The 72,089-nt window shown below is 43.8% G+C and overlaps 3 protein-coding genes and 1 pseudogene across 5 annotated transcripts in view; 2 read left to right on the forward strand and 2 right to left on the reverse strand.

The window, feature by feature from the left end:
- The window catches only part of ddx23 (DEAD (Asp-Glu-Ala-Asp) box polypeptide 23), a 10,908-nt gene extending 4,240 nt beyond the window's left edge, over positions 1 to 6,668 (reverse strand). The window contains exons 1-9 of the mRNA XM_035741239.2: positions 6,490 to 6,668; positions 4,137 to 4,312; positions 3,148 to 3,273; positions 2,768 to 2,861; positions 2,589 to 2,654; positions 2,318 to 2,456; positions 1,295 to 1,428; positions 624 to 736; positions 1 to 130 (exon numbers count right to left, since the gene is read on the reverse strand). The exon at positions 1 to 130 is cut by the window's left edge and continues 14 nt beyond it. Of these exons, the coding sequence (XP_035597132.1) occupies positions 1 to 130; positions 624 to 736; positions 1,295 to 1,428; positions 2,318 to 2,456; positions 2,589 to 2,654; positions 2,768 to 2,861; positions 3,148 to 3,273; positions 4,137 to 4,312; positions 6,490 to 6,492 (981 nt within the window). The 5' untranslated portion in view covers positions 6,493 to 6,668. The remainder of the gene's footprint in view (positions 131 to 623; positions 737 to 1,294; positions 1,429 to 2,317; positions 2,457 to 2,588; positions 2,655 to 2,767; positions 2,862 to 3,147; positions 3,274 to 4,136; positions 4,313 to 6,489) is intronic.
- A 22,856-nt stretch (positions 6,669 to 29,524) lies between these two features.
- LOC118361370 (rho-related GTP-binding protein Rho6-like) lies at positions 29,525 to 37,480 on the reverse strand. Its single transcript, XM_035741240.2, has 5 exons — positions 37,206 to 37,480; positions 36,187 to 36,274; positions 32,345 to 32,454; positions 32,028 to 32,162; positions 29,525 to 31,950 (listed from the first exon to the last, which is right to left on the reverse strand). Exons 1-5 carry the CDS (start codon positions 37,323 to 37,325, stop codon positions 31,705 to 31,707), a joined length of 699 nt encoding a protein of 232 aa, XP_035597133.1. The 5' UTR covers positions 37,326 to 37,480; the 3' UTR covers positions 29,525 to 31,704.
- A 13,545-nt stretch (positions 37,481 to 51,025) lies between these two features.
- Positions 51,026 to 61,056, forward strand: LOC118361115 (DNA primase small subunit-like; annotated as a pseudogene).
- A 70-nt stretch (positions 61,057 to 61,126) lies between these two features.
- The window catches only part of LOC118361371 (nascent polypeptide-associated complex subunit alpha), a 15,343-nt gene continuing 4,380 nt past the window's right edge, over positions 61,127 to 72,089 (forward strand). Inside the window, exons 1-4 of one of the 3 annotated variants that reach the window (XM_035741242.2) lie at positions 61,127 to 61,265; positions 62,989 to 63,066; positions 67,248 to 67,970; positions 71,936 to 72,015. In XM_035741242.2, coding sequence (XP_035597135.1) covers positions 62,997 to 63,066; positions 67,248 to 67,970; positions 71,936 to 72,015 — 873 coding nt within the window. In that variant the 5' untranslated portion in view covers positions 61,127 to 61,265; positions 62,989 to 62,996. Of the gene's footprint in view, positions 61,266 to 62,988; positions 63,067 to 67,247; positions 67,971 to 69,295; positions 70,754 to 71,935; positions 72,016 to 72,089 lie in introns of all 3 variants that reach the window. The other 2 variants (XM_035741241.2, XM_035741243.2) reach the window with 2 other exon arrangements.

Genomic DNA, 72,089 nt, shown 5'->3' on the forward strand with positions numbered 1-72,089 from the left:
CTCCTCCAGTGTACGTCTCGTCTCCATCATGTCCACGTAGAAATGGGACTGGTCTTTCTTCTGTTGCTTGAGGTCGATCCCAGCGATGAAGCCCCGGCCATACAGCTGGACCTGGTGCTTCTCCTTATAACTGGGAGACGGAGGCAGAGCGGGATATTAGGTGGGAAGAGAGCAGGCGGCATAGGAGAGAAATGTCTATTGAAGGAGCAAAGTTGTTAAAGGTTAGCGATATGAGTCGCTCTCTCGGATCGGAACACGTCTCTCAGATCCGAAAGTGGCACGGGACGGTTTTCCCACGGTCCTTTTCAGAACAGTTCTGACTGCCCTGTCAAACCCGTTCTGAAAAGGACCGTGGAAAAACAGACCTGTGCATGTTTCGGATCTGAGAGACGCGTTCAGAACCGGTGAGAGAGAGAGCGAGAGAGACACCTCCAGCCAAACGCTGCCAGCTCCATAAATAAACAAGTGACATTGACCAAATTAGCCAGTTACGTGTCCTTACAAACAGCCTATAACAAATGACTCCGCATTTCGTCTCTGTTGGACCCGTGAAGGCCTCTAATTCGGACACATCTTGTTGGTGAAACTGAATTCATCATCCCAGCGTTCATATGCAGACTCACATGGGGTTGTAGTCGGTAGACGTGTCTTCAGAGGCATCCCACTCAAAGACAAACTTCCTGTCGTTCAGGTGACGTGTCCGCCGGCGCTTCTTAGTCCCGCCCAGGTAACGCTCCTGATTGGACAGAGACGGCACAGTACACCGGCTCAAACACTTAGTTCAACCAATAATATCAAAGCTCACTCCTCCTAGCCTGTACCACCGCACACTGACTCGGTACCGGTGCCCCCTGTATATAGCCTCGTTATTGTGTTACTTTTTATTATTACTTTTTATTTTAGTCTACTTGGTAAGTATTTTCTTCTCCTTGAACTGCACTGTTGGTTAAGGGCTTGTAAGTAAGCATTTCACAGTAAAGTCTACACTTGTTGTATTCGGCGCATGAGACAAAGTTTGATTTGACAAAAAAATAACAAATTCATCTGAGAATCTCCAGTGAACATGTTTTTAGTCCAGGGTCATAATCACTAGGCACCAAACACAGGACGACAGATTCAAACAGGCAGGGACGACATCACGTTGTCCAATAAGAAACATTGTTTCCATTTTCTGTTGCAAAAAATGTAGCTATGTTTTGCTACGGTATCCATGAATGAATGAATGAATACAACCCAGAAATGAGCCTGTTTTCCTGAAACCGGCCCATGGCAGAATCTCAATCTCCAGACATACCTTGATGGCCTGGAGCTCCTTGCCCTTATCCTTCTCCTCTCTGATCTTCTGTCTTCCGTCATCCGCTTGGTCCCCGTTGTTCTCCCGCTCCATCCGCTCTCTCCGTTCTCGTCTGTCCCTCTCCTGGGGGTCCTCTGGGACACGGACAGATATACACTTTGTGAGCCAACAGTATTTTCAATGGAACTGTTAAAACAACTTACATCCTAACTCCAACCACCGTCAGAGACCGAACCAGAGGTCTAACAGTTAGAGACACAACTTCCAGAAACCTAGGTCATGTTCAGTGGGGTGCAACGTTACTGAACGTTTAGATAGAAACACATGGTGTAGAACAGACGTGCTTCTCTGTCGTGTAGAATAGGGAATCAGTTAAGTTCTTTAGAAGACATTTCTATCAGCGACATTCAGAATATTGCGACCTGACTAACCCCACATAGAATAACTATCTTCAAAGTAATGACTGGGGACATCGAGTTGTGAAGTGAAAGCTTCTTTTAGTAACAATACTCGTTTACGTTACATTTAATAACTTTAGATTCTACAAACAATAAAAGAAAGTTGCTAGCGACAGTGAGGATAATCATTTGTCACTTGTACATAACGGGCACGTTCTTTATTTTTCTACTACCTGTCGCAAGGCATTCTGGTACTTAAAGTCAATAGCGTAATCCAATACAACATAAATATGAATGTAGTTCTCTCAATCTCCATCACACAAATTCTAATACAATTACATATGTAAATAACTAAAGAAAATATCTTTAGATTCAGCTCAATTAATTGACTGTAAACATTAACTCTGTAACCCATTAAAAGTTACAACACCCCAAGCCCCTCCTACTCACCCACCATCTTCCTCCCGACTAACCCCAAGCCCCTCCTACTCACCCACCATCTTCCTCCCGACAAACCCACCATCCTCCTCTCGACTAACCCCAAGCCCCTCCTACTCACCCACCATCTTCGTCCCGACTAACCCACCATCCTCCTCCCGACTAACCCCAAGCCCCTCCTACTCACCCATCATCTTCCTCCCGATGTCCTGGAACATCCTCCTCTTCTTCCTGTCCTCATCGATAGTCTTCTTCCTCTCCTCAGTCTGCTGCTGCCTCCTTTTCAGAGCCTCCGCCTCGCGCTCTGCCTTGGACAGGAACTTGGGCTGAGAGAGAAAGGCAATTCAAAATCATGAGGAGAAACTTAGCTTAACATTCTTAATTCGTACACTCCCATCTTGCTCCTCACTGCAACACCCAACAGATTGACTCTCAAACAAGCACGGTTAAGGTCTCACCTTTGCCTCCGCCTCCTCCTCTGCCTTCTTCTTGGCTAGAAGTTCCTCTAGAGACAGTGGCTGGACCTAAGAGAGATGCAGAGAAATACTCATTATGAAACACAATGCAACTCGAGGTACATCACAACGTGGTAGTTAGCTGGGCTTGGGAGAATAGCGAGACCACTCCCTGGTCTTACCTTGCTTTTCTTCTTTTTCTCATCTTCCTCATCCTCCTCTTTCTTCAAATCCTTCTCCCTCTTTATCCTGTCCTTGGACTTGGGGGAGACACTTCTGTAAGGAGAAGTAACCACTCAAGTTGAAAAGGTAGCGGAAAACGATTTGAAAATGTCTCTACATATTGCGTGATGTTTTAAAGACGCATAGCTCACACTCAGTTCCTGAACGGCACAACGTGGGAGTGTTCCAGATAAACATTCTGCTGAGAACCATCAGATCTTTATAACGCCTCTGGATGGAACCATATCAATAGGACACCTTGATCTTGTTATTCGGCTCAAGCCGGCACCGAATAGTCACCCGGTGACTAAAAACACCAGTCTGATTCAAGCCTACAGACCTGGATTTCTTGCTGGAGTCTTTGTCTCTGCGGTGACCGTCCTTATCGCGGTCCTTGCGACCCCTCTCTCTGTTCTTGTCCCGGTCGTGCTCCTTTTCTCTCTCCTTGTCCTTCAGACGGCGATCTCTGGAGGGGGAAGGAAAGGTCAGAGACATAGAAATATTACCAACCTGCGATAAACCCACTGGAAGTTGACTTGAAATGACAAGAACAAGGTTCCAGTTTAACATTTACTAAACCGTATTAGCGCACTACATGGCTGCCATTGCACTCAGGCCAGATTCATCAACGAGACTGCTACGCAGGCGCACTAATAACAGAGTGATAGCCCCGTAATAACAGAAATATAGGGATACTTAAAACATGAACTTAACACAGGACACCTTTCAAATACAGTGGAAAGACCGAGTCAGATAGGAGGCGTGGTTCGCCTAGCCAGAATAGTTTCCATCAGTCGGTCGCACATCTTCCCTACAGGTCAAAACGCACCGCTGCATGAAAAACGTACCTCACTCAAGGGATAGAATATGTCGCTGTACTCCTAATATTCCCATTATACAAACTGATAAATCGAGAAGATTGAAATACTGCTCATTTTTTATTTAAACAGCCTTTTTCGTTTTCATGCTAGGTCGCAGAAGCCACAACAACCATTCCAAACCCTGGTCCTGAAGTACCACCAACAGTACACATTTTTTATTGTAACCCTGGACAAGCACACCTGACTCAACTTGTCAACTAATCATCAAGCCCTCAATGAGCTTAATGAAGTGTTTGGCCAGGACCAGGGCTGAAAAACACTGTTTTAGAGAATGAGAATATTAAATGTACAGCAGCATCTTCCATCCCTGGATTCCTCGCTGCCCTGATTATGGCAGCAGTGCATTTCAATCTGTAGGGAAGCTGTACTTAATGCACCCGAAAGGTTGAAAACATTCTGGCAGGTTGTTCGCATTCACCCACGACCAATAATTATGCGTCATTCAAACCTTTCTGCGGATTTGGATCGGTTGCGTTCACGAGAGCGTTGGCGAGGTTTCCGGTCCTTGGACGGGGATCCTTTGCGTTCACGCTCTCGTGAGCGACTGCGTTTCCGCTCCCGATCCTTATCCTTGACTCCTGAGGTCTCTGCTGCATTGTTCTTGTCGGTTGGATCACCAGCCATCTGTGAGGACATAATGAATATAGCTTCGAGTTGTAGGTCGTCAAGTCCATGTTACCATCGTCTCAGTGTATTACGTCCCCAACCCCCACTATTAAGTTCTGATTGTACATGAAATCGATAAATGGAGACAACACTTAATGGTAGAACCATCATCCTATCAACTAGCTAATCACAAAAAAAGACAACGATAATTTGACTCAAGTGTTTTAGTGCTGGGCTGGAATAAATAATTGCACGTTCAATAACTATCTAGCTAGCTCTCTCTAATGAGTTGGTGGTTGGTTAGTGAACTAGCTAAATGTCAGGTAATTATCTACCTAGGTAGCTACTGAGGTAACTAGCAGGTATGATATTATCATCATGATTATTTTTTGCAAGACTCAAAAACAATCTTTTGTTATTTTTTTTATTCATTAGTCCATTGTTAATGCAGTACCAAATGTTTTGCGTGTCAGCCGTCAAGTTTTCAAGATATTGGACTTCCAAGAAGCAAATACGGAGTTCCAAACAACTGAGAACTCTGACTTCCAACTTCAGTGTGTTTCAAGACAACTGGGAACTCAGGGGGGGAAAAACAAACTTTGACTGGGAAAAACAGTTTTGAACAGTCATTCTACTTGGAATCCCAAGTCGGAAAAGTAGACATCTTTTTAGAGCTCGTACTGTCCGACCTGAAGTTTTTTTGGTTAAAATTGGTTAAATCATGACCATAGTGATCTTCAGGTCAGAAATGTCCAAGTTCCCAGTTTGAACACAGTACCAGCTGCCTTGAAAGCACCACCTGTGTCACTTCCACATCATCATGATGATACAAAATGGAAGTGACACTTTTGTTGCATTTAAACAACTTGAGAGCTCAGGACTCTGAAATCTCAGACTTCAGTGCATTCAAAACAAATGGGAATTGGGGGGGGGGTCAGTAACAGTCATCCAACTCAGAATTCCATCTTGGGTCTCTTTCTAGAGCTCTGTCTTACTGACCTTTAGATCACTGACGTAATTATTTGACCTCTGAGTTCCCAGTTGTTTTGAACGCGGCATTTGCTTCTTGAAAATCCTATATCTTATGGTGCATGCAAGACAACTGGGAACTCGGTCAAATCATGACGTCAGCGATCTTTAGGTCAGAAAGTCAGCATTCTCGGAGGCCCGAGTTCCCAGATGGAATTCTGAGTTGGATGACCATTCAAATGGATTTTTACCAGTCTGAGGGTCCCCCCCTAGAGTTCTCAGTTGTCTAAATGCCACGTTCAAAACAACTGGGAACTCGGAATAACACGAGGTTAAACCATTACGTCAGTGATCTTCAGGTCAGAAAGCCGAAGTTCTACAAAGAAGCCCGAGTTCCCGAGTTGGAATTCTGAGTTGGATGACCATTCAAATCGATTTTATCCCAGTCAGAGCTCGTTTTTTCCGAGTTCCCAGTTGTTTTGAACGCGGAATTAAAAACCGGACTGCTGACATGCAAAACATTCTGGGACAGTACCAACGCTGGGCTAAAGAAGAAAAAAAAGCGATTTAGTGGATTTTATCTTTAACTTGGTGCTTGCCTACGGAGCTGTGAGGGGAACGGCACCTCAGTACCTCCAGGCTCTGATCAGGCCCTACACCCAAACAAGGGCACTGCGTTCATCCACCTCTGGCCTGCTCGCCTCCCTACCACTGAGGAAGTACAGTTCCCGCTCAGCCCAGTCAAAACTGTTCGCTGCTCTGGCTCCCCAATGGTGGAACAAACTCCCTCACGACGCCAGGACAGCGGAGTCAATCACCACCTTCCGGAGACACCTGAAACCCCACCTCTTTAAGGAATACCTAGGATAGGATAAAGTAATCCTTCTCCCCCCCCCCCCCCCTTAAAAGATTTAGATGCACTATTGTAAAGTGGCTGTTCCACTGGATGTCATAAGGTGAATGCACCAATTTGTAAGTCGCTCTGGATAAGAGCGTCTGCTAAATGACTTGTAAATGTAAAAAAACTTCCTAACGTTACGTAGCTAGATTGCTAACTTTAGATACTAGCTAGCAAGCAAGCTCGTTAACGACTGGGGGACAGATTATAGAAAAAGAACACGTTTAATGGATTAAAGTCCAAACGTTATTCATAAATACTGCAACTGTAAGGTTTTACAGCATAACATAAGTAGGTAGAATGCATGTATATAACTTAAAATACGAACCATGGTCTCTTAACAAGATGCTTACGAACTATCTTCGTTTTACCAAACCGCCATGTTGCACGACGCCACAAATTAAAAGAACAGCGGATTCTGAGTCTGGTAATTGTGGTTTTCTAGAGGCATTGCACAGTGTAGGTTCAGCATGGTGTTAAAACAATTTCCCTACATTTCCCAAGAAACACCGGAACAAGGTTAGGGCCCACAATGTTTAGAACAAGGATACCTAAATGCCTGCGTGGTAATTCGTTGAGCTGTTATGCACGTTTGAAACGAAAGGTGGCGCAAAGTTGCTTATGTGTTTTCAACAAACGAGAAGCAAATCTGCTACGCTCTGATAGATAGTCGAGTCAATGATGTAGTAGCCTATGTAAACAACGTAATACAGCCTATGGATACAGTAGGCGAGATATAAAGAGACTGTTCCACACATTTATTCATTGAAGATCCCCAAGTTTATGCAATAAACAAGAGAAGAGTCCTTATATTATGAGATGCATCCTGCAGAATGTTCTCATGAGTTACATGTATTGTAGCAAATTATGTTTGCATTCTTTCTTTTATTTGTTTGGAACCTAGTTTACTTGTTAATCCCTGGTCCCCCGTCTAAATGGAACAAACAGTACATGGAGTCTTCGAGTATTGAGAAATCTATAGCAAATTGGTATTTAAACAGAGCCCGTCGGACAACTGAAAGGAAGACTGCATTCTAATAATGCTTCTACTTATATAAACGGTGGTAATTTTATTCTTAGATGATGGATGTTGATAATGGTTTAATAATCTGTGTTTCCCTTCCATTGAGAGAGGAACACTCCATTAGAGTTATCTTATTACAATGTTCCGGGGAAGAGAACGGAAACATTCTATCAATCCATTGGGCTTACTTACATTGGTTGAAATTAATTTGTGGCATTCCACTTCTATACTCACATTTGATTTGATATTTCACTATGACTTTAGTATCACATTAAGAGGAAAGGAAATCCTCCATGCAACATCGAAAATTTCCCCTAACTGTGTATATTGCCTATTATTGAGAAGGGCCTTCGCATTCATCTGCAGAATCACAAAACAGTTAGGTGATCGAGAGATGGAGGGAAAGGGGAAAAGAGACTACCCAGTTTCATTTAGCCAGGTGTGATTTAGTCAGCCATCTATTCATGTAGAGACTATCAATCACGTTCCAGTCATTGAATCACGGGTGTTTCTCTCAGAACCAATTCCTGCCCGGCTGCCTCTCACCTTTCCCCCATCTGTCCTTATTGTTCCCCTTTACCCCCTCTGTACAGTCCCTTGCAGCCGCCACTAGATTCCTGGGCCCGCCTCTCCCTAATTCCACTATGAGCCACGTGTGTTATATGCTCCACTCTCCACCGACTCTGGACCGTAGTCTGCAGATTTTCAAAGCAGAATGCCTCTCTCTGAAATTGAGGATTGTTGTATCTGGAAGATCTGGTTAAAGGATTTGCTTTATCTGCCATTTGGAGACCCAATCCCACATCCACAAGAGGACACACACGGACACAATCCCACATCCACAAGAGGACACACACGGACACAATCCCACATCCACAAGAGGACACACACGGACACAATCCCACATCCCACGAGAGGACACACACGGACACAATCCCACATCCCACGAAGAGGACACACACGGACACAATCCCACATCCCACGAGAGGACACACACGGACACAATCCCACATCCACAAGAGGACACACACGGACCCAATCCCACATCCACGAGAGGACACACACGGACACAATCCCACATCCACGAGAGGACACACACGGACACAATCCCACATCCCACGAGAGGACACACACGGACACAATCCCACATCCACAAGAGGACACACACGGACACAATCCCACATCCCACGAGAGGTCCTTCTGTAGCTCAGTTGGTAGAGCATGGCGCTTGTAATGCCAGGGTAGTGGGTTCGATTCCCGGGACCAGAATGTATGCACACATGACTGTAAGTCGCTTTGGATAAAAGCGTCTGCTAAATGGCATATATTATTATTATTATTATAGGACACACACGGACACAATCCCACATCCCACGAGAGGACACACACTTGTGCACACAGACAAGTAGACAGGAACAACAAGGCATAGCACAGTAGGCTACTACAGCGGAAGTATGGTTGGGTGATAGGGAATCTATGGCTTTTGCAGGATAGCTTATGTCAGAGTATCAGTCACTGTACTGTAACTGTCTTCATATCATATCTCAATAGTCATATTCATATCTCAATCTCTACTATAGTCTGTGCAAAGGTAAACACAGAGTTTAAGGACAGACAGCCTCGCCAGGAGCTGAGACGGGAGAGGAACTGATTCTTATTCTGGGCCCGCCTTTGGCTCCAGGGGGACATTGAGAGAGAGGTGCGGAGCAGCTATGGATGAGAAAACTATATCAGCATGAAGACAGATCAAAGTTGATGCTAAACAGGGGTGAAACTGAAATATAACAGGGGGGGAACAATACATTGATTTTTCACTCGGTTGTATAGTAACGGTGGATGCTGTTATGAATATGAGGTGAAGCTGTCAATGAGAATCTTTCTTTCTCTGTATTTTGTTTAGTCTTTTCTCATCTGTGAACTAAAGAGGAGAAGAAAAAGGTGGAAAATGAGGTGCAACTGTAGACAGGGTTAATACTGTATCTTCAGATTCATACACAGCTTCAGTGACAATGTGAAACAAAGCAATGCACTGTCTATCAAACACTGTATTGATTTGAAATGGAATGGAATACAGGCTACGTAATTGATTTTTAAGGTTGATTGAATGACAAAATATGTCTTGAGGCAAAGGATTTTCTCACAAAGAATGTATGGGCACATCAAGGTCAACGGTATGATTGTGTATATTTTTGGTGTAGGAAAAACCTCAGCAAACTGTTCACACACACGCGCGCACACACACACACACGCACGCACACACACACACACACTTTATATCATCCTACTGTTGCTATGACAACAGTTGTTGCCACAAAATAAATAGCCTGACATACAGATTTGAGAGAAAATGTAATGTTATCATGTGTTCTTTTCTTGCTCCTGGCTAAATCATAATAAGTATGGAGCGAAAATTCAACAAAATCCCCCATATTCTCTAAACTGTACAAAACATCTAGTGGTTTCAATTACTTGTTATTAAGTAACTGGTTATTTTTTGGGTTTACTTAACTTTTCAGTCCAAGTGTTACCTGAACTAAAAACAATTAGTTGGCCCAAACTTAGCTCCAACATGATGTTAAAATAATTAAATTCCTATATGTTCATTAACCAATTCAATTATAACAAAGCAAAACACTTTGTCCATTTCTAAGAATTTGTAAGGTTCTTATTTGCATAAAATAGACAAAGATCAGTCTCAATATTAATCAATAGCGTTTATTCCCGAGAGCTCTACCCATCATTTCATGTACATTGGTTTATATACCTCTCATTTTGTCATAAATGTACCTCCTCCTCTAAGACAATGACAAAGCTGCTTTTCAATTCCATTCCAACACATACAGTGCCTTGCGAAAGTATTCAGCCCCCTTGAACTTTGCGGCCTTTTGCCACATTTCAGGCTTCAAACATAAAGATATAAAACTGTATTTTTTTGTGAAGAATCAACAACAAGTGGGACACAATCATGAAGTGGAACGACATTTATTGGATATTTCAAACGTTTTTAACAAATCAAAAACTGAAAAAATGGGCATGCAAAATTATTCAGCCCCTTTACTTTCAGTGCAGCAAACTCTCTCCAGAAGTTCAGTGAGGATCTCTGAATGGTCCAATGTTGACCTAAATGACTAATGATGATAAATACAATCCACCTGTGTGTAATCAAGTCTCCGTATAAATGCACCTGCACTGTAATAGTCTCAGAGGTCCATTAAAAGCGCAGAGAGCATCATGAAGAACAGGGAACACACCAGGCAGGTCCGAGATACTGTTGTGAAGAAGTTTAAAGCCGGATTTGGATACAAAAAGATTTCCCAAGCTTTAAACATCCCAAGGAGCACTGTGCTGTAACGGCGTTCTTCTTTGTGGAAAGAGAGTCGGACCGAAATGCAGCGTAGTGGTTACTCATGACTTTAATAGAAAAAGTGACACATGAAATAACGATACAAAATAACAAAACAACAAACGGAACGTGAAACCTATTACAGCCTATCTGGTTAAACTACACAGAGACAGGAACAATCACCCACGAAATACAAAGTGAATCCAGGCTACCTAAATACGGTTCCTAATCAGAGACAACGAGAATCACCTGACTCTGATTGAGAACCGCCTCAGGCAGCCAAGCCCATACAACACCCCTACTCAGCCGCAATCCCAATAATACAAAAACCCCAATACGAAATACAACAACATAAACCCATGTCACACCCTGGCCTGACCAAATAATTAAAGAAAACACAAAATACTAAGACCAAGGCATGACATGTGCAAGCGATAATATTGAAATGGAAGGAGTATCAGACCACTGCAAATCTACCAAGACCTGGCCGTCCCTCTAAACTTTCAGCTCATACAAGGAGAAGACTGATCAGAGATGCAGCCAAGAGGCCCATGATCACTCTGGATGAACTGCAGAGATCTACAGCTGTGGTGGGAGACTCTGTCCATAGGACAACAATCAGTCGTATATTGCACAAATCTGGATGGATCTTTATGGAAGAGTGGCAAGAAGAAAGCCATTTCTTAAAGATATCCATAAAAAGTGTTGTTTAAAGTTTGCCACAAGCCACCTGGGAGACACACTAAACATGTGGAAGAAGGTGCTCTGGTCAGATGAAACCAAAATTGAACTTTTTGGCAACAATGCAAAATGTTATGTTTGGCGTAAAAGCAACACAGCTCATCACCCTGAATACACCATCCCCACTGTCAAACATGGTGGTGGCAGCATCATGGTTTGGGCCTGCTTTTCTTCAGCAGGGACAGGGAAGATGGTTAAAATTGATGGGAAGATGGATGGAGCCAAATACAGGACCATTCTGGAAGAAAACCTGATGGAGTCTGCAAAAGACCTGAGACTGGGATGGAGATTTGTCTTCCAACAAGACAATGATCCAAAACATAAAGCAAAATCTACAATGGAATGGTTCAAAAATAAACATATCCAGGTGTTAGAATGGCCAAGTCAAAGTCCAGACCTGAATCCAATCGAGAATCTGTGGAAAGAACTGAAAACTGCTGTTCACAAATGCTCTCCATCCAACCTCACTGAGCTCGAGTTGTTTTGCAAGGAGGAATGGGAAAAAATGTCAGTCAGGTTTCTCCCCTCCCTGGTTAGGGACAAGACATCTTTCCTGTTGTTAGTTTCACTGTGATCACAAATGGTCTGTTAACACTTCCTCTTGGCCTATGTACAAACATTTTTCACCAGACAGGGTATAATTCTATTAGTTATAATTCTATGTTAAATGTATACCTCATTTAGTCATTATTCATAAAAATACAAACGTAGCCAAAAATTCAGTTAATGTACGGAGTGTGTAATCAGTGGCAGGGAAGTCAGATGCAGGAGGGCAAAACTTGGTAATAGCCGGAGCAGTTTAATAATAAAACCCAAGGCAAAAAATAACAAGAATAATTGGGTACAAAAACCCGGCACGCACCAAACAACACGTTCACAAGCACTTACAAATAAACAATCCCACACAAAGACATGGGGGTAACAGAGGGTTAAATACACAACAAATGATTGAGGGAATTGAAACCCGGTGTGAGGATAAACAAGACAAAACACATGGAAAATGAGTCCGCCCGAACAAGGAGAGGACCCGCAGCATTGAAGGGTCCAACACGTCCTCCACCGGACGGTACCCCTCCCGCTCCACGAGGTACTGAAGGCCAATCGTCCGACGCCTGGAATCCAGGATAGAGTGAACAGAGTACGCCGGGTCCCCCTCGATGTCCTGTAGGGGGCAAAGGAACCTCCCGTACCTCAGACTCTTGGAACGGGCCAACCTTCACCAACCTGAGGAGAGAAACATGAAACGAGGGGTTAATATGGTAATCAGGGGGAAGCTGTAACCTATAACAAACCTCGTTCACTCTCCTCAGGACTTTAACTGGCCCCACAAACCGCGGACCCAGCTTCCGGCAGGGCAGACAGAGGGGCAGGTTCTGGGTCGAGAGCCAGACCCGGTCTCCCGGTGCAAACACCGGGCGGCGTCCCATGTCTCCTCCGCGAGCCTGAACCAGTCGTCCACCGCAGGAGCCTCGGTCTGACTCTGATGCCAAGGAGCCAGAACCGGCTGGTACCCCAGTACGCACTGGAAGGGGGAGCGATTAGTGGAGGAGTGGCAGAGTGGCGGAGCGAGTTCTGAGCCACCTCGGCACAGGGCACGAACTCTGCCCACTCCCCCGGCCGATCCTGGCAATACGACCGCAGAAACCTGCCCACATCCTGGTTCACTCTCACCACCTGCCCTTTACTCTCGGGATGAAACCCTGAGGTAAGGCTGATCGAGACCCCCAGACGTTCCATAAATGCCTTCCAGACCCTCGAAGTGAACTAGGGACCTTGATCAGACACTATATCCTCAGGCACACCGTAGTGCAGGAACGCCTGCTGAATGTCCGCGTCCAGCTCCCACACTACCGGCGCCACCAGGCAGGATGCCAGGAGTATGGGAGTGGGATCCATTGGCCACTCCTCTGTGTCATACAGTCGGGACAGAGCGTCTGCTTTCATGTTTTGGGAACCTGGTCTGTAGGAAGGGGAAAAAACAAAACGAGTGAAAAACATGGCCCACCTTGCTTGGCGAGGGTTCAGTCTCCTCGCTGCCCGGATGTACTCCAGATTGCGGTGGTCAGTCCAGATGAGAAAGGGGTGTTTAGCCCCCTCAAGCCAATGTCTCCACACCTTCAGAGCCTTGACAATAGTCAAAAGCTCCCGGTCCCCCACGTCATTGTTTCGCTCCCTTGGGCTGAGCTTCTTCGAGAAGAAGGCACAGGGGCGTAGCTTCGGTGGCGTACCCGAGCGCTGAGAGAGAACGGCTCCAATCCCAGCCTCGGATGCGTCCACCTCCACTATGAACGCCAAAGAGGGATCCGGATGGGCCAGCACGGGAGCTGAGGTAAACAGAGCCCTCAGGTGACCAAAAGTCGTGTCCGCCTCAGCCGACCACTACAAACGCACCGGGCCCCCATTCAGCAGTGAGGTAATGGGAGCCGTTACCTGGCCAAACCCCCAGATTAACCTCAGGTAGTAATTGGCAAACCCTAGGGACCGCTGCACTTCCTTTACCGTGGTGGGATTCGGCGAATTAGGCACAACTGAAATACAGGTCTCTCTCCATCTCCACCCCCGAGGTGGAAATGCGGTACCATAGGAAGTAGACAGACTGCTGGAAGAACAGGCATTTCTCAACCTTGACGTACAGGTCATGCTTCAAAAGGCGACCAAGCACCTTGCGCACCAAGGACACATGCTCGGCGTGTGCAGCGGAGTATATCAGAATGTCATCAATATACACCACTATACCCTGCCCGTGCAGGTCCCTGAAAATCTCATCTACAAAGGCTTGGAAGACTGATGGAGCATTCATCAACCCGTACAGCATGACAAGGTACTCATAATGCCATGAGGACGTACTGAACGCCGTCTTTGTCACGGTCGTCCTCCTCTTCATCTGAAGAGGAGAGGCGAGAAGGATCGGAGGACCAAAATGTGGCGTGGTATGTGTTCATCATTAATTTTAATAAAGAAAACACTGAACACTGAAACACTATACAAAAACAATAACCGAAATAACAACCGTGAAGCTAATGAGAACTGCACTGAAACAAGCAATCAACATAGACAATCACCCACAAACAAACAGTGCAACCCAGGCTACCTAAGTATGATTCTCAATCAGAGACAACTAATGACACCTGCCTCTGATTGAGAACCATACTAGGCCGAAACATAGAAATCCTCATCTTCTACTCGTCTCCCTCCCGGATACGCACCATGTTGTAAGCACTCCTGAGATCTAGTTTGGTGAAGAAGCGCGCTCCGTGCATTGACTGAATCGCCATGGCGATAAGAGGTAGCGGGTAACTGTACCTCACCGTGATCTTATTTAGGTCTCGGTAGTCAATACACGGGTATAGACCTCCATCCTTCTTCACAAAAAATAAACTCTAGGACACGGGTGAAGTGGAGGACCAAATGTACCCCTGACGCAGGGATTCAGAGACATATGTTTCCATAGCCTCCGTCTCCACCTGTGAGAGGGGATACACGTGACTCCTGGGAAGTGCAGCGTCTACCAGGAGATTTCTCGCACAATCGCCCCATCAATGGGGTGGTAATTGAGTTGCATTCTTTTTGGAGAAGGCGAGAGCCAAATCGGCATATTCAGGGGGGAATGCGCACGGTGGAGACCTGGTCTGGACTTTCCACCATAGTAGCACCAACGGAAACCCCTAAACACCTCCCCGAGCACTCTCGCGACCACCCCGTGAGAGCCCTCCGTTGCCAAGAAACAGTGGGGTCATGACAACCTAACCAGGGTAGGCCTAGTACCACGGGAAATGCAGGAGAGTCAATGAGGAAGAGACTAATTCTCTCCTTGTGACCCCCCTGCGTCACCATACCCAGAGGAGCGGTGGCCTACCTAATCAACCCTGACCCTAATGGTTGACTGTCTAAGGCATGAACGGGGAAGGGCACAATCACGGGAACAATGGGGATCCCTAAACTAAGGGCGAACGATCTATCTATAAAATTCCCAGCGGTGGATCAAGGAGCGCCTTATGCCTGAATCAAGGAGTGCCTATGCCTGAATCAAGGAGCGCCTTATGCTGGGAATGTGGGGAAATCTCAGGGAAAGAAACTTACAAAAACATGTGTGCAACAGAGGGCTCTAGGTGAGAAGGGTGCCGGCTCACCTGGGATGAGGCCAGAGTGCCCTGCCTGCTGCCTCGATCCTCAACCAACCGGCAGTGTGACCTCTGCGGCCACAGATGGTGCACGAGCCAGAACCTCCTCCAGTCTCTCTACGCACAGCACCTCCCAGCTCCATGGGTACCAGAGTGGCGGTGCTGGGGGATGGAACCAATAGAACCCGATCTGGACGTCCGGTGGCCAGCAGGATATCCAGCCGAATGGACAGGTCCACCAGCTGGTCGAAAGTGAGGGTGGTGTCCCTGCAGGCCAACTCCAGACGTACGTCCTCGTGCAAACTGCAGCGATAGTGGTCGATCAGGGCCCTATCATTCCATCCTGCGTCGGCGGCCAGGGTCCGAAAATCAATGGGGAACTCCTGGGCGCTCCTCGTCCCCTGCCTCAGATGGAAGAGATGTTCACCCCTGGGTGGATAGTCGAAGACTGCCCGGAAGCAGCGGGTGAAATCCTCTAAATGGTCCAGTGCCGCCACTCCTTCTCCCCACACGGCGTTGGCCCACTCCAAGGCTTTCCCAGAGAAGCACGAGATGAGGGGACACACCTTCTCACGACCTGAAGGAGCCGGGTGGACGGTTGCCAGGTAGAGGTCGAGCTGTAACAGGAAACCCTGGCAGCGTGCAGCCGTCCTGTCATACTCCCGGGAAAGGGCGAGACGAATCTCACTGGGACCGGGTGAAGGGGAGGGCGAGTAATGGAGACCCTGGTTGTACTGGTGGAGGCGTGGGAGGAACTCCCTGTCTCTCCCAGCGGTCCATAGTTTGGACAACGCGGTCCATGGGGGCGCCAATATGCCCCACCAACATTCGACAACTCTACAGATTTTTTTTTTTTAAATAGCTGAAATCACTAATAGTCAGATTAACTGATAATTGACACACCCATTGAGACGTAGCAGGAAGATCAGAATGCCATGTTCAAAACAACTGGGAACTCTGAAAAATACGAGCTCCGACTGGGAAAAATCGATTTGAACGGTCATTCAACTCGGAATTCCAACTTGGGAACTCGGGTCTCTTCTAGAGCTCCGACGTTCGATCTGAAGATTACTGACGTCATGATTTGACCTGGTATTTTTCCAAGTTCTCAGTTGTTTTGAACGTGGCATAAGAGGTTGTGAGTTCAAATCCCAGTTGAATAATAATTACTGTATACATGAACATGCATAATGTAATCATCTATGTCAACTTATGTAAGTTGAAAACATTGTATGTGTGTGTTATGAGTTCAACAGCCTTTTTTTAGATAAGATGAACAAATAATAATTTCTAGTTGAATACGAGACAAGTTGAGCAAACACATCATTTTAAAGTTGACTGAATTTTTGCCTACATTTTCGCAAGTTGGAGCTAAGTTTGGGCCAACAATTATTTCAGTTCAGGTAACACTTGACTGAAAAGTGGACCAAACAAAAGAGGCCGTGGAACCAGTTACTTGATAATACATTATTTACAGTGTATCATCGACCTGATACGATGTGACGCTCTCTTACTGGATGGATGTTCCCTCCTGCTTCTCCTGTGTGAGGAAGGAATGCCTCAGTCCCAGAGGAATGTCCAGAGTTCATACACCTTGGCAGAGGGCTCAGCCTTTCCAAAGGCCACAATAGTCCTCAAACAGCAGAGTAGAACAGTTGTTGTGCGGTGTACACCCATCCAATGACCACAGAGTAGCTGCAGTTGTCTGTTCTACAGTACACAGAGCCTTCAGAAAGTATTCAAACCCGTTGACTTTTTTGTTGTGTGTATTACAAAGTGGAATTCAAATGGATTGAATTGTCATTTCAAGTCAACGCTCTAAAGGAAATACTCTATAATGACAAAGTGGAAGAAACATTCTAACATTTGTAAAGGATTCATGAAAAAAAACCACTAATATATCTTGATTAGGTAAGTATTCAAACCCCTGAGTTAATTACATGTTTGAATTACCTTTGGCAGCTATTACAGCTGTGAGTCTTACTGGGCAAGTCTATAAGAGCTTTCCACACCTGGATTGTGCAACATTTGCCCATTATTCTTTTCAAAATTCTTTAAGCTTTGTCAAATTGTTTGTTGATCATTGCTAGACAACCACTTTCAGGTCTTGCCAAACTGTAACTCGGCCACTCAGGAACATTCAACGTCTTCTTGGTATGCAACTTCAGTGGACATTTGGCCTTGGGTTTTAGGTTATTGTCCTGCTGAAAGGTGATTTAATCTCCCAGTGTCTGGTGGAAAACAGACTGAACCAGGTTTTCATCTAGGATTTTGTCTATGTTTAGCTCCATTCCATTTTTTTATCCCCCCGTCCTTAATGATTACAAACATACCGATAACATGATGCAGCCACCACTATGCTTGAAAATATGGAGAGTGGTACTCAGTAGTGTGTTGTATTGTATTTTCCCCCAACATAACACTTTCTATTCAGGACTTTGTATAGCTTTGCCACATTTTTTGCAGTATTACTTTAGTGCCTTGTTGCAAACAGGATGCACGTTTTGGAATATTTTCTATTCTGTTCAGGCTTCCTTCTTTTCACTCTTGTCAATGAGGTGAGTATTGTGGAGTAACTACAATGTTGTTGATCCATCCTCAGATTTCTCCTATCACAGCCATTAAACTCTGTAACTGTTTTAAAGTCACCATCGGGCACATGGTGAAATCCCTGAGTGGTTTCCTTCCTCTCTGGCAACTGAGTTAGCTTATATCTTTGCAGTGAATGGATGTACTGATACACCATCCAAAATGTAATTAAAAACTGTAATTATGAATAACTTTGCTCATAGGGATATTCAATGTCTGCTATTTATTTTATTTTATCCATCTACCAATAGGTGCCGTTCTTTGCGAGGCATTGGAAAACCTCCCTGGTCTTTGTGGTTGAATCTGTGTTTGAAATTCACCGCTTGACTGAGGGACCTTACAGATAATTATGTGTGGGGTACAGAGATGAGGTAGTCATTCAAAAATCATGTTAAACATTATTATTGCACATACAGTGAGTCCATGCATCTTGTTATGTGACTTGTTATTTATTTTGGCTTGCCATAACACAGGGGTTGAATACTTACCGACTCAAGACATTTCAGTTTTTAATTCTTAATTCATTTGTATAGAAATATATATACGTAGATGCATAGGAAAAAAATGGCACTTTGACATTATAGGGTAGGGTGTGTCGGCCATTGACCAAAACATCTCAATTTAATCCATTTTAAATTCAGGCTGTAGCATTAAAAAAATAAAGGGGTGTGAATACTTTCTGGAAGCACTTTATGTATTGTACCCTATTCTGCAGTGAATGTAGTGAGTAGCCAACACAAGGACTGGCATGAGAACTGAATAGCGCACAGGTGATTTACCATGAATATTCGAACGCGATTGGGAATTCTAACTGACCTAATTGGCTTTTGTTTATCCAGCAAGTTTAGTTCATCTCTGTTATGGTAGGTACATGGTTTGGTAGCTCTGCCATGTGATATCATTGGTCATTTTGCATGATCGTTAGGAGTGTGCAAGTTGAAGCACTTTTAGCAAATGTTGCGTAATACACGCCGTCACACTGTCCTAATGGTCCAGGGATGTGTGTCTATACTATAGGCTTTGAAAGAAGACATCAGTAATTTCTTGTATAAGGCGATGTAGTGTTGCTTTAGTGTTCATTTTGGTTTCAAAATAATTTGCTTGTTTCAGATTATTATTTTTTTGTCTTTGAAATGCACACAAATGGTGGATTGTTGATCTATCAGTTTGAGCCTACGCACAACCTTGTCTTGAGTCAAGGGAATGCAGGAAAGATAAGCCGTGCTATTTGTTTCAAGGAAAATTAAGACTATAATGCAAACTAGACCAAACAAAACCTCCAATCAGCAGATGAGCTACAGTAACTTGACCTGACCTCCATATATCTATACACCTCAGACCTACAACATAAACGTCCAGCAACCCACCCCTACCCACATCCCAAACCCCCAAAATGCCCTGCGCCCGATCCCCAACCCCTTATGCCCCCGATGCCAAGCACCGTTGTCTAATTAGATAGCTAAATGAGCGCATTCACTTTGAACATGCCCACGGGGCAAGCCAAACTGGGGGGGTTGGGACAGGCAGGGGGATGGGGAGGATGGCAAGGTGAGGGGGGCCAGGATGGGTAAACTTATGGGGTCTCTGTAGTAGGGCAGATGGGGGAGAGGGTTTGGCTGGGGGGGGGGCGGCTGATAGTCACATAAGAGGACGTCGCTCCAGCAGACGTGAACAGAGTGCAGTCATGCGTGAGCGCCAACTGGGCCGCTGCTGCTTACCTCTATCGAAATACACATGGGAATGAGAGATATGCAGAGCACACAGGATAAACTGCTTAGTAGTATACACAGGACAGATGTACACGCACGCACACAAACAGATAAAAGGAACCACAAAGGACTGAACATAGAAACACATGGGTACGCGTCAATAACTTAGGGTTCAGGCCATAACACACATTCTAATAACCACTATTGCTCATCCCACTGCTCCAATTACCATCAGCATCATATATGTTGATTATAAATAAGAATTTGATCTTAACTGACTTGCCTAGTTAAATAAAGGTTCAATAAATAAAATACAAATGATGATGAGCAATAGATGGTAAACCAGACAGAGAAGACTGATTGAATAATAGGAGCGTTGTATTAAGAGAAAGGGCTATACTATCAGTGGTAGACATTTTACAATAAATGAGGTACACGTTGGATTTGATTGTGAGCACATTAAGTATGCTAAACTGGTTTAATATAGCTCATATTTACAGTATATGGCTATGTCCTGCGGGTGCGGGGACAACAGAAAGGCCCTGGCATATGCTGTCTGGGGAAGTCGACGTGATTCATTGGGAACCCCAGAGCACACAGCCATGCACAGACTGATGCTACAGGGCTGCCTGAAGTCATTACATCAAAATAGCTCTGGATAGAGAAATCGAACAGGAATATATGGCATGACTGAGGTTCACTTATGTGATCATAGAAGCGCTGCTTTATTTCTCAAATCAATATATACAGTGCCTTGCGAAAGTATTCGGCCCCCTTGAACTTTGCGACCTTTTGCCACATTTCAGGCTTCAAACATAAAGATATAAAACTGTATTTTTTGTGAAGAATCAACAACAAGTGGGACACAATCATGAAGTGGAACAACATTTATTGGATATTTCAAACTTTTTTAACAAATCAAAAACGGAAAAATTGGGCGTGCAAAATTATTCAGCCCCTTTACTTTCAGTGCAGCAAACTCTCTCCAGAAGTTCAGTGAGGATCTCTGAATGATCCAATGTTGACCTAAATGACTAATGATGATAAATACAATCCACCTGTGTGTAATCAAGTCTCCGTATAAATGCACCTGCACTGTGATAGTCTCAGAGGTCCGTTAAAAGCGCACAGAGCATCATGAAGAACAAGGAACACACCAGGCAGGTCCGAGATACGGTTGTGAAGAAGTTTAAAGCCGGATTTGGATACAAAAATATTTCGCAAGCTTTAAACATCCCAAGGAGCACTGTGCAAGCGATAATATTGAAATGGAAGGAGTATCAGACCACTGCAAATCTACCAAGACCTGGCCGTCCCTCTAAACTTTCAGCTCATACAAGGAGATGACTGATCAGAGATGCAGCCAAGAGGCCCATGATCACTCTGGATGAACTGCAGAGATCTACAGCTGAGGTGGGAGACTCTGTCCATAGGACAACAATCAGTCGTATATTGCACAAATCTGGCCTTTATGGAAGAGTGGCAAGAAGAAAGCCATTTCTTAAAGATATCCATAAAAAGTGTTGTTTAAAGTTTGCCACAAGCCACCTGGGAGACACACCAAACATGTGGAAGAAGGTGCTCTGGTCAGATGAAACCAAAATTGAACTTTTTGGCAACAATGCAAAATGTTATGTTTGGCGTAAAAGCAACACAGCTCATCACCCTGAACACACCATCCCCACTGTCAAACATGGTGGTGGAAGCATCATGGTTTGGGCCTGCTTTTCTTCAGCAGGGACAGGGAAGATGGTTAAAATTGATGGGAAGATGGATGGAGCCAAATACAGGACCATTCTGGAAGAAAACCTGATGGAGTCTGCAAAAGACCTGAGACTGGGATGGAGATTTGTCTTCCAACAAGACAATGATCCAAAACATGAAGCAAAATCTACAATGGAATGGTTAAAAAATAAACATATCCAGGTGTTAGAATGGCCAAGTCAAAGTCCAGACCTAAATCCAATCGAGAATCTGTGGAAAGAACTGAAAACTGCTGTTCACAAATGCTCTCCATCCAACCTCACTGAGCTCGAGCTGTTTTGCAAGGAGGAATGGGAAACCTCTCGATGTGCAAAAACTGATAGAGACATACTCCAAGCGACTTACAGCTGTAATCGCAGCAAAAGGTGGCGCTACAAAAAATTAACTTAAGGGGGCTGAATCATTTTGCACGCCCAATTTTTCAGTTTTTGATTTGTTAAAAAAGTTTGAAATATCCAATAAATGTTGTTCCACTTCATGATTGTGTCCCACTTGTTGTTGATTCTTCACAAAAAAATACAGTTTTATATCTTTATGTTTGAAGCCTGAAATGTGGCAAAAGGTCGCAAAGTTCAAGGGGGCCGAATACTTTCGCAAGGCACTGTATATATATTTGTCACATGCACCGAATTCAACAGGTGTAGTAGACCTTACATTGAAATGCTTACTTACAAGCCCTTACCAACAATGCAGTTTTAAGAAAAATAAGAGTTAAGAAAAATAGCTCAGTTGGTAGAGCAGTTAATTCCCGGGAAAATAGAATGTATGCACACATGACTGTAAGTTGCTTTGGATAAAAGCGTCTGCTAAATGGCATATATTATTATTATTATTAAATAAACTAAAGTAAAAAATAAAAGAGCAACAATAACATAATAATATCGAGGCTATATATACGGGGGTTGGTACCAAATCAGTGTGCGGGGGGTTACGCTTCTGTGTGTTCCTCTGTCTTATAAACTGGGGATGTTAAATTAGTCGAGAGAAACAGATCTGCACACGTGCATACAAACATCAAAAATACAAATAAACACAGCCGCCCCTCCCTCCTAGCTCTATCGAGCCTGTGTTTTAGAGCCCCGTTTCTACACCACGAGACAGGAATTATGGCAGTCACAGTGGCCGCAGCACCGCTCGCTCAGAGGGAGGCAGAGGGAGGCTTTGTGTTGTCTGTGTGTCATTGGGTGCAGATAGCCCATCAGTAATCATGCAGCATAGCCCTGAATCCCCTCCCTCACCCCGTCTCTCCCTCCTGCTGTTGCAGTGCCGTGTCTGATAGAGGCGTTGTGTGCATGTGTGTGTGTGTGCACGCGGGGTGCCATTTCTGATAGATGATGTACTTATTTGGTAACGAGCATCACTGCAGATCGGCCATTTTCCCCGTCTAATAGTTGAACAACCATTGCTCCTCAAGAGGATTTCAGACCAGTTGGGCAGAACTCTTCCCCTAAATCACCCTCTCTCTGCTCCTAATTCCCCCCTGCCAGGTCCCCCACCTCGGCTAACCCCTCACCGCCTCCCACCAACTTTCGCCTCTCTCTTCCATCCACGTGGAAGAAGAGTAAATTGTCCTTTGTCAAGACTTCATAGACCAGTTGCTGAAACATCCGTCCAATCCCTTTGTTTTATATTACTGTATATATATATGACCATTATCATACAGCTCTATTTCTTACAATGCATCCATTCACAATGGCTGGGGGAAAAGAAAAATAAATGATTGGGCCTTTATCCAATGTTGATGACACGTTTCAGAAATGTGCTAGATTATTTTCTTTAAATAAACAGGTTGATTTATGTTAGGATATTTTGTCATCATGATGTTTGGCTTTGTACTCATGAGTCTTATCCAACAATACAATGCAAATTCCTTATTTACGGGCTCCTAACCAACTGCTATTTTATTTGTTTTTTTGCATTGTTTGTAACTTATTTTGTACATAAAGTTTCTGCTACTGTCTCTTATGACCGAAAATAGCTTCTGAACGACGACACGGATAATATAGAGCTGGCTGGGTTTTCCACGCATCGGCAGGACAGAGAAGCTACGTCTGTTAAGACGAGGGGCGGGAGTGTATGTCTATTTGTCAATAACTGCTGGTACGCAACGTCTAATATTTAAAAAATCTAGAGGTATTGCTCGCCTGAGGTAGAGTACCTCATGATAAGCTGTAGACCACACTATCAACCAAGAGAGTTCTCATCTGTATTATTCGTAGCTGTCTATTTACCACCACAAACTGATGCTGGCACTAAGACCACACTCAACGAGCTGTATAAGGCAATAAGCAAAGAAGAAAATGCTCATCCAGAAGTAACGTTCCTAGTGGCTGTATAATGCAGGCAAAATTAAATCCGTTTCACCTAATTTCTACCAGAAAGTCATATGTACAACCAGAGGGAAATATTTGCCCTCAATTTGGCAAATCTGACCATAATTATATCCACCTGATTCCTGCTTACAAGGAAAAACTAAAGCAGGAAGTACCAGTGACTCGCTCAATACGGAAGTGTTCAGATGACGCGGATGCTACGCTACAGGACTGTTTTGCTAGCACAAACTGGAATATGTTCTGTGATTCATCCAATGGCAATGAGGAGTATACCACCTCACCTCAGCTTCATCAATAACTACGTGGACGACGTCCCCACGTTAACCGTACGTACATATCCCAACCAGGAGCCTGTGCATTGACTCGTTATTGCTATGTAATTTTATTCTGTTACTTTTTATCAAAATTTTACTTTAGTTTTATTTAGCATTTAATATTTATTTTTTTAACCTTTATTTAACTAAATCAGTTAAATTAATCAGTTTAAAACAAATTCTTATTTTCAATGATGGCCTAGGAACAGTGGGTTAACTGCCTGTTCAGGGGCAGAACGACAGATTTGTACCTTGTCAGCTCGGGGGTTTGAACTTGCAACCTTCCAGTTTCTAGTCCAACGCTCTAACCACTAGGCTACCTTGCCGCCCCAGAGCAATTTTCTTTTCTTAACTCTATTTCTTGAACTGCATTGTTGGTTAATGGCTTCTAAGTAAGCATTTCACAGTAAGGTAATACCTGTTGTATTTGGAGCATGTGACAAATACAATTTGATTTGATTTAAATAAATCACAAGGCAGATAGATCCCTTCTGGGAACTTCTTCAACACCAAACTAGAGGTGCTGTATTTGGATCCAAACATTTAAAACAACAATAACAACTGTGAAAACAAAATGTCCGCCTTATTAAACGGCTGCAGTCTATGGCAGAAGAGCTCATCAATTCACCATATGCATGGCCTGGAGCAAACCTCCACAGCTCACTGGCTAAATGAACATGCTCTGTCTGGCCAGATGTTTGCCTAATTTTCCAGGACTCCTATATGCTAGGCATTTTTTCCAACCCTGTGTGTGTGTGTGTGTGTGTGTGTGTGTGTGTGTGTGTGTGTGTGTGTGTGTGTGTGTGTGTGTGTGTGTGTGTGTGTGTGTGTGTGTGTGTGTGTGTGTGTGTGTGTGTGTGTGTGTGTGTGTGTGTGAGAGAGGAGAGAGTGTGTGCGTGCATGTGTGCTTTGTGTGTGCGTGCGTACATGCATTATAATGAGTGCTAGGCCTATGTACTGCATATCCTGTAGAAAGAGACAGACAGACATAGTAAATCTTTAGCGAATCACCACAAACGTTCTATCTTCACCACTCTGCCCATTAGCACTGAGGTCAATTGTAACGTAAAGAGTAAAAAAAAACTTGCAGGTGACTATCATGTTGTACAGGCTCTTCAGAAAGTATTCAGACCCCTTGACTTTTTCCACATTTTGTTATGTTACAGCCTTCTTCTAAAATGAATTAAATATTTTTTCTTCCTCAGTAATCTACACACAATAACCTATAACCTACAAGGTGCACACAGATTTATAGAAATGTTCGCAAAGAAACATAAATACCTTATTTACATAAGTATACAGACCCTCTGCTATGAGACTCAAAATTGAGCTCAGGTGCATCCTGTTTCCATTGATCATCCTTGAGACGTTTCTACAACTTGATTGGAGTCCACCTGTGGTAAATTCAATTGATTGGACATGATTTGGAAAGGCACACACCTGTCTATACAAGGTCCCACAGTTGACAGTGCATTTCAGAGCAAAAACACAGCCATGAGGTCAAGGGAATTGTACGTAGAGCTCCTTGACAGGGTACCAAAAAATGTCTGCAGCATTCGACGGTCCTCAAGAACACATTGGCCGCCATCATTCTTAAATGGAAGAAGTTTGGAACCACAAAGACTCTTCCTAGAGCTGGCCTCCCAGCCAAACTGAGCAATCGGGGGAAAAGGGCCTTGGTCAGGGAGGTGACCAAGAACCTGATGGTCACTCTGACAGAGCTTTAGAGTTCTTATGTGTTGATGGGAGAACCTTCCAGAAGGACAACCATCTCTGCAACACTCCACCAATCAGGCCTTTATGGTAGAGTGGCCAGCCGGAAGTCACTCCTCAGAAAAAGGCACATATCACCCCACTTGGAGTTTGCCAAAAGGCACCGAACGACTCTCAAACCATTAGAAACAAGATTATCTGGTCTGATGAAACCAAGATTGAGCTCTTTGGCCTGAATGCCAAGTGTCATGTCTGGAGGAAACCTGGCATCATCCCTACGGTGAAGCATGGTGGTGGCAGCATCATGCTGTGGGAATGTTTAGTCAGGATTGAGGCAAAGATGAACGGAGCAAAGTACAGAGAGATCCTTGATGAAAACCAGAGTGTTCAGAACATCAGACTGGGGGCGAAGGTTCACCTTCCAACAGGACAACGACCCTAAGAACACAACCAAGACAACGCAGGAGTGGCTTTGGGACAAATCTCTGAATGTCTTTGAGTGGCCCAGCCAGAGCCCGGACATGAACCCAATCAAACATCTCTGGAGAGACCTGAAAATAGATGTGTAGTGACGCTCCCCATCCAACCTGACAGAGCTTGAGAGGATCTGCAGAGAGGAATGAGAGAAACTCCCCAAATACAGGTGTGCCAAGCTTGTAGCGTTATACTCAAGAAGACCCGAGGCTGTAATCGCTGCCAAAGGTGCTTCAACAAAGCACTGAGTAAAGGGTCTGAATACTCATGTAAATGTAAATAAAATATTGAATAGATTTGCAAAAATCTCTAAAAACCTGTTTTTGCTTTGTCATTTTGAAGTATTGTGTGTAGATTGATGAGGGGAAAAAACGATTTCATCAATTTTAGAATAAGGTTGTAACGTAACAAAATGTGGAGAAAGTCAAGAGGTCTGAATCATTTCCAAATGCACTGTATATCTAGTGTGCAACATACGGCTGGAGATGCAACACCTGTCCCCTGATCCACTGATCCAAGGATTATTGTCAGGATCTGGCAGAAGAGGAGATCTGGTGTAGATTGGTAACAGCAGTGTGTTCCCACCTCGGCCACTTTCTGCTAGCTTTCCCTGTGTCTCAGACACCCCCACCAGCACAGACACCACCCCAGCCCAGATGCTCTCTGAGCCTGGACAGATGTGCCTCTGCCCCTCTGTCGAGGAGATGGAGAAATGATGGAGAAATGTGTGTTTGTTTGTACGTCTACGTGTATGCGAGATGTGTTTGTGTGTGTGTGTGTGTGTGTGTGTCACTTAGGATAAGGTAGTCTTTCTATGTAAGCTCAGGAATCACAAACTCTCCTCTGCTCCCATGTGTCCATCATGGCACAGAGAGTGACAACAGGACACAGACCGAGACACAGCGAAGGACAAAGATCGTTAGATGGAAATATATCAATACAGAGGGGGAGAAGGACAGCTTTAAGTGAAGAGGGTGAGAGGAGGGAGCAACGGAGAGAGAAAGAGCGAGACGAGGGTGAGAGGGGGGAGCAACGGAGAGAGAAAGAGAGAGACAAGGGTGAGCGAGAGAGTGACTGTATAAGAGAAAGAGAGAAAGAGAAAGAGAGAGAGAGAGAGTTACTGAGGTTGGACACAGACCAGGGCAGTTCAGAGATGCTTGGATGTGTTTTAGTGCTGGGTTTGCCCAATAGGTCACTTCTGCAGTGAGCATTACCACAGGGTAATGTTACATGACTAAAATACTCAACCTGTGTGTGCGCGTGTGTGCATGTTTTTGGGGAGGGGTGGCACCAAGGCCATATGAGCTATACACATTTTGGTTACATTTAGTTCCCACCATTTCAATTTTTCTAATAATCTCAATATTATTTAATATCAGTAGACACAGAGGCCAAACATACAGCTCGCAGACTATTGGACCATGGAACCTGGGATAAAACAACCACGTCACTCTTCTTTGAAGACAAAACACAACAAATCGCTGTATCCCTCCCTATCTATCCTACATTCCTTCGGTGTAAGAACCTTGAAGTAAGCTTAGTTGACCCAACACCACTTTAATGTTATGGTTAAGACACACAAGGATTGATTGCATTTGATTTACCCTACATCATAGCTCAAAGTAAAGCTGAAAGACAATGCATCGATATACTTTTCTACTTAACAAATGCTATGAAGCTGCAATCTTACTTAGGGCAACTTGTTTCTGCCATCACAGTATAGCAGAGCATGAAGTGTCTGAAGTGGTTTCTCTACAGGTGGATGTGATGCATTAGCGTAATAGCCCTGTTCGCGCTCTAATAGCCAAAATGATATCCTTCTGAGGTGCAGTGTGGGGATCATTCATATCATTATAGCTCTCAGTGTCACCGGTGCGTTAAAGATGATCAAATCGGGCATTTAATGTGGACTAAATTACAACACACCCTCAGAAATGTGATCACTTATGCCCCGGTGCTATTAGGCTGATCCTTCTTAGTCCTAGCACGTGTGTATCATCCGGTGCTATTAGGCTGATCCTTCTTAGTCCTAGCACGTGTGTATCATCCGGTGCTATTAGGCTGAGCCTTCTTAGTCCTAGCACGTGTGTATCATCCGGTGCTATTAGGCTGATCCTTCTTAGTCCTAGCACGTGTGTATCATCCGGTGCTATTAGGCTGATCCTTCTTAGTCCTAGCACGTGTGTATCATCCGGTGCTATTAGGCTGATCCTTCTTAGTCCTAGCACGTGTGTATCATCCGGTGCTATTAGGCTGATCCTTCTTAGTCCTAGCACGTGTGTATCATCCGGTGCTATTAGGCTGATCCTTCTTAGTCCTAGCACGTGTGTATCATCCGGTGCTATTAGGCTGATCCTTCTTAGTCCTAGCACGTGTGTATCATCCGGTGCTATTAGGCTGAGCCTTAGTCCTAGCACGTGTGTATCATCCGGTGCTATTAGGCTGATCCTTCTTAGTCCTAGCACGTGTGTATCATCCGGTGCTATTAGGCTGAGCCTTCTTAGTCCTAGCATGTGTGTATCATCCAGTGCCATTAGGCTGATCCTTCTTAGTCCTAGCATGTGTGTATCATCCGGTGCTATTAGGCTGATCCTTCTTAGTCCTAGCACGTGTGTATCATCCGGTGCTATTAGGCTGAGCCTTCTTAGTCCTAGCACGTGTGTATCATCCGTTAACATTATCTCAAAGTATTCTTATTATTCCTTTTATTTTACTTGGCAAGTCAGTTAAGAACAAATTCTTATTTTCAATGACAGCCTAGGAACAGTGGGTTAACTGCCTGTTCAGGGGCAGAACAGTTTTGTACCTTGTCAGCTCGGGGGTTTGAAATTGCAACCTTCCAGTTACTAGTCCAACGTTCTAACCACTAGGCTACCCTGCCGCCCCAGTAGGCCCAAAGGTAAGAGGCAATTAGCTATATTTGTGAGTGGCTCGTTTTACTGCAACATCTTCATTAACTTCAAGGACGTGATTTTAGCCGAAGACTCCTCAGAATTAAGATGAGAGCTTGATGAGCCCAACAGGGCTGCTAGTGCCCGAGAGTCTTCCTCATCACAGGGAGTGTGACGGTGCCTTTGAGGGTGTAGCTGTTTAAGTGTCATGCTGTATGCTATGCTGATAACACGTTAGATATGTTATAATGCCGCATAAACATTCAAAACAACTTATAGATGTTGCTTTCCCCCCCCATACGGCCCACCAAACCTTAACCCCACAAAAACTCGGAAACATCTGAGTGTATGATGAACAAAAGCAAACTTTATTCAGATCCCGACAGAAAAAGGGCGGACCGAAATCTCAGTGTCCATTCAAATTAAAAATGTCATTTTTATCTTTTGACAACATTGAGCGATACAGTATCTCATTAATAAACAAAGGTCAAGCCATTTTACATATCCCAAACGCTTTGTTTCGTTTCAACAACATGCTTCGTCCCTCACTGCTAAAAAAATAGTGTTTTGGTTGGAACTCAGTTTGGAAAAGCTGGACGCTTCAAATGAGTTTTCAGATATTTTTCAGCAGTGTTCTACTTACTGAAATGTCCAGCCGTCACCTTAGTAGTGGTCTCTGTCTGGTGCTACAAAGTAATGGTGAGGAGCCCAGTTGACAAGACATCTTTCTTTACTCCCAGAGACAGAAACTGCATCCCAGTCACCGCAGCCCTGCTCACTGCCTGCCCCTGCTCGCACTGTTGCTAAGCAACATGTTAAATTCCAGTGTTCTGTATGTCCAAATAAATCATGAAGTCCTCCGTTAGCTGAGCCGTAGACAGCTCCTAATACAAGATGACGTCAGTAAGTACAACAACAGCAACAAAAACAGCAGAGAACAATAAACAGTTAAAAAAAAAAGGACTGGGCAGAAAGCAGATTTCAAATAAGAAGAAAACCAAAAAAATGAAATCAACTTAGACTTAAAATATTTGAATACAAAGCAGAACAATAATGGAAAAATAACTTTCTTCAGACAGGACCAGCCTGTTAGTTCTGTTTCGGCACAACCCAACCCATCACACCCCCACCCCTTACCACACCCAGGACCCTTTGCCCCATCTACATTTCGTAAGCTCTTCTTCACACAGTATGAATGAGATACCAAACTTTGTAAAGGCTTTGATCCTGTACTATCATGACTAGCCACACTACAAGAATGACGACTCCAGAGAGTCTCATCTCAGGTGACCAATCATGGAGCAAGGAGACTTCTCTTTCAACCCAGTGTTGACAATGACATGATCAGCTTATCCCTGCCACCGGTAAGCTTCTCGAGGCGTAGTGAGTGAGTGAGCTCCTGACTCCTTCAATGCTACGGTTAAAAGCTCATAGTGAAGAATGATTGACCTTTTATGTGTTACATAAAACGCAAGGTCAGAGGATTTAAGAATGATCCAAATGAGGCTTAGAGGAACCAGGGGGGGACTCTTCTCCTTCTGGTAAATCAAATATCAAAGACTATTGGACAATAAAAGTGGCCGTATAAATATCACCCCACTCCATCAACGTCTGAAGTTAAACACCTTGAGATGAAGAAGAGAGTGGCTGACTAAAGGAGGAAGAAAAACAAGTCTCTCTCTCATCCTCAGGTCTTTTTCTTCTGCTCTCAGCACAGCATGTCCCCAGTCTTACTGTTAATGGCCCGTGTGAATGTTTAGTCACATAGCACTCCTTCAGACTCGCTCAGTCTATCCTCCCCACGACCTCTTTTAAGAGCGGTGTGCTTGCCATAATCACTCCTCCAGACCCTGTTTCATTGCTGACAGATTCAATGTCCTAAAAAAAAAAAAAAAAATACTGTAGAGGTCGCCATGGAAATAATTTCATTTAAGGCCCACTCTCTCAAACCACCCCAGTTGCGTCACACTGGGTACTCTGGGTACCGTTCCCTCTCATTGCCAGGAATGTCGAGGTGGCCACCTCATCCTTTTTTTTTTTTAGCAAAGATCCCCATTTTAACGTTAACATTTTCAAGTTTAATTTAGGGCAAGGATGATGGATGGTACACACATCAACATTACAAAGAGGTGAGATGCTGTGTTTACAATTGATGTTTTCTTATATCATTTCGCTCTCACTGGCATTATAAAAGGAAGTCTGCACTAACCTACAGTATGCTGGTGAGGTGTGTGTCTGTGTGTGTGCGTGGGTCTGTTGTGTATGTGTTTTTGGGGGATGGGGGGGTCATGAAGAAGACCAGTATAGACTACACAGAGTAAACCATGGAGGGGTAGCATTCTTTTTTTAAAGAGGGCCGTCAGTGGGGGTGGGGAGGATGTTTGGGGAGGCCAGGGGGATTAAACAGAAACCCCTTCCTTCCCCCTTACTTTCCCTTCCCTTCCCCACCCCACACCCCCCTTTATCAGCTGGACCGGTCAATGGAGTGCCTCTCTGGCCACCACTGTCTGGGTTCTACTCCCTTCCCTCACATGATGGAGCAGCCCTTGGCCTTGTCCTTGCCGAAGGTGGAGGAGAGGAGGTCAGACTTGCCGGGCAGGAAAAGGAGTCTCTTGGAGAGGCGTCGGGCAGGGCTGGGCTTGGTGGAGGGCTGCAGCTTGTTGATGCAGGCCAGGGCTGCAGTACGGAACACACTGTGGATGCTCTTCTCTGAGGTGAAGGCTGAACACTCCAGGTAGGCCTCCGCACCTAGTTGCTTGGCCATGGAGGACCCCTGCAACACGATGGGGAAGAACAAGAATGAGATGGAGAGAGAGCGAGAGAGAAAGGGAGAAAGAGAGAAAGACTCACTTGCTCATGTGAGATGGGTGTCTGCTTCTGATTGGACAGCTCCATAAGCGTACACACATCCGTGCGCAGGTCTGTTTTACAGCCTATCAGGAGGATGCGTGTGCTGGGGCAGAAATCCAGGATCTCTGTCTTCCACTGCAATGAAAAGGCCATATGACTCTTATAAGGTTGTTGTAATGTATCATAACCACAGCTGTAATGTACATGGTATACAGAGAGAATGATCACGATGATTGTGACGATGACAAGGAGGAGGAGGAAGAAGAAATTGACAGCAGCAATGATGATGATGACGATCACAATGACAAGATCCTCACCTTTTTCAGTGCACCGTCAAATGAGTCTGGGCGGCTGATGTCGAAACAGAGGAGCACAGCGTCTGAGTCGCTGTAGCACAGGGGTCTGACGTTATCGTAGTACGGAGAGCCTGTAGGGTCAAACAGATCGGCTAGGGTTAGTCACAGGGCTTTCAAAAGGACAGTACCAAACTAATAAGGCTCCATTAGTTGCAATAAGAATGATTCGTACCAGAACAGTATACAGTTACCTATTGGAATATTATTTTTGACTAAATATTGTATCGTTTTGACAATATTATTTTTCTGCTAGTTTGTTGTACCTGCACCAAAACTCTAGTATTTAAATAGGGAGCCAATTTGTTTTCAGCACTTTCCATGACTGATCGTTTTCTCATGGCTCTCTTGTCCCTCTAAAGCAGACATACGGTGTGCAATATATTTGGAACATCGAATCTCAATACAAATCAGGGTATCCAATTGCAATACACATAGACCTGTGAGAATCGCAGTAAGCATCGGATACAGGGACTTAAGTATCATGATAATATTGAATTGTGAGGTCCCTGGGGCAATTTTCATCCCCACTAAAGAACAAGAACGAGGAGTGTTAGGTGCTTGGTGTATTGCAGGGTTGGGTGCTGGGATGCAGTCCCCCCACACAGCACCGGACACCACCCACTCCCCCCCGGTAACTAAGGCAACAGCCTTGGTAGACAATGCTTGAATCCAACCCTCTATTTTACTACCCCCCCCCCCTCCCCGCGCACCCAAACCACTCTCCGCACACACACACACACACTCCAATTTTCCTCCTCCCTCACTCTTGGATCGACAGTAAGTCATTTCACTAAAGCCCCACGCCTTCCCACTCAGTAGAAGAACTCGCCAATAAATCACATGAACACACAAGCAGATTGTACACTATAACTCTATCCCAATCACACCCCTGCGTTACCCAAAAGGTTTATATTGAACCCTTTGTCTGTGTAGAAATCCCACTTGAAATCAGATAGAAGAAATAAAGAGCTCTCTGTCAAGGGAGACACTTTCATAGATTGTTGTTCTAAGAGTGTATCATATATGAAGCAACACACTGACATGATTCAATACACATGCTGTATGTATGCACAACGTCGCTAGCAATGACCGCTAAACTAAAAAGTAAATGCTTCTCTTGTTATAAATTGAAGACAATTGCGAAGAAAATCTGTGTGTTGTGAGCGTTGTGTGTGTGTGTGTGTGTGTGTGTGTGTGTGTGTGTGTGTGTGTGTGTGTGCGTGCGTATATGCTTGCGGGCCTACACATCGAAGTGTAAAAGTATGCTAGTATGTTATTGTTGCAAAGGGAGGTCCCTGTGGCTAAAAACAGATGCTTCACCGAATGTCCGTCCTCGGTTGTGCTCCCTCGTCGCGTCGCACACCAGCTACAGATTCAGTTTCCTCTCCCTGCTCCGGAAACGTATTGAACACAAACTCAACCAGGTAAGAATGAATTAAGAAAAGCTTCACCTGTGGATGTATGACCCACGTATGCCTCTATGGGTAGTGCGAAATGCATTTGGATGATATAGGATCCCCTCCTGCTACTGTCAGCGTGACACCGACTTCAGATCCAATCCATTACTAAAAGCCTAACAAACGCTCTCCTGTGAGGGAGACAATTGTCTGACGTTCACAGGGAATGACTGTATGGACAGTCAAGTGTGTCGAGGCAAGGAACGAGGCAACTGATGAGTAGCGATATGACTTGTTTTTCCAGTAGGTGACGACGCCAGCATTTGGCAGAGAGGAGCCCAGGGTAATGCAACACTGGGGAAACAGACATGATGATGGCTCTGAGCCCTGGAGCCGAGAGAGGTTACAAGCCGTGATACACCTCCCACACACACACACACACCTCCCCTACCTGGACGTGGACACACACACACACACACACAACACTGGGAGAAGGAGGAGTCTAAAAACCTAACGATAAACTGGTTGCTTGTTGATGGAGGCTGGAGAGGCAACGGGAAAGAGAACTAAACGGGGCATCTCACTTTGAGTCCGATCACTGCGAGAGAGAGAGAGAGACGGTGAGAACAGGCCGCCGCAGAGCTTGACCATGAACTCAAGAGAGGAGCGGCACGGGGGGAATCGTTAGGCACAGCAACTCTGTTACACAGCAACACAGCCCACTCCACAGCAGAGCACAGACAGCAGGGTCCTAAGGGGACACTTTGCCTCTCTTCACACACCCTCAGCCAAGGAAAATAGAGAAATAACATGAGAATAAGAGCAACCACAGAGAAAATTAATTATATGGCTGTTCATGGTTTTATCATCAACAGCTAGGCCTTCTCTCTCTCTCTCTTTCTCTCCCCCCACAGACCATCGGTAAACATGATAATAGCGATATATGTATAATCACCAACTTTAGTGATAGTACAATCAGAGAAAACCATGGTATGGCCATGGATGACAAGAGCACTGCCAGGATAGGACGTTAGAGAGATGGATACAGAGCTCAGATAGATGGAAGTGACCAGAGTGTTTTGTGAGAAAAAAAGTAATGGTGGGAAGAGCTGGGCAGAGCTTTAAAACAAGGTGTGAAAAATGTAAAGGTAATTATGTAACGGGACTTTCGCTACGGAGTGGACGAGCATCCAGCTCGGTCCATCTCTTTTGAAGTGAAACAGACCAAGCGAAAGAATGAAATCCTGTGATGTTTTCTATTATATACGGCATTTTGTACACGCTTTCCACTGGGCATTGACGTCAATTCAACGTCTACTCCACATTGGGTTCGACGTCAGCCGCCCAGACTCATTTAGACGGCACACTGAAAAAGGTAAGGACCTTGTCTTTGTGATCACCATTATCATTGTTGTTGCACACACACACACACACACACACACACACACACACACACACACACACACACACACACACACACACACACACACACACACACACACACACACACACACACACACTCATGCAGAGGCAACCCCCTGGCCAATCCAACAACATGGAACTGGTTGGGAAGGTGTAGAATGATCCTACCTTGTCAGTAGGTCACCACAACACTGTGTGTGTGTGTGTGGGCGTGCCCGCTATAGGTGTCATATTTGATGTAGAGCCAACAGGTTATTAGACATTCCTCTAGTAAAGGGGGTAGGTGGTGAGAGGGGGATATATTTGTCTCCTGGGAATGGGATCCCTGTAGTGTCAAATGAATTAGGCCTGCATCATTCTATGCCTTCTAAACATAAATCGAAGGGAGAGGAGACCGAAACAGAGAACAGGCAGGCACACAAATGGTCATTTGCATTCAAATGTTGTGTCACTGTCTGAGAAAACTTCTCAGACCTCAGCAGCCTACCACATCACTACACTACCTGTGATAAGCAGCAGGACAACAGTACAGATCGCTATCTTAAAGGAAAATAATAACAAACAACTAACAACCATACAGTATACACTATGATGCTAAACAAGACTGTGAGACAATGGCCAATGGGCTTTTGGTTAGCCTACTGTTGTTTACGCAAACTCTCTGATTGCATTGTTTTTCGGGAGGGTGGGAAAGGAAATGTTAAACTGGAAAGAAATGACAAGTCAGGTTTTACAGTACAATTAGTCTGAGAACTTGAACGTTGACACAAATTTCAAATGGCGTGCTTTTGGACTTGAACTTAATTTCACGCATCATAAACCTGCTACACAGGTAGAGCATCTTATATAGAGAGACACGGCATACTACAACCTTTGGTATAAGACGTTATTAAGGCTTATTATAACCTGGATGTGCTCAAATCCATGCCTCAGTGACTAAGGTATATTGGATGTGGGCAGGGGGGTGCAGAGTGTAATGCTCACCTGATGTGTCCCAGAGACTGAGCTCTACGCGCTGCTCCTCCAGCTCCAGACACGCCGTGTAGTTCTCAAATACTGTTGGAACATAGGTCTGTGGATGCAGAAAGGAGCGAGTTCATTAGCTACACATTACAGTACGGTCAGTCATTGTGAAACAGTCACCCCAGTAATCGTCAGCCGTATAACGGAACATCCCAGTCTGTGGCTAATGTCCTGTCTGTCTGACCAAATAAGGCATCTGAACAGTTGTACTGTTTAGAAAGGAAATCATTTTATACATCTCGTCCTGCCCCTTTGTATTTGGACCTATTCACTTGTATGCGTATTGAAGTAGGCTAAAGTGTAGCATTTGGTCCCATATTCCTAGCACTACGTTAAGCATGTGACTCTACAAACTTGGATGCATTTGCAGTTTGTTTTGGTTGTGTTTCAGATGATGTTCTTCCCAATAGAAATGAATGGTGATTAAATGATGTATTGTGTGATTTTGGAGTCACTTTCACTGTAAATAAGAATAGAATATGTTTCTGAACACTTCTACATTCATGTGGATGGTACCATTATTACGAATAATCATGAATGAATCGTGAATAAATGCTTTCATGACTCCAACATGACACACACAATACATGTATTTAATCACCGTTCATTTCTATTGGGAACAACATAATCTGAAACACGGCCAAAACCAACTGCAAATGCATCCAACAAGCCTGTAGAGTGAGCTCTACGTGCTAAACACTCCATTTGAAATTAAGCACAATTGGACATTTCTCTCAATATTGAAGTTCTCAGAGGAATTGTACTGATTTGCATTTCCTTTACAGTTTACTCAATCAATCTTTCCAAGTCCAGATAACAATGCAATATTAAACTTCTATTCGTTATTATCGTAGAATTAGAATGACATTTATATTGCTATTGTCATATCTTTATAGTATGTGTATGTAGCCTATTCCGCATGTATTTAGGACATGGGTATTATAATCCAGTCAAACGTGCCAGCTGTAGACATTGCATACCTCAGGATAGGAATCCTTGGCAAGGACTTGCAACATCGCCGTTTTTCCGCATTGAACATCCCCAACCAACACCAGTTTACATCTCGCCACCAGAGCCTGGGTAAGTCTCCTTTCCTTCATTGTGAATACGATTTGGTTGACGAGCACAATAAATTGATATGCGAAAGAAAAACACGTGTAAAATCCTCTGTCACTTATCAGTGCATTCCGCCGGGATGCTGTACAGTACACCTTCGATGAAGCTTGCTGCCAGCGGTATGCGCCGAGTTATGACACTGCTGAACTTTATATTGTCGCGTCAGCCAATGAAAATTAGCGTTCTGCTCATTGTTGCGCAGCATGCGTTTCGGACCGCATAGGCTATGCAAGATCAGGGCTGGTAGTCAGTCAATTTGGTTCTAAAATATACAAATACGTATAGTCTATGCATGATGTGTAACAATGCTACTTCACCGCTTTACCAGCTTCAGTTCCATTTTATAGATTTGATTGACACCTTTATTTCACCCTAGCTCTCTATCTCACACACACGCGCGCGCACGCGCACGCGCGCGCACACACACACACACACCCTCATCTGAAGGAACCCCTTCCATGAATAAATCAATGGAAAGTACCTGCTCACTTCTTCATGCCCAGCGGTAGCTTTTTCTGAGTAGATTTATACGAAAAAAATGCTGTTGTGTGGATTTCGGAAACAACGTTTCCTGACAGTAAAACGTTTATCTGAACTCAAAGTTCAAGCGATCACAACCTTGGCAGGCAAATTTGGAAAGTGTTGCCTGCCCTTGTGGCTTCGCAGACATGTGTCGACCCAACTCCACTACTTATATTTCACCCCGATCTTGAACAGGATTTAAAAAATGAAGAAGAATTACACTTATTTGTCTTCTCATCAAGTTCTATACATTTGGCAGGAAACCAATCATATGGACAGAGAAAGTGCCCTATGTAACAGAGATGGAGTATGCAATGGCTGACTGGGTGCAATGTGCAGGTGCAGCCAGTGTGCTGAAAAACACGTTTGTGTGGGAGTGTGTCATCAGTGTGTGTGTGTGGCATGCTAGTGTGCCTGTGAGTGAGCATATGTTCATGTAAGAGTTAGCGTGTGGTGACAGTAGCACAGACAATCAGAGCACACTGACTGCCAAGCCCGAACAGACGAAAGATGGCTTCATGACTCTGAAACACCACAGAACCTACAAAGTCTGCCATACAAAGTCTGCCACATAGTGTTATGGCATTAAATGCCATAGTATAAATCAGCACATTATAGCAACTTGGATGGTCTTGTGCGCACGAACATTTACAGCACAGCTCGAAATGGGCGCAGAGAACCATTTACATTTTAGTCACTGAGCAGACGCTCTTATCCAGAGTGACTTACAGTGCATACATGTACATACTTTTTTTGTACTGGTCCCCTGTGGAAATCGAACCCACAACCCTGGCATTGCAAGCACAATGCCCTACCAACTGAGCAACATGGTAAAAACCCACCTTTGAAATAAGGACACACCGAAAATAGTGGACTGTGTTAGAATAACACATAGCCAAACATGTTCTTAAATTGTCCCTGTTTTGATGTATACATTCTTATCATGTTGACTGTTTCTTTTCAACTTTAACACGGCACTTTCAACCTGACCTCTTTTATCCGTCTCTTTGCACCTCTCTCTGTGTGTCAGTGGGCTGCCCAGGAGGGGGTTGTCACAGGCTGCTGTGAAGCTGGTTTTACCCTGACCAAGTGTCACCAATGTCAGGCAGAATGTGTAGCGCTCCCTCTGGTAAGGCTGCAGGACCAAGAGGTAATTATGGAGCCCAGAAACCTCCTTCCACCAGGGATACAAACCCACACTGGGGCTCAGGCAGACTCCCAGGATTTTAGGAGACGGAAAGAAAGATTAAAGGGGGAGAGGGAGCGAGAGAAGGAGATGGAGTGGGAAAGGAGGAAAGGAATACCCCCCTTTTTCAGAATTTGAAATGTTCCAAGTGACTAGGTGAAGTAAGGACAGCACAGCACACAGGCACATCAGCTAGTGACACCTTTTCTCTTCTTCCCAATTATTCCTGTCGGTGGCCGGTAAGCATAGCGGATAAGCACGTTGGGCCAGTATATGAAAGGTCACTGGTTTGAATCCGAGAATTGACTAAGTGGCAAATCTGTTGATGTGCCCTTGAACAAGGCACTTAAACCTAATAACTCTGGATAAGAGCATTTGTGAATTGTAAAAAAAAAAAAAAAAAGTACAATGGGCCTATATATGGTGTTGCCAAGGCAATCAATTTAGGTTGGCAAAGCCTCGAACATACACTACATGACCAAACGTATGGGGACACGTCGAACATCTCGTTCCAAAATAATGGCCATTAATATGGAGTTGGTTCCCCCTTTGCTGCTATAACAGCCTCCACTCTTCTGGGAAGGCTTTCCACTAGATATTGGACCATTGCTGCGGAGACTTTCTTCCATTAAGCCACAAGAGCGTTAGGCCTGGCTCGCAGTAGGCATTCCAATTCATCCCAAATTTGTCCGATGAGGTTTAGGTCATGGCTTTGTGCAGGCCAGTCAAGTTCTTCCACACCAATCTCGACAAACCATTTCTGTATGGACCTCGCTTTGTGCAAGGGGGCACAAAATTGCCACGAAATTGGAAGCAAATAATCATCTAGAATGCCATTGTATGCTGTAGCATTAAGATTTCCCTTCACTGCAACTAAGTGGCCTAGCCCGAACCATAACAAACAGCTCAACAAACCATTATACCTCCTCCACAAAACTTTACAGTTGACACTATGCATTGGGGCAGGTAACGTTCACCTGGCATTTGCCAAACCCAGATTCATCTGTCGGACTACCAGATGGTGCCGCGTGATTCATCACTCCAGAGAACGCATTTCCACTGCTCCAGAGTCCAATGGTGGCGAGCTTTAAACCACTCCAGGTAACGCTTGGCAGTGCGCATGGTGATCTTAGGCTTGTGTGCGGCTGCTCTGCCATGGAAACCCATTTCATGAAGCTCCAGACAACAGTTATTGTGCTGACTTTTCTTCGAGAGGCAGTTTGGAACTCTTTCATGAGTGTTGCAACCGAGGACAGACAATTTTTATGCGCTATGCGCTTCAGCACTTAGCGGTACCGTTCTGGGAGCTTGTGTGGCCTACCACTTCGTGACTGAGCTGTTGTTGCTCCTAGACGTTTCCATTTAACAATAACAACATGTACAGTTGACTTGGGCAAGCTCTAGCATGGCATACATTTGAAGAACTGACTTGTTGGAAAGGCGGCATCCTATGACAATATAAAGTCACAGAGCTCAATTTTATACATCTATCAGCAGAAGGTAGCCTAGTGGTTAGAGCGTTGGGCCAGTAATCGAAAGGTTGCTAGATTGAATCCCTGAGCTGACAAGGTAAAAATCTGTTGTTCTGCCCCTGAACAAGGCAGTTAACCCACTGTTCCTAGGCTGTCATTGTAAATAAGAATTTGTTCTTAACTGACTTGCCTAGTTAAATCAAAATCATTTAAAAAAATCAGCAACAGGTGTGGCTGAAATAGCTGAGTTCACTCATTTGAAGGGGTGACCACATACCTTTGTATATAGAGTGTACGTTATTTATTCTGCATGTCTATTCCTCCTCTTTCAAACTGCCTTATTGCTCTGGCTTTTTATTTTCCCTATTGTTCTTTGTCCTCCTCCCTGACCCGCTTGCTGACAACGCATGCACGCGCACCAGGGCTCCGGAAAACGTGTGGCGAGGCAGAATTTTGCCACATCCCTTTTGATTTAGTTTAATAAAATATATCGACGCAAAGTGTTAAAACGTGTGCCAAAGTACAGGTAAAAAAAAAAATGATATGTCTAATGACTTGTCAACTCGTGCACAATTTCTCTGTCCTTCACATCCGGAGTGTTTCTGCAGATGCTTGGCGTATCTTGACCAATCAGATTCACGGAAATCGCAGGTCGGGCACAATGCACAAAGCTCAAGGCGCGCTCTCCACTTCCCTCCGGTATTAAGAAAGTGTGATAACAAGTATCACTCCCGACCGACAAAAACAAAAACTCTATGTGCCTAAAGCAATAGCGACCGGACATGCTGTATTGCATAGAAACAATACTATTTTTCAGTCTGATCAATTGTAGGCTACTACAGTTTTTTTAATCGCTTTGGTACAATTTTCACATGTTTGTGGTGAATTTTCAAAATTCTTAGTACAAAATTCAAAACTGGTAACGTGAGCACTTTCATTGTGCGTTAATTTTGTTTGTACATCTTTCACCACACAACCATTGATCCAAAATATAAGTTTACTGTGAACTATAATGACTACATTGGTTTAATCACCAAAACACAACATAATGATATCTTCTCAATTTAGTTATTTAACAACCAATTGCAAAAAATGTAAGATACATGTTTCAAAATTGCCCTTTGAATGTAGTATGCTACAGTACTGCAAATTACAGTACATTACACTGTTTTCACATTAGGCAATAAACTTGCACTACCCATTAAAATTGACAGATCACATTTCCATCATTTCTATCCCATGTGTGATCAAAGGTGTGATCATTGAAGAAATCTTTCACAATATAATCAAATGAAATAAACTGTCTTGAGCATTTGGCACCCGGAGAAAAACCTTTTGGCGTGACAAAGCCAAGCCTGACATCGGTCTGTATTGAAATCATTGCATGCCTCATACATGGCCTGAAGGAGGGTGATACACTCATGAGGTACAGTGCATTCGGAAAGTATTCAGACCCCTTAACATTTTACACATTTTGTTACATTACAGCCTTATTCAAAAATTGATCAAATTGATTTACCCCCTCATCATTCTACACACAATACACCATCATTTTGTTTTATTTTAGCTTTATTTAACTAGGCAAGTCAGTTAAGAAAGCTACTCCTCAGTAAAAGGCACATGACAGCCCGCTTGAAGTTTGTCAAAAGGCACCTAATGACTCTCAGACCATGAGAAACAAGATTATCTGGTCTGATGAAGCCAAGATTGAACTCTTTGGCCTGTCAAGACCTTCTCCTCCCTCCTGAATCCTCCTCCCCCTCCCCCCCTCCTCCCTCTCTGCAGATGACTTCGTCAACCATTTTGAAAAGAAGGTCGACGACATCCGATCCTCGTTTGCTAAGTCAAACGACACCGCTGGTTCTGCTCACACTGCCCTACCCTGTGCTCTGACCTCTTTCTCCCCCTCTCTCTCCAGATGAAATCTCGCGTCTTGTGACGGCCGGCCGCCCGCCCAACAACCTGCCCGCTTGACCCTATCCCCTCCTCTCTTCTCCAGACCATTTCCGGAGACCTTCTCCCTTACCTCACCTCGCTCATCAACTCATCCCTGACCGCTGGCTACGTCCCTTCCGTCTTCAAGAGAGCGAGAGTTGCACCCCTTCTGAAGAAACCTACACTCGATCCCTCCGATGTCAACAACTACAGACCAGTATCCCTTCTTTCTTTTCTCTCCAAAACTCTTGAACGAGCCGTCCTTGGCCAGCTCTCCCGCTATCTCTCTCAGAATGACCTTCTTGATCCAAATGAGTCAGGTTTCAAGACTAGTCATTCAACTGAGACTGCTCTTCTCTGTATCACGGAGGCGCTCCGCACCGCTAAAGCTAACTCTCTCTCCTCTGCTCTCATCCTTCTAGACCTATCGGCTGCCTTCGATACTGTGAACCATCAGATCCTCCTCTCCACCCTCTCCGAGTTGGGCATCTCCGGCGCGGCCCACGCTTGGATTGCGTCCTACCTGACAGGTCGCTCCTACCAGGTGGCGTGGCGAGAATCTGTCTCCTCACCACGCGCTCTCACCACTGGTGTCCCCCAGGGCTCTGTTCTAGGCCCTCTCCTATTCTCGCTATACACCAAGTCACTTGGCTCTGTCATAACCTCACATGGTCTCTCCTATCATTGCTATGCAGACGACACACAATTAATCTTCTCCTTTCCCCCTTCTGATGACCAGGTGGCAAATCGCATCTCTGCATGTCTGGCAGACATATCAGTGTGGATGACGGATCACCACCTCAAGCTGAACCTCGGCAAGACGGAGCTGCTCTTCCTCCCGGGAAGGACTGCCCGTTCCATGATCTCGCCATCACGGTTGACAACTCCATTGTGTCCTCCTCCCAGAGCGCTAAGAACCTTGGCGTGATCCTGGACAACACCCTGTCGTTCTCAACTAACATCAAGGCGGTGGCCCGTTCCTGTAGGTTCATGCTCTACAACATCCGCAGAGTACGACCCTGCCTCACACAGGAAGCGGCGCAGGTCCTAATCCAGGCACTTGTCATCTCCCGTCTGGATTACTGCAACTCGCTGTTGGCTGGGCTCCCTGCCTGTGCCATTAAACCCCTATAACTCATCCAGAACGCCGCAGCCCGTCTGGTGTTCAACCTTCCCAAGTTCTCCCACGTCACCCCGCTCCTCCGCTCTCTCCACTGGCTTCCAGTTGAAGCTCGCATCCGCTACAAGACCATGGTGCTTGCCTACGGAGCTGTGAGGGGAACGGCACCTCAGTACCTCCAGGCTCTGATCAGGCCCTACACCCAAACAAGGGCACTGCGTTCATCCACCTCTGGCCTGCTCGCCTCCCTACCACTGAGGAAGTACAGTTCCCGCTCAGCCCAGTCAAAACTGTTCGCTGCTCTGGCCCCCAATGGTGGAACAAACTCCCTCACGACGCCAGGACAGCGGAGTCAATCACCACCTTCCGGAGACACCTGAAACCCCACCTCTTTAAGGAATACCTAGGATAGGATAAGTAATCCTTCTCACCCCCCCCCCCCTTTTAAGATTTAGATGCACTATTGTAAAGTGACTGTTCCACTGGATGTCATAAGGTGAATGCACCAATTTGTAAGTCGCTCTGGATAAGAGCGTCTGCTAAATGACTTAAATGTAAATGTAAATGAATTCCAAGCGTCATGTCTGGAGGAAACCTGACACCATCCCTACGATGAAGCATGGTGGTGGCAGCATCATGCTGTGGGGATGGTTTTCAGTGACAGGGACTGAGAGACTAGTCAGGATCGAGGGAAAGATGTACAGAGAGATTCTTGATGAAAACCTGCTCCAGAGTGCTCAGGACCTCAGACTGGGGCAAAGGTTCACCATCCAACAGGACAACGACCCTAAGCACACAACCAAAACAATGCAGGAGTGGCTTCCGGACACTGGAGAGAGCTGAAAATAGCTGTGCAGCAACACTCCCCATTCAACTTGACAGAGCTTGAGAGGATTTGCAGAGAAGATGGGAGAAACTTCCCAAATACAGGTGTGCCAAGCTTGTAGCGTCATACTCAAGAAGACCCGAGGAGGCTGTAATTGCTGCCATAGGTGTTTCAACAAAGTACTGAATAAAGGGTCTGAATACTTATCTAAATGTGGTATTTCAGTATTTTTTGTTTAGAATTGTGTAAAGATCTATAAAAAAAACATTTTTGCTTTGTCATTATGGGGTATTGTGTGTAGATTGAGGGGAAAAAACTATTTTATCAATTTTAGAATAAGGCTGTAACCTAACAAAATGTGGACAAAGTCAAGGGGCCTGAATACTTTCCAAAGGCAATGTATATCTTTATATATCATACTTTTTATGTTTCTTCTTTACAGACGAGGTTCTCAAAATCTGTAGTAAACCAACCAGTGGACATGTAAAATCCTCAATTAAGAGCAGTCGGATTAAGTAATAGTAAAATGTATTTTAACAAAAGAGAAGAGAGTCATATCTGAAGTAATGTGAGCAGTGCATTGTGGAAGGCAATTACTTTATATGAACATGCATTGCAATGTGAAACTGATTAAGTGTGGTGAAAAAGTGACTGTATGATTTTGTGTGTTGTACTTAGTCAACGTAAAATGTACTCACCGTTTTGAAACAACTGCCTTTTTGATTATCTGTTTTGAGTTTTCTACTAAGAGTTGTGAAAATGTATCACATACTTTACCACCAAAATTATTATAAAAAACCTACAACGGCAGCTGCATAGTCTAGCCAACTATGCTCCCTGTCCCTCTGGTCACTGGACAGGGTAAACAAAGGGGTAACGTTGTGTATTTATAGCCCATTTAGTTGTGAGAAAATGTGAATGGGATCAAATTTGGTTTATATTCAAACTTGCTGGCTAGGCTATCTAGACTTTTTCAATCCAAAATGATTAACTGGAATTAATCAATAAACACGATATCGGACATAGACTGTGAGTACATTTTTTATTAGGCCTGCAGTTGCATATGGCAGGACTATAAGATGCAAACCTGTATAAAGCAATCTCAGCCCTGTGAATTGTATTGTCCAATCATGTTTCTTTCTCTCTGTCTGTGTAGAGGAACGCCCCTAGTACTTTAAAACAATTCAGATGAACAAGTATAAGGTTGCTGCAGTTTGACAGCGTTTTCATCCTCCCCAAGGCCAGGAGTTTTTCTAGTTTTTTTAAAAAGCATGTGACCTGATTAAAAAAGCTCTGGTCCCATCATAGCCCATAATAACCCTTTTTACAACATATTAGTCACGCCATCACCTTATAATGTCCAGAGTTTTTCCTGGTTAGGTTACCAGGTCAGGAAAAACTACAGGCCCCAGATTTAGCTTTCTTTCGCCACACCACTTGGGGGCCTTTGGTGCCACCTCTAACACACACACACACACACACACACACACACACACACACACACACACACACACACACACACACACACACACACACACACACACACACACACACACACACACACACACACACACGTCTCTTTCCCTGTCTCGTCATTGGCTTGGGCAACTCTGTGTGTTAGTTTCATAATGATGTGTTGCACAACCTAGTCTGTTCCAGGCATGATGTGGAGAAGATCTTCACTGTCCCTCCTCCTGTTTTATGAATCAATATCAGAGAAGATTTATTTTTTCTTCTTTTCCCATTAAATGGATTAGATTTACCATAGTCATTTTTGCAGCCAGTAGTACTATACCTCTAATGCTATAGTAATAGTGGGGTGCACCTCTGCGGTAAGGCTTACACTATGGTCAACCCATTCTCTGGAACCCCTACAGCTCTTTGACCTGGAATGTCCCTTTAGATAACATAAAGTGAAGGGGCTGTATACACAGCAGTGACATGTTCACCCACTGGGCTATCTTACTTATCAGACTCCACTGTTGTGTGTGTGTGTGTGGGTGTTTGAGAGAGATAGACTAGTATACTCAGGGAGCGAACATGTATGAATTTAGAGTTAATATGTGAGAAATGTAGTATGCTTTATATGACACCGTATATGAAGGGCTGTAGATACTGATACTGTATATCAAGACGCCAAAGAAATAAGCAAAGTTGAGGTTTTCCTGAATAAAAAAAAACCCTGTTGTTTCTAACATTGGTAAGTGCTTATTTCTTCAAAATAGCCACCATCGCCACAATAAACTGTGTCACAAGAAAATTATATTCCATAAATCGCGCAGTAGGATGGGCACGACCAATAAGCAGAAGAAATCACATCCAGCATGCCTTGCAGCCACGGAATTTGCATAATTTAAACAAGACGTGGTTGAGGGGGTTGCATTATGCAAATAAGGTATTGATTAAATGATATTCTATACACAAATGTAATCATAAAAAGGAAATTCAGAGGAAATGTTTAGTATTTATTAATTGCCTTTGAACATGCTACAGTTTTTACAGTAATTAAAAACTGTTATGAATAAAACAACAAGTCTATTCGCATTATGTTAGATTACTTGGACTGTGCACTACCTATTTGATGGGAAGTGGAATCTTTATCACTTTCCAGACTCAGACCAGACTCAGACCTCGTGAAAATTGTCACTTGTTCAACAAACAAGTCACAATTGTTCACATTAGCAAATACTAATCAGTTTAGTGTATACTACTATGTGGGTGTGTTTCCCGAATAAATACATGGCTCTCCAAGAGCAGGGCTGTAAACCACAATATTGGAGTATGAACATCAAACTAGGCTGTTGCGTACCCAACACCTGGGTTGTATTCATTAGTCCGATTCCGTTGCAAAACATTTTGCGATGGAAACCAAATGGAAGCAAACAGAGCAAACGGAACGAAACGGGGAGGGACCTGACTTTGTCCAATAGAAACCTACGTTTTCGCTGCAAATGTTTTGTTTGTTTGGAGTTAACGGTTTCTGTTGTCTGTCTAATGAATACACCCCTGCTTTTTAGGGGTTGGGTAGGTTGTTGTTAGTGATGACCGGGGTTATGCGGAAGTCATTATGGATCACTTTTAGAATCCCAGGGAGGAAGGAAGCTTTCTGCGCACACTAGTGCCAAGGGCAGCGGCAGGAAGTCGTCCAAACAATGGAGTTGCACTTGCTGGTGTTAGGCTCTGTGCTGTCTGTCTCTCTGTCTGAGGGGGAGAAAGTCCCACATCACCTCTTTAAAACACCACTCCCATTTCCTCACAATGCCACCCCCTCCATCCTCCTTTCAAAACTATAAACCATTGTTTTTGGCAAAACAGAGCATGCCTATTTATTTTGGAGGTCCTGTCAAGTAAACAGGCTGTGGCAATTCTAACATCTACATTTTAGTCATTGAGCAGATGCTCTTTTCCAAAATGATTTACAGGAGCAATTAGGGTTAAGTGCATTGCTCAAGGGCACATCAAAATATTGTTATCCTAATTCGGTCAAGGATTTAAACCAGCAACCTTTCGGTTATTGGCCCAACACATTCATAATTTATACATACTGTGTGTGTTCTTTTAACCCATAAAATCCCCCCCCATAGAAATAACTTTCCCCACCCCAGACCTTTATGGGCGGCAGGTAGCCTAGCTGTTAGAGCGTTGGTCCAGCAACAGAAAGGTTGCTGGTTTGAATACCCGAACCGACAAGCTGAAAGAAATCGGTCTATGTGCCCTTGAGCATGGAACGTAAACCTAATTTCTTCCAGGGGCGCCGTACTATTATGACTGACCCTGTAAATCAACACATTACACTGCACCTATCCGGTGTACGTGACAACATATTTGTTTCCTTTTTTTATGCAGAAGTCTACTTTTAACAATTGCCACAATTCTTTTTTTTACTAAAACACATTTGTATGAGGAACAATGCAGATGCAATGTTTGGTAACAGTAATTGCTCCCTCAGTTTTTTGTGACCACGTTAAACATCCACTCCAAATTGAGATTCAAAGATGACTGAAGAAAGAATGGGGTGTCAGCTATGATACGACACATTGAGTATGAACAAAAATCTCTTTTGGTTATCGAACTACAGTAAGTGAAGTGGATGATAAAAGAATGACATCATGGGTCCTTGATCTGCACTATACAGAAATGCATAATTATGAATGTCATTCTCTTCATGGTGATGTATCCTGAATAAGTACACAAAGGTAGAAATATGTAATATCTAGTATCTAATATATAGTTCAGTACAGTAGAGTGCAGAAGCAATTAAGGCTATTAAAACTTGTTATGAATAAAACAACAAGTCTATTAGCATGACGTTAGATTAGTACAGAAGACTATAGTACAGTAAGGTAAAGGAAAGTAGAGTTTAGTTCAGTACACTACAATACAACACAGTCGAGTACAGCACAGTTGTAGAGTATATTACATTATACTGTACTCTACTCATGTGTCATCTACTGTACTGAACTCTACTCCATTGCACTGAACTATAATCTACTCTAATTTCTTTACTATAATTGACTGTGCTCTACTGTACTCTACTGTACTGTGCTCTACTTTACTGTACTCTACTGTGCTCTACTGTACTGTACTGTGGTCTACTGTACTGTACTCTACTGTGGTCTACTGTACTGTACTCTACTGTGGTCTACTGTACTGTGCTCTATTGCAGCTGTGGTTTCTGACTACTATGATTTCCCATTGTAGACAATTCAATTGCAGTCAAATCAAATCACATTTTATTTGTCACATGCGCCGAATACAACAACCTTACCGTGAAAGGAGTCTTATGGCTTGGGGGTAGAAGCTGTTAAGAAGCCTCTTGGACCTAGACTTGGTGCTCCGGTAGCGCTTGCCATGCAATAGCAGAGCGAACAGTCTATGACGAGGGTGGCTGGAGTCTTTGGCAATATTTAGGGCCTTCCTCTGACACCACCTGGTATAGAGGTCGTGGATGGCAGGAAGCTTGGCCTAGTGATGTACTGGGCCGTATTCACTACCCTCTGTAGTGCCTTGCGGTCGGAGGAAGAGCAGTTGTCATACCAGGCGGTGATGCAACCAGTCAAGATGCTCTCGATGGTGCAGTTGTAAAACTTTGGATCTGAAGACCCATGCCAAATCTTTTTAGTCTCTTGAGAGGCAATAGGCTTTGCCATGCCTTCTTCACGACTGTCTTGGTGTATTTGGACCATGATAGTTTGTTGGTGATGTGGACACCAAGGAACTTGAAGCTCTCAACCTGCTCCACTAGAGCCCCATCGATGAGAATGGGGGCGTGCTCACCCCTTCTTTTTCTGTAGTCCACGATCAGTTCCTTTGTCTTGATCACGTTGAGGGAGAGATTGTTGTCCTGGCACCACACTTCCAGGTCTCTGACCTCCTCCCTATAGGCTGTCTCATAGTTGACGGTGATCAGGCCTACCACCGTTGTGTCGTCGGCAAACAAAATGATGGTGTTGGAGTCATGCTTGGCCACGCAGTCATGGGTGAACAGGGAGTACAGGAGGAGACTAAGCACCCCCCCCCCGAAAGGCCCCCGTGTTGAGAATCAGCATGGCAGATGTGTTGTTGCCTACCCTTACAACCTGGGGGCGGCCCATCAGGAAGTCCAGGATCCAGTTGCAGAGAGAGGTGTTTAGTCTAAGGGTCCTTAGCTTATTGATGACCCTTGAGGGCACTATGGTGTTGAATGCTGAGCTGTAGTCAATGAAAAACATTCTCACGTAGGTGTTCCTTTTGTCCAGGTGGGAAAGGGCAGTGTTGAGTGCAATAGAGATTGTGTCATCTGTGGATCTGTTGGGGCAGTATGCAAATTGGAGTGGGTCTAGGGTTTCTGGGATGATGATGTTGATGTGAGCCATGGCCAGCCTTTCAAAGCACTTCATGGCTACAGACGTGAGTGCTACGGGTTGGTAGTCATGTTGTGGAGCCATGAACACTGTTAATCTGTACTAGACACTGTTATTATGTTATGTATCCTGGCTGAAAGCAGCTTTCTGAATGACTGGAGCCATGAAATAGTTTGCTGTGGAATTGTGCCACATTGTATGGTAACATTGTGTACTGTGACATGTGCCCCCTCTCTCTCTCTCTCTTTCCCTTTCTCCCACTCTCTTATCCCTTTCATACGCAGATAAAAAAATACCACTATTTTACCATGCCTGCTTTTATATACCAGCTTTTTGGTATATCTGAAAGGGGTAAGGTGTAAAAAAAACAAGAGCTAGCCATGATTCCTGCATTTTCACAGACTCTGTAAGCAAAATACAGGAATCAGGTCTGTGTGAATGGTTCTCTGCTTTTTTGTAGGTAAACCCATTAACACTTATATTGTTTAACACCTCCCTAATTTGAAATGCAAACAGACCCCATGGTTTTACAACACCCCCCAACTCCCACCCCTCCCAATTAGCCAGTTTCTACTCACTGTGTAAAAGGGGTATACCTGCAAAAAAGTAGTAAATAAGGTTCTGTTTTATAAACATTGCCTCATATCTTTTTTTTGCAGGTAATATACCACATCTTCTGTCTGAAATGGGTATCTCTGTCTGATTCCATCTGGTTGTAAAGATCCTCCTAGATGTTCTAGAAGATAACCTTCAACACAAGTTCACTTTCTCACTTCTCACATGGATTCCATAGACCTGCACAGCTTTGCCGCATCAAAGGTGGGAAAGGTGCAGTAATGGGAAATCAACCAAGGTCCACTTCAAAGACAGCCTAGGTAGAATGGCTGTTCCAGAGCAGCAGTGCTCAAAACAGAAGCACACTCACAGTAGAGGAGAGAGCACTCAACGCTGCAGAGCAGAGAGGAATGGACAGTGAGTGGAACAAGTCTGTGTTGTGATGTGATAACTCAACTCTCACTCAGCTGCTCTCAACCTTCAGCACATCAGCACCACTTCAGTCAGGTGCAGGCTACGACATGTACACCTGAAGGACAACATACTCAGGGTATAGAAAACAAACATGAGCCACGCTCACACGCACGAGAACATCAACAGTGCATGGGGGGGCTATAGATAAGGGAGTAAAAGTTACTTGGCTTGGCTCAGAATGCAAATGCCTGTTGGGTTCTGAGTAACCCCTGAGAAACACCAGTCATTCCGGTAACAGGAGCACATCTACCCAATCGATCTCCTCTGCTGAGAAACTGCAGTGTGGTGGGCATGGAGGAGGGGGGTGTACAGAGGGCAATCCTGCAGGGAGAGATTATCTGATGTTGCATCGCCATCTCATGGTCATAGAGGAAAAATGCAATCCAGCAGCACTTAGCCTGTGTCAATGCCAATGCCAATGCACAGCAGCAGACTACCATCAACAGCAGCATTTTATAAACAGAAAGTAGTGTATCAATCCAGAGCATATTAAAGTGAATTGTGAATCTGTCAATCCACGCAGAGTTCAATAAGATTGAAGTCCCTTTGCACCATATGTGTGGTGCAGTGGTCTAAGGCACTGCATCTCAGTGCTAGAGCCCTCACTACTGACACCCAGGTTAGAATCCAGGCTGTATCACAACTGACTGTGATTGGGAGTCCCATAGGGCGGTGCAAAATTGGCACAGCGTCGTCCTTGGTTTGGCCGGTGTTGGCTGTCCTTACTTACAAGTCCTTAACCAACAATGCAGAAAACACAACAAAAACAGTAAGAGATAAGAATAACAAATAATTAAAGAACAGCAGTAAAAACAAAATAGCGAGGATATATACAGGGGGTACCGGTACTGGTTCAGTGTCACAAATGAGCAGACATTGAAACACACACATGCAAAAAAAAAAAAAAAATACTTTCACATTTTGGAAAGCTCTCAATTTGAGTTGCTGTGAGTGACAACGTAACAGACTACAAATACTTTGCTAACATATCCCATCAGCCTGTTCGGTGATTGTTTCCGGAATTTCCGGTCTAATTTCAGAGTTTAACGCGCGCTCAAACGTCAGTGAAACAACTGTGGTTGTACAGTCTCATCTATCTGTGGCACAGTCGGTTATCATTTTTTTTAAATCATAATAGCTTAAAGAAATGTTAGCTGCTGATTATGACTTGGCCTCTCTACCGGACCTAATTGCCCCTCTACTACTGCCGACTTTTCCCCTGTCTCTCAATATTACCGGTGGCTGAACCATGGAGGTGAGTAGCTAGCAATTAACGTTAGCCTGCTATTTAACTTGAGTCTGGGTTTATAGAAGAAGTTGAATATGGCGATTCTCCAAGCCCAGGAAGCAGCCATTCAATTTATCATTCACCAGCTTTTTCAAGCTTAATAATGTCAAAATTCGTTCGATACTTACCGAAGAATGGCGTTTCGCTCAGCAACTATCGTCACTACTGAGTTAGTGAACTGTATTTCCAAAAAAGGTCTAAGAAATGGAAACAATCAAAGTATTGTTTTTGACCAAGTGAGCATGCATCTTCTGCAATTAATCATTACTGCCATGCACGGGTCGGCTGCACTTGGTAAAATAAACTATAACGTTACTTAGATTCACCAAAAAGTGTTGTATTCTTCACACAACACACTAAGACAGTTTCTAATTCAATAATCTTTTTTTTTTTTTTGGGGGGGTCGCTCCACTTATAAAAAAACACAAGAAAGAGGGTTGACACTCACCATCTCAGCTTGTTCTAAAATAATTTATGTAGTTAGAAACACAAGATTAGCATTCCTGCACCATTCCTTTGTTTTAGCTTAATTTCTCAGATCAAATTATATTAATTGGCCAGTTTAAATTTATAGGATTCAATAAATATAGTACCCAACAAACGAGAGCCACCCACGGCAATCTCTCCCCAACAACGAGTATATAGTATCAGTTCTCTGTCTGACAAGTAGTATGGAGCCGAGTATTGTTTTCTTCATCCTATGTAATGTAGTCCCAGTGAATTTGGTGGTTTCTCCCCCCTCCCCTGTACAGATAAATTATGAATTGAAGTTGTTAGGTTTATGTCCTGTCCTACATCCAGATATTACCATGTTCTGACCACTAGATGGTGTTGTTCCAAGATATGCCGATACCGACAAGTTATGACAGTAACCCATGCTTTGGTTTTGTTTACCAGGACACTGTAAAGTCCATTATGCCTCTGAAGAGTATGAATCCTTAGCAACTGAGTCGCTGTAAAATAAATGATCAATGGCAACTTCAGGTTTTTCGGGAATACTTTGAAAAATAACTTGACACTATTAATCAGTCGGATCTGCTGGCTAGGGGCACTCCAAACATAAGGCAATGAAAAAATTGCCAAAACTTGTAAATGGTGGTTATGAAATAAACCAAAACTTGTTTCTCACAAGTGTAGCAGGTTGTGAACTCTGCAAACAACATTTCCACTCTGAGAATGAGAACAGTAAATTACTGTAATTAATACATGCATTAACAGAAATGTATGTAACCAAACTATGAGGATTAACGGTACATTTACTATTGGGGACAAATGTAATGGGGAATTGATAAAAAAAATAAAAAAAATTGCAAACATTTCACACAAGTAAGTAATGAATGTGCAAGAATTGGTGGGAGAACGCTGAGCACATTCTGGAGAGCTGAGCACATGCATTCTGGAGAGAAATGCCCAATATCTTTGTGCCACACCGCTTCCCTTCTTGTCTCAACGTTGAAAATGATACTCAAGACACTATCGAAACACACATTTTGGATGCTTTTCACTGACAGCCGCAACTCAATCAGCTAGGCCTATTGCCACGTGCTCTGCCCAAATAGAGCATGCCAGCTTGTAGTCCTAAACCCAAAATGAGTTACCTGGTTCGTTCAGCCATTCCTATGAAGAAAGAATAGGGTTTTGGATTAACCTCAAACCTTCTTTTTGGCATTTAACATAGGCTTTGAAGATTTTATATGTTTTGTTCTATTACTTAAAAAAACAACAACATAGTTACAGGAGAGAAGAGAAGTGATGAATAAGCTAATTGGAAGCTGGGGATGATTAGGTGACCATGATGGTATGAGGGCCAGATTGGGAATTTAGCCAGGACATAAGGGTTAACACCCCAACTCTTACGATAAGTGCCATGCGATCTTTATTGACCACAGAGTCAGAATACCTGTTTAACGTCCCATCCAAAAGACAGGACCCTACACAGGGCAATGTCCCCAATCACTGTCCTGGGGCATTGGAATATATATTTTTAGACTGGAGGAAAGAGTGTCTTCTACTGGCCCTCCAACAACACTTCCAGCAGCATCTGGTCTCCCATCCAGGGACTGACCAGGACCAAACCCGCTTCGCTTCAGAAGCAAGCCAGCAGAGGGATGCAGGGTGGTATACTGATGAATTATGAAGCTTTTGTGGGTTTTTTACATAAATGTTTAAAAATTCAGTGACATGAGCTGATGAAGATTCTCAGAACAAAATGTATAAAATGTCTTACGCCTGTTTACCACAGACCAAAATAATTCCAACATCCGAGCATTGCGCTATGCACCCGCCAATTCGCATGGCTGAAACTATCTCACCGGAGAAAGCATCCGAGCCATACTCTTTTAGCCCAGACAGCATCAGATACATGGGCACACATACTGAGACAGTAGAGTACTATTTTGCTCGTTGGGCTGCTTTATCTGAGATTGATGCATTTTTCTGTCGGTGTGCGTCTTGGTCAAATAAATTATCAATGTTTAAATGTTTTATTTGGATGGGAAATGAGGTACGGTAGGGCGTGCCAGGCCAACTAAGGCCCGCCCATAACATTGTCCCTGTATCCTACTCTAAATAAAAGGTTGGGGGGAAAAACATCGCACTACACAAAAATAGACACATTTAGAAAGCCCATTCCACACATTCAGTCATAGTCCAAATCATTTCCCTACAGGTTCAGGCGTGTGAGGGCAGAACATTCTTCGACAGGATTCCTTGCAAGGCCTCGGCTGTAGAAAGGCGTAGAGCCACACCCAATTTTCTGATTTCTATTCCGTTTGTGCCGTTTATGACCGTGTCCAAAGCTACAGCCATAATTGGTAGACGGTTCCGATTGGAGAATCGCTGTTTGCGTCACCGAGCAGTAAACCAAACTATTTAATCCAGTTTTTAATGTTAATCCTGTCTCCCCAAATCAAAACCAAACATATTCCATGTTCTCACTTTGCGCGCACACCTGTCTGTGTTTCAAACCTTTTTGTCTAGCTAATCCGCCTTGCAGTATGGGCACAATGCTGCCCCAGACGGGAATGTAGAGGAAATGTGCCCGCAAAGTCAGAACAGGACATTGCCAGCCATATTACATTTAGATTTTTTTTTTTTGGGGGGTAAACTGCGATTCTCCAATCGGAATCGTCAACCGATCATAGATGTAGTTTCAGACGAGGAACACATGCTGCTAACAGGTACAGTGATTGGACCATGTGTTATCTCAAACGCAGTCGCTTTGGAATGCCCCTCCTAGTTTTTCTCATTCATTAAATATTGGGCTACTTTTTCTCATTAATTAAAAATTGGGCTTACTTGCTAGCTAACCTTTTAAACACGAACCTTGGCGGCAGTGCTAAAGCTTGTGTCCGAGGTCAGGTACAGGCTGCTGTAAGCAGCAGATTTCCGGCCCACCTTTACTTGCCGATACTTTCTTTGTTCTCGATTCAAAGTTACCTGTGTCTTAAAACCCTTGCGTGAGGCTTGGAGCTCAATTGAAATCTGATTGGATTATGGAATCAGTTTTTAACAAACACAAAGAAATGGGCTACAGCAGTGCGATCTGTCTTATTTCTGAAGATATGGATGTTTTATAAAGCCCGACACGTTCAACAGTTGTTGATCATAACTAAGGTAGGTTTTCCTCTACTCACTTTTCTTCTAAAATATACTATTCAAAGGTCAATGTAGCCCACTGGTGAACTGTTATGCACAATGGTAACATGGACTGGGTAAAGGTGCAACCATTTTCTAGAAATCAGGCTTTCTTTCGGGTTCGGGCTCAATACATTTCTGTGACATTGGACTTGAATGGAAGTTTGGCTCGGGCTAAGCCGAACTGGACAAATGTTTTCAGAACGTATTTTGACAACCTTAGTGTAGAGGTCGACCGATTATGATTTTTGAAAGCCGATACTGACTATTGGAGGACCAAAAAAAGCCGATAACGATATTGGCCAATTTGTAAATTAAAAAAAAATATTTTTATTTAATTTATTTGTAATAATGGCAATTACAACAATACTGAATGAACACTTATTTTAACTAAATATAATACATTAATAATAACCATTTAGCCTCAAATAAATAATGAAACATGTTCAATTTGGTTTAAATAATGCAAAAAAAAAAGTGTCGGAGAAAGAAAGTAAAATTGCAATATGTGCCATGTAAAAAAGCTAACGTTTAAGTTCATTGCTCAGAACATGAGAACATATGAAAGCTGGTGGTTCCTTTTTAACAGGAATCTTAAATATTCCCAGGTAAGAAGTTTTAGGTTGTAGTTATAGGAATTATTGGACTATTTCTCTCTCTACAATTTGTATTTCATTTACCTTTGACTATTGGATGTTCTTATAGGCACTTTAGTATTGCCAGTGTAACAGTATAGCTTCCGTCAATCTCCTCGCTCCTACCTGGGCTTGAACCAGGAACACATCGACAACCGCCACTTTCGAAGCATCGTTACCCATGCAGCGCAAAGGGGAAAAACCATGCCAAGTCTCAGAGCGAGTGATATTTGAAACGCTATTAGCGCGCACCCCGCTAACTAGCTAGCCATTTCACATCGGTTACACCAGCCTAATCTCGGGAGTTGATAGGCTTGAGGTCATAAACAGCGCAATGCTTGAAGAATTGCGAAGAGCTGCTGCCAAATGCAGGAAAGTGCTTTTTGAATGAATGCTTAAGAGCTTGCTGCTGCCTACCATCGCTCAGTCAGACTGCTCTATCAAATCAGACTTAATTATAACATAATAACACACAGAAATACGAGCCTTTGGTCATTAATATGGTCGAATCCGGAAACTATAATTTTGAAAACAAAACGTTTATTCTTTCAGTGAAATACGGAACCGTTCTGTATTTTATCTAACGGGTGGCATCCCTAAGTCTAAATATTTCTGTTACATTGCACAACCTTCAATGTTATGTCATAATTATGTACAATTCTGGCAAATTAATTCTGGCCTTTGTTAGGAATAAATGGACTTCACACAGTTCGCAATGAGCCAGGTGGCCCAAACTGCTGCATATACCCAGACTGCTTGCATGGAACACAAGAGAAGTGACACAATTTCCCTAGTTTTAAGAAATTCATGTTCGCAGGCAATATTAACTAAATATGAGGGTTTAAAAATATATACTTATGTATTGATTTTAAGGAAAGGCGTTGATGCTTATGGTTAGGTACATTGGTGCAACAACAGTGCTTTTTTTTCTCGCAAATGCGCTTGTTAAATCATCACCTGTTTGTCGAAGTAGGCTGTGATTCGATGAGAAATGAACAGGCACCGTATCGATTATATGCAACGCAGGACACACTAGATAAACTAGTATATCGTCAACCATGTGGAGTTTGTTTTTTATAAGAAGTTTTTAATGCTAGCTAGCAATTTACCGTGGCTTCTTGCTGCCCTCGCGTAACAGGTAGTCAGCCTGCCATGCAGGCTCCTCATGGAGTGCAATGTAAGGCAGGTGGTTGTGGGTTGGACTAGTAACCGGAAGGTTGCAAAAGCGAATCCCTGAGCTGACAAGGTACAAATCTCTCATTCTGCCCCTGAACAAGGCAGTTAACCCACTGTTCCTAGGCCGTCATTGAAAATAAGAATGTGTTCTTAACTGACTTTCCTAGTTAAATAAAGGTGTAAAAAAAAAAAAAAAAAAAAAAAAAAAAACATCTGTCAAATCGGTGTCCAAAAATACCGATTACCGATTGTTGTGAAATCGGTCCTAATTAATCGGCCATTCCGATTTAATCAGTCGTTCTCTACTTTAGTGGACACCCACCTGTCTCGCTCAATGAGAGAAGATCAGAAGCGGACAAGATGGCAACCTATACATAGTTTGATTACTTAATGGAGCAAAACATGATTTAATTGAATCATGTTCTAAATTCAAATGTTCTCCCTGAAACTGGCCACAGGCGTTTTAGAATACACAGGTGACTTCTGACTCGAGAATGAAAAAAGTATCGGCAAGTAAAGGTTGGTCAAATCTGCTGCTTACAGCTGAACAGCAGCCTGTACACGACCTCGGACTCAAGTTTTAGCTCTACCGCAGAGGTTCGTGTTTACAAGGCTAGTTGGCTAGTCAAGTTTAATGATGACGACTTATTTTGCAACCCCCCCCCAGTGACAAAGAACTACATCAAGAGTTCTCCTTCACGTTGAAGGATGACATCTACGTACGGTATCAGTCGTTCAGCACGCAGAGCAAGCTGGAGAAGGCGACGCAAAAGATTAACCCGTACAAGATTGACATTGGAGCAGTCTACTGTCACTGGGTGGGGCTCCGTTACTCACCGTGTTTATCTGACCACCTGTTACACACATTCTTGCTTTCTTCTCCATCTGCCTAACTCGATCACATGGATCTGTTGTCCCTCAAGTGTCCATTTATATATATTTATTTATTTTCCATTCCTCCTGTCACCCTCAACCCAATGGTCATAACACAGTCAAGTCTGGAACCTTCCAGGCTCTTGAGAAGGAGCTGGTGTTTGATATTGATATGACAGACTATAATGATGTCAGAAGCTGTTGCACGTACTTGGATCACAGCCAGAAAGTGTGTTTGTAGTTCCACCATCTTTACTATTATACAGATGTAAAGTATGTTTGAATGTACAACAGACTAATTCAGGGACGGTGCCTTTTGACGTTTTGTTGGGGGTGTGGGACTGTTGTCTTGTGTTGCAGTGCTGTAGACATCTGCCCAAAGTACTGGACTCTGACTATTGCTCTCTGTATCCTGGACAGTGCACTTCGAGGTGAGTCAAAAGAAAAAAAGGTGATTTAATTGCCGTTTAGCAGACGCTTTTATCCAAAGCCAGTCACGAATGCATACATTTATTTTATGTATGGGTGATCCAACTTTCCCCAGTATGCTCTAGTAGGACAGGACATACTGGGCAGCAAAGAGGCTGCGGACATAGTGCTGGCCCTCGTGCCTAAAGATATCCTTTTCCTCTGCCGATTTTTGGTTTTTATTAAAACAAATCTACAGTACATGTATGGCTACACACACACACACACACACAGCGTTCTGTATGTTAACGTTTAGCAGGTTTTTGCGATAAAATGCCTATCCTTAACGTAAACCACATGTCAGAAAGGAGCTGCTGCAGTGCTTCCAGACTAAAAAACACCATGAGAAGCGCTGGTGTATACTTAAGACTCTGGTCCAAAACAAACGTGTAGGTCGCCATGCCCACACAACAGTGAAGACTGACATAAGCCTTGTTATAACACAATACAACAATGTGGTGATGTCATAAGCGCATGCTTGGCTGCCATTAACAACTCTACTTTCTACCACCAGACGACTGCCAAGGGCCATTACTTTGAGAAGGAGATCATGTGGCAGTACTGTTACCCTCGGGTTGATGTGAACGTCAGTAAAGGAGTCAACCACTTGCTGAAGAGCCCCTTCAGCGTCCATCCCAAAACGGGTAAGGGAAAAACTAATGAGGTGCATGAGTAATGGATGAAACCTGAGAGAAACTGTCAAAAGACGCTCTCATCCAACTGAAGGAGATACTCTTAGGATGTCATTAGCTCAACAACACCTTTTCTCAATTATCCTTACTTCCCCAAAGGCCGGACCTCTGTTCCTATTGACCTGAGAGAACTGGATCGCTTTGACCCCTGTGATGTGCCCACTATTAGGTAAGCCCTCAGTCAATTTGTCATAATAAGAACTTTGTAAAGAGAGAAATTCAAAATGTATTCCCAAAGCCTTACACACTTTGTTTGTGTGTGGCGTCCCTAGGGTTCTTCTCAGTTGGTACACTCACCGGTCCTGTTATCGATTCTCCCTGTAGTCTGATCTGTGAGGAGCTGGATCGGCCCAAGACAGCAGGAGGAAGAGAAGGAAGAACCCAAGGAGAATGAGAGAGAAGCAGGAGAGCGACGGAAGAGAGGTATTCAAAAAAGACAAGTGCAATTAATCACTAAGAACCAAGGGATCTAATATTGTTTTGTTCATTGCATGTTGATTTGACTAACAAAAACATTCTGGTTCCATAGACTACAAACGAACAAGCTTGGGGAAGTATGTGAAACTGTTAGATCAATTCCTGGAAGGGATGGCTCGCTCAAGGAAAGGGGAGCATCTTAAAAAGAGTGGTGGGTGTAATTTAAAATCCTTCGTGGAAGAATACAATTGTTAGTATGAACATTTAGATCTAAACGAGTTGATGATCATGGATTGTTTTCTCAATTTCTTTTCACAGATCTTCAAAAGGACTTCTAGCCCTTAGCGGTGTCCAATGGAATACTGTCTGATGCTGGGATTGGTACCTACATTGGTTGGCTAATCTTAAACCATCCCATCATATCAGTTGTTTATAATCTGACAGTTAAAGATGGAGAACACACATAAGATGCACTGTAAACAAATGGTTTGTTTGAGAATTGTCACGCAAATATTTGACCAAATCAACAATTGAAAAATCATTTGTGCAAAACTTTTATATAGCTTATTGTTTTCTAATTAAAATGACTTTATACTACAGTTTGTCAATCTATGTTGTGCGTCATGAAAATGCATAAAGTAACTATCTAACAAGAAAATAATGCAAGGATACACCAGAGATGTATTTTTTTTTTTTTTTTTTTTTTTGTAAAACGACCCGGAAGAAGTTAGTGCAAAATGTGATATCGGGAGGCCGAGGTCAGGAATTCTCTCTCACAACCATCTTGGATATAGAATCCTAGCTCGGTGAGTGTGTCTGCCGCGAATCTAGCTTCATCTCACCATTTATCGCAGTTTAAATGATTTAAAACATGGCTCTGAAAGTACATGAGAAGCGTGGCATACCCCTTATGTGGATATTTATCCATATCATTATCTGTACACAGAAATATTCACTGTTTATGTTATCGATCTCTGGTACAAAATGGGGGAACACGACTTTGCCCACATTTGCTAACGGGTATAGGCTTGGTTTCATGTGACACGACAGTTGAGAACACAGGACGAATTAGAAGTTTTACGGATGGGGCAACTTGTGTAGTGTTCAGGGGAAGTTGTCAGTGACCCAACCTATGAACATATCTTTGACAGCGCACATCCAGCTAGCAAGATTCAAGCGAAGCTTGTTCGAAAGTGAGAGTACCGTTAGCTAACCATCTCCCTAATATTTTACTGTTTTCTTTGACTATACAAGTTGGTAGCTATGATTGTTATTGCTGTGACGTTATATTAAAACGCGTTTTAGTCCAGTGTCTATTTTGTCTGCTGGTTTGCAGCTTGCCAGTATTAACTATCTAGGTAACGTTAATCCATTTAAAGTGGCGAGTTAGCTTGCTAACTAGGGAATGTATCATTACATTAGCAACACGTGAAACACACAGTTAACGCTTGAGTTCGAAATTAAAATGACTTGTTGGCTAACCACTAATTTATCCAGTTACCCTCACTGTCAGTAAGTACCTAACCAATGTTTGACAGTATGAGTCGGTCACATTGAGTATAATCTGCCGTCCTAGAATTTCGTTACATCCGCAATAAAATTATATTTGACTTAGTATTTAGCTGGGAATTATTTGGATTTGAACACAGTGGGAGAACCTCAATTTCATACTTTTCGCGTCCTCTTTCTCAAAACCAATTGGATGAGAGAGTCAGAGGTCCCTATACCATCTGACTTCCTTCAATGGTGTTTAAGGAGGTGAGGAGAGGACTCGGAAGTGTGCAGGTGATTTCACTGAGACATTGTGTACGATTACATGCACACAATAGTGCGATTAGTGTGGATAGATTAATATAATAGTTCGATTAAAACGTTTACATGCTTTGCAAGAAGAAGGATTCCCTTAATGTGTTACATAAACACATCTGAAATCGGGCTACCTGATGGCATTCTGATAAATGCAGAGAATCCCCAATCAAAATAAACGTTCTGCCACAGCAAGCGTGATATTATTTTTTGGAAGCATATTTGATTTTGAGACCTGACATATAAAGTTTGAACTACTTCTATGCATTCATTCAGTTGTTCTGAACGCACTTCACTCAGCACTGAAGAGGGAGGCTAGCTCAGCTGGTGTTAACACATACACCAATCAAATACAGCACTGGGAATGCCAACTAAGGTGTTTACATGTGCAAATAATTAGAAAGATTGCACAGAAAACCAGGTGCATTAATTGGTGTATGCTTACTTTGATTTTGACCTAATGCCGATTTTAAGATGAGCAGAGTAAGATGTTTACATGATTGCATAATCTGCCTACTGCCATAATCAGTTTTATCGAATTACTACTGTGCTGGTTAATGTACTCATTGAATCCAATTCCTACTACTACATTTTTTAAAATCTGTTTCTATGGATTTACCTAGTCAATGGGAGACGTGTAAAAGTATCGAGTAAGTTAGTCTGTGTTTTATTCATGCCATGTCAGTTATTCCTGGTGAGTCATTCCTTGATTTCTCATTTCAGACACAAGCATGCCTGGTGAAGCCACAGAGACTGTCCCGGTCACTGAGCAGGAGATGCAGCAGCCACAAGTTGAGACTGGTTTGTATAGCATTATTACATCACACCTGCATGCTAAGATACTAAACTGCAAGGCTAATGGGGTCCTGGAACTCAAACACTGCAGTAGCTAATTCTACAGTGCTTGTTGGATATAGTGACTGAAGTCATATTTCCCCAGTGGAGTGGTGGCTGTTATTTGAGAGCTCTATATTCATTGAACTCCTTCAGGAAGTGTAGCACCCATCAGTTGACACTTAGATAATCAAGCAGGTGACACTGCTGGTAGAATGACACACTGTTGGGGACGCTCACTTGGAACCGTTTTCTCTGCGTCAAGTACAGCTTTACACATATTCTCATATATAGGAATATGTGGTGTCAGGTTTCTTTTAAGGGGAAGGGTGGGCTGATCATTTCTTTTTTTACTTTGAAGTGAGTAGCCCTCAAGGATTATGTTTGGCCAGTCCATTGACTCACTTTGCTTCAATGTTGAAAAAAGGGTGTGGTAACAATTTTTGGGGATTTGAGATGGATTAAAACATTGTGGTTGTCTTGAATTTCACTGCAGGTCAAATGGGTTATCCAGGACCCCTTATTTACTGAAACTCACTCACAACCGCATGTGTTGAATGTTACTGTACCGACAACTGTGTTGTAAAACACTTTCTAATGCACGGGTATCGATGTAGTGGCATGTGCATGGACATTTTTTAAAGAAACATCCTGCACGCATTAATTATAACTGAACAAAAATATAAACGCAACATGCAACAATTTGAACCATTTTACTGAGTTAAAGTTCAGTCAGTTGAAATCAATTCAATAGGCCCTAATCTATGGATTTCACATTACTTGGCATGGGTGAGCCTGGGAGGGCATAAGCCCACCCACTGGTGAGCCAGGGCCCAGCCAATCACAAGTTTTTTTTTTTCCAACAAAAGGGCTTTATTACAGACAGAAATAGTCCTCAGTTTCATCAGCTGTCCGGGTGGCTGGTTTCAGATAATTCCGCAGGTGAAGAAGCCAGATGTGGAGGTCCTGGGCTGGTGTGGTTACACAAGGCCTGCGGTTGTGAAACTTGTTGGATGTACTGCCAAATTCTCTTAAATGACGTTGGAGGTGGTAGAGAAATGAACATTAAATTCTCTGGCAATAGCCCAGGAGGACATTCCTGCAGTCAGCATTCCAAATGCACGCTCCCTGAACTTGAGATCTCTGGCATTGTGTTGTCTCAACTGCACATTTTTAGTGGCTTTTTGTCCCCAGCACAAGGTGCACATATGTAATGATCATGCTGTTTAATCTGCTTCTTGATGTTCCACACCTTTCAGGTTGATGGATTATCTTGGCGAAGGAGAAATGCTCACTAACAGGGATGTAAACACAATTTGAGAGGAATAAGCTTTTTGTGCACATGGAACATTTCAGGGATCTTTTATTTCAGCTCATGAAACGTGAGACCAGCACTTTACATGTTTCATTTTATATATTTTTTTTTAATGCGTTTCATTTTATATTTTTGTTCAGTATATGTGATACTATTTTATTAGCAACCTCAGCATTAAAAAGTGTCACTGACTTATCATAGAGCATTAGGAATTCCTTATGCTTCTGGAAATATATATTTAGTTTTTAGACCAGCTTTTAGTTTTATATATTCACACCTACATTCTCTTTGACCATGTTAGTGATATGGTTGCTAAATGTTATGCCCACAATTGCGGGCCTTTTTATGGCATTGATTTGACTTAATGTTTGATGGCAAAGGTAAGCTTCTTCTGTGAAGTATCTTATGGCGCTTTATTTTCAAGTCATTTAAGAAACATTGATAGTTTTCTTAGAGCATTTTCTCATTTCATTTACATGCTGCAGCAAACAAAATTCTGATTAGTATAACAAAGATGCATCAATATGCAAGTGGAGATAATTGGTGACACTTATGGATTTCCACACTACCAAGCCCTGAACCGGAAGAGTGAAGTGTTGAAAACCATGACGGTTATAAGCAGATGAATCGCCATGTTTCCTGAAGAGACAATGAGTTGGAGCTGGTGAAGGCCACAAATTTGCTTTTGAAGACCACTGATCATGATGGCAGCCGAAGAAGGTGCTGAATAAGTGAAGACTACTAATATTGATTGGAGAAGATTCTGGATGTTCAGTACCACAGGTGCCTGTTAATGAAGTTGATGAGAAACTACAGTACAGGGTTTATGGAGCGAGCCCACGTAGTTTTGCAAGTAAATACCTAGTGTTGCTAGTGGAAACACCATAGGTGTTTGCTGATAAATGGGAACTGTTAGCTATGGCCACAGGAGAAGACTTTCGGAATTAAAGTTAGACTCTTGGAAAAGCGGTAAATTGTTTTTGTTCAGCAAGGAAGACTGCGTTGTTCCAGAAAAGTGTCAAATCCACTTGGGGATTTGGGTTAAATTGCATGAAGTGGATGAGAAAATGTTTACATTTTGTATTTCAGTTCTAGTTATTTGACTGTAATTCAGGTAAGGTTATCAAATTGCCTCATCACATCAAACAGAATAGCAACCTGTTAAATCTAAATGTTATAATTCAACCATTTTCACTAGTGGTTCAGTGTGCATGGTTCTCTGTGGTAAGATTCTTTTCACTCTGAAATATTGTGTCATTACGATTTGTAGATGTATTGAATGCTGCTCGCTCTTCAAAGGGTTTCTACCCACTTTCGGTCTCAAGGTTTTTCCAGTCACAATCTTGTGCATTTAGGCACTGCATGGTAACTGGGACATGGGCTCAAGTTTGGTTTTGTGGGTACACACAACATTCACCCATTCTTGGTTCACCTCTAGCAAATGGAAGGCTGATGTCTGCATCCTTGAACAACCTCACAAACACCTTGGTTCAACTGAATTGATACACTACATGACCAAAAGTATGTGGACACCTGATTGTCGAACATCTCGTCCCAAAATCATGGGCATTAATATGGAGCTGGTCCCTGCACTTCTGGGAAGGCTTTCCACTAGATGTTGGAATATTGCTGCGTGGACTTGCTTCCATTCAGCCACAAGAGCATTAGTGAGGTCAGGCACTGATGTTGGGCGATTAGGCCTGGCTCGCAGTTGGCATTCCAATTCATCCCAAATGTGTTCAATGCAGGCCAGTCAAGTCCTTCCACACCGATCTCGACCAACTATTTCTGTATGGACCTCGCTTTTTGCACGGGGTCGTTGTCATGCTGAAACAGGAAATGGCCTTTCCCAAACTGTTGCGACAAAGTTGGAAGCACAGAATCGTCTAGAATGTCGTGGTATGCTGTAGCATTAAGATTTCCATTCACTGGCCTAGCCCAAACCATTAAAATAAATGCCCAGACCATTATTCCTCCTCCACCAAACTTTACCTTTGGCACTATGCATTGGGGCACGTAGCGTTCACCTGGCATCCGCCAAACCCAGATTCGTCCGTCGGACTGCCAGATGAAGCGTGATTCATCACTCCAGAGAACACACAGCCACTGCTCCAGAGTACATTGGCGGCAAGCTTAACACCACTCCAGTCGACACTTGGTATTTTGCATGGTGGTCTTAGGCTTGTGTGCTGCTGCTCGGCCAAGGAAAACCCATTTCATGAAGCTCCCGCCAAACAGTTCTTATGCTGATGTTGCTTTCATACAGACAGTTTGGAACTCGGTAGTGAGTGTTGCAACTGAGGACAGGTGAGCTTTTTTGGCGTACCACTTTGTGGCTGAGCCGTTGTTGCTCCTAGACGTTTCCACTTCACAATAACAGAGCTTACAGTTGACCAGGCCGCTCTAGCAGGGCAGAATTTTGTGTATTGAGATTGTATGGCTGTGTGCTCGCTTTTATACACCTTGTCAGCAACGGGTGTGGCTGAAATAGCCGAATCCACTCATTTGAAGGGGTGTCCACATACCTTTGTATATATAGTGTAGATCTAGATCACAACCCCAATTCTAAAAATGTCCTCATTCAATTGTTTCCTATTAATATTTTGTGTCATATAATCAAAACATTTGTACCCCAACTTCCTCATGTTGGTAAAAGTACCTGGTATAGGAGAATACCGTTACTGTAGTTAGATTTTATTAAACGAGGGGTTAAATCATTTTGATCATATGCTTCAAAAAAACGTTATTGTAAGTTTATCAACCGCTCCTCACACTTGCTGTGACTACCCCCTGCCGCTCCTTCCGCTCCTCCTTTCCTTCCTATCAACTCCAGGGGTGTTGAGTTCCTCTGCTCCCCCTGAGATGGCTGTGTCTGACGTGACCAAGGCAGCCGCTTTGGAGAGTCCTGTGCCTCTAGGATCCGCCACTGTTCTTCCAGAGATCGAATCCCAACCGGTGTCAGAAATGGCTTTAGGAGAGGCATCTAGTGGACAACTTAATGGTGTAGAAGCAACACCTGAAGTTGAAGCAACCATTGTTGAAGAACGTAAAGAAACTGCTGAACAACAGGTCACCCAAGCACCAGAAGAGGTCATCATTCAAGATTCAGCTGAGGTTATAGAGGCTACCGCGGGTGCAGAACCCGCGGCAGTGGCTGCAGAACCCGCGGTAGTGGCTGCAGAACCCGTGGCAGTGGCTGAAGAGACTCCGGCCCAAGAACCAGCACCTGCTGCTAAAGAGCCAATCGCAGACACTATTGATGGGATGGCACGTGTAACTCCAGAAGTCACCCCCGAGCCTGCAGTCGAGATGATCACTGAAGAGTTGAGGACTGTGAGTCTGGATCCAGCTCTTGATGATGCCGTACTATGCACTGAAGTGGCCAGCTCGGACACTGGGGCCCCAGAACCTGAAGCACTGCCTGCTGATATGACCATTGACACGCTAAACGAAACCTCTGTTGAGAAAGAACCAATTGCGGCCTTCTCTGAGGCCGTCCAGACGAAGGTGATGTCAAATCGTGCAGGCCCGACCGTCTCCACCTGTCTCCTGTCAGGTGGGTCATTTTGTGTGCAAAGTTGGTTGCTTTTCCCCTCTTACAGCAGCTCCCCCTTTTCAGACATTTCGTCTCTTTTTTTTTTTATACTTGCAAACTTCTGCGCCAATGCCGGGCCTATATTTGCCCTTTCAAATGTTATGTTTTGTCCCCAAAAAATAGTAAAATGTTATTATGCTTGATGAAAAGGGCTTATGTTTAGAGAAATGAAGGGATTTTCAATATTACATTTTCTTTTTTAGGGCTTGTTATTATCTCATGAGTATCCATTGGCTCTCAATTTTCTCTCGCATCACTGTTTAAACCCAGCGTTTCACCTTGAAACAGGCCAGTCCATTTAGGCACTTAATGTAAAGAACTGACTTCTAGCAACTTCTTCGTCTTTTGTCATCAGATGTGGACTGTCCTTTGACTGTACTATTTCAGTCTCTCTAACTTTCTCTGGGCTTATTGGTGTTTATCCGGAATAATGCCACCTAGCCAACTGTGTTAATGTGCTCTAACTGCAGTATCTGTTTTTAACACTGGTTTTTGTAGCCAATGGGGGTGGTTAGGGAGTGGTAATAGTTCCAGTTATGGCTTTTTGGTCATTGCGGTACACCTTTTTACTACTCACTAGCCACATTTAATCCATTGTGGGTTGTTTTTTTAATTTAACATATGAAATTGGTCATGTTTCTATTAAATAACAATTGCATTTATTTGTCTATACTATAGCCCGACTTTTTAAACTTGGTCGTAAACCACAATTTATATTTTTACCTCCAAAATGAACAACATTGCACCTCATCACTGCAAAGAAACAAAAGTCACGAATTACAATCTCATTCAGTCGATTGAACAATTTCAGGTTATGGTTGTTAGTGGGCTGAATTTGCCTTTAAGTGTGAACCCATTAGGGGGCTTAGGTCAAACAATGCATAGCATTGTTTATACCTGCTACAGCTCCTTAGAATTTGACCTGTCATACCACTGTCAGAAATGTATTTTAGTGTAAATAGTGCCACACTTTCCTCTGCACTGAGTGGGTCCTCACTTTTGCTCTCTGGTTATGAAATTGGACTAACGCTGTAGAAAATGTTTTGTGTGTGGGTCTGTGCTTGGACCAAGTAGATGTTGGTGTTTTAACTTTAGGTTGTCAGTTGTGGTTTTGCCTGAATACTTGAATTGTAGTGTGCATTGAGTTTGCTGGTTGGTGTGGTGTTCATTTTCCTAACCCTGGAGTTCTGAGGTAACATTGTCTTGTGTGTTCTGATCTTTTAACCCGCATGGTTCAGGCTTTGACTTCCTTCCAAATTTTTAACAAACCTATTTGTTTCATTCAGCCGCACCCTCTGCCCCTGCAAGTGTGGCTACCTCCCAGGAACCCCAGGCTGCTTCTGGCCCTGCCAAGCCCAAAGGCAAAGAGGCCAAGGGTGGCTCGACCCCAAAGGCTGTCCCTGGCAGAAGAAAAAAGACCTCGATATCTGCCTCCTCCTCTTCTCCTACCTCCCCAAAGCAAACCTCAACACCCCGTTCCCCCTTAGCGACCTCACCTGGGGCATCTGGAGCTCCCAGCCAGGGCAACCGTGCTGTCCCAAAGGTTGTAAAGGCTGGCAAACAAGGAAAGGCTAAGAAAGGAGAGGCTTTCAAGCCTGCTGTTGACCTGCCAGCCGCAGCCAAAGCTCCTGCACCCACAGAGGCCAAACCTGTTCCTATTGAGCTTAAAGCTGCTCCTGCACCAGTAGTGGCCATGCCAGCACCTGTTGCTGCAGATCCTGCACCTGCCTCACCTGTCTCTCCCAAGCCTGAGGCTTCCCCTGTGGCCTTCAAAGTGACCTCAAAGCCTGCAGCATCAGCCCCTATGTCATTTGCTGATGCTGTTGCCTCTAGCCCACTTAAAGCTGCCCCTGAAATGCCTAAGGCCAAGCCTAAGGCCAAGCCTAAGCCTGTGCCCAAAGCTGAGGTGAAAGAGGTCAAGGCAACCCCTGCACCAGCTGAGCCTGCTCTGGAGGATGATGACCTTCCACCTCTCATTCCACCAGAGGAGCCAGTAAAGATGCCAGTCTACTCACCCCCTACAGTAGTAGAGGCTCCTAAGCCTGCCCTAGTTGCTTCTCCAGCTCCCCCTAAACCAGCTCCAGTTGAGCCTGTTGTAGCTGCACCAGCTCCGCCCAAGCCTGTGCCAATTAAGCCCGTTGTAGCTGCACCAGCGCTGCCTAAGCCTGCACCAATTAAGCCCGTTGTAGCTGCACCGGCTCCGCCCAAGCCTTGCCCAGTTGGGCCCATTGTAGCTGCACCAGCTCCACCTAAGCCTGCGCCAAAAAAGCCCGTTGTAGCTGCATTGGCTCCGCCCAAGCCTTGCCCAGTTGAGCCCGTTATAGCTGCACCAGCTCCACCCAAGCCTGCGCCAAATAAGCCCGTTGTAGCTGTTCCGCCCAAGCCTGCGCCAAATAAGCCCGTTGTAGCTGCACCAGCTCCGCCCAAGCCTTTCCCAGTTGAACCTGTTGTAGCTGCACCAGCTCCGCCCAAGCCTGCGCCAATTGAGCCTGTTGTAGCTGCACCAGCTCCACCCAAGCCTGCGCCAATTGAGCCTGTTGTAGCTGCACCAGCTCCACCCAAGCCTGCGCCAATTGAGCCCATTGTAGCTGCACCGGCTCTGCCCAAGCCTGCGCCAATTGATCCTGTTGTAGCTTCCCCTAAGCCTGTTGAAGTAGCCATTGTACCACCACCTCCAGTTTCAAAACCTGCCCCCACCCCTGCTAAAACCCCAACCAAACCGGAGCCTGTGACCAAGAATGAGGGTATTTCTTCTTCTTCCTCCTCTCTCTGTCTCCTGTCCCCCCCCCCTCTGTTTGCCTGCCGATGTTGAGTTCTGTGGCCCATTCACTGGCTTGCTCAAGTGTCTCTTCCCTTTTTCTTCAGGTTTGAGTTGAAAAAAGTAGAGATTGTAGTAGTCGGTGTATTAGATTGGCTTCAAATGTAACCTCAACTGGCCTGTTTCAAAGATTACATGTAATTGGAGCTGTTGATTGGTGAAATCAGTGCTCCCACTTTAGTGCCATTTTTGTTCTTTTGGATTATAATTTAAGCGGCAATCAACAGTGGCCTCCCCACCCCTGGTTTGGTAAAAGCTGAGGGGTGGGGCAGGAGAAATGTAATCACTCTCAAATTAATAGACTGTGCTATGGATTTGACAGTCCATGATATCAAATTTAGTTTTAAACACTATTTGGCCTCAACATGGTTATGTACATTTTCTTGTTTACAAATATTGGAGTAAAACAAGCTTAATTTGGGTTCCGAAGGGGTACGACAGTTGAACTAAGCTCATGAAGCATTTATAAGTCAAATTGATGTAGCAACTGCTGATTTCCCCTTGAACTGTGTTCTTTCAAACCAACCGAAGGATCCAGTTGGCATGTTTTGCCTCCCATCAAGATGCATGTTAAAAGTTCAAATCATGTAAATGTTCTCAAATTCCCTACTATTTTTAGACACTGTTTGGTGGCTGATTTTCCCCACAATGATAGTTAATTGAGCCATAGTATGGAACTCTATAAAATATCCTTGGGGGGGTCATGTCACAAGTTCGGAGAGCCATCATAAATCTGTATGACTAGGGCAACATTTTACCATAATATTATTTTAACCTTTATTTCTAAGCAGGTCTGTTAGTTTGTACACTGACTTTTGAATTGTTTTTTTTTACCTCATTCACATTTAACCATTATTCTTTCAGTGCCTCAAATTACTAGGTTAAATTCACTTACCACCAACAAATGTTGGGCTCATTTTAAATCTCAATTTGTATTGGTCTCGGTGCCTTAAACCGACTTTGCTCAGTTAAATGACCCATACAATTACAATTCTCCGGTCTTACACAGGCGCTACTTTAAGAGAACTGGTTATCTGCTGCTCAGGCATCTGCCTGTGACAGCCTGTATAATGTGACTCATGCTTGTTTCTCTGTGGGGTGCTTATAGGGTCTGGCACTGAATCGGACAGCGATGAGTCTGTACCAGATCTGGAGGAACAGGACTCCGCACAGACACAGCAAGCACAGGTAAGACCACCTGAGTGATCAAGTGCCCAGGTAAGACTGCCTGATCAATGGTCTGGTAGGGCACAGATTGGATT

The sequence above is a fragment of the Oncorhynchus keta genome, chromosome 28, assembly GCF_023373465.1.
Source record: "Oncorhynchus keta strain PuntledgeMale-10-30-2019 chromosome 28, Oket_V2, whole genome shotgun sequence".
Lineage (NCBI taxonomy): Eukaryota > Metazoa > Chordata > Actinopteri > Salmoniformes > Salmonidae > Oncorhynchus > Oncorhynchus keta.

Bases quoted from the DNA above. Each gene is read 5' to 3' on its own strand.
- LOC118361370 (XM_035741240.2), bottom strand. From the start codon at position 37,325: ATGAAGGAAAGGAGACTTACCCAGGCTCTGGTGGCGAGATGTAAACTG. The intron at 32,455-36,186 runs GTGAGCATTACA...TTGACCCTACAG, and splicing joins CAGTCTCTGGGACACATCAG to GCTCTCCGTACTACGATAAC. The intron at 31,951-32,027 runs GTGAGTCTTTCT...ATCGTGTTGCAG, and splicing joins CACCCATCTCACATGAGCAA to GGGTCCTCCATGGCCAAGCA.